The following is a 72089-nucleotide window of genomic DNA, read 5'->3' on the forward strand; positions in this document are numbered from 1 at the left end:
TGGATACTCCATTGAAATATTTTGTTCAGCGCCTGGAAGCTCCGGCGCCTTGAAAATGTACTTCAAGCAATCAAGACTTCCGGATCTACACTGAAAAAGGAAAATTGGCGCTTCGCGTACGAGGACCTTTTGTTCTTGGGCCACGTGATAAGCAAATCGGGAGTAATTCCTGATCCCCAGAAGACAGCCGCCATCGCTGCATTCCTGCCCCTCGCCGACGAAAAGGCCGTGCATCGATTTCTCGGCCTGTGCTTTGATTACACGTTGCTTGTCAAAAACTTTGCTTGCATCGCTGAGCCACTCACTAATCTTACGTGGACCTGCGTCGAGTATAAGTAGGGAATGCCGAAAGAGGAGGAAGCGTTTCAAGAACTAAATGGATGCCTGCACGTGCCTCTGTTACTCGTGACTTTTGACGAAGACGACGAAAAAGAAGTTTTTATGCTTAGAAGTTCAAACCAAACTTCTTTTCTTCTGCAAATAGAAACAGCGTCAAAACCAGCAAGCGACACCACCTGACGCATTCACCGGAATTTCTTGCGGTCTGTCTTACGCAGCGCGCGGGTGGCCCCTCACCCCATGGTCCAATTACCGTCGCCTGACGCAATCGACGGCATCTCTTGCGATGCGTCTTAGGGTCAGTTCACTCAAGTCGCAAGTCTGGCCTGACGGCGCGGTGCCGTAGGTAGAGCGGTGGCTGGTGCCGTCCGCAGGAGAGCTGTTTGAAGTATATGGCATTTCGGCAAGCTTCGGCGGCGAGACAGTTCAGCCTGCGACAAACATGACCGCTTTTCGAATGCAGTTGTCGAGCAGCTCAAATCTAGCAAGTGGCCGCCATGCTCCCTGTAGCACGTAAGCTCCGACTGGACGCTTCGATTCACTTTGAACTAATGTCCTCAAGCTTCAACACAGTACTCAATTCGATACGATACCATTTTTGAGATCCGTACTCAGTTGATTTTGAGGCTTATATTTCTTCCCAAATCTCCGGTTGGACATATTACCCGTTTGTTAGTTTTTTCTAAGCACGTACAGCTGGCGCCAATTTTACGGGCCCCCGTTTTGGAACACGTAAGGTTGGCGCTGCGCCTTTTATGAATACTGTAGGTGCTCAAACGCTCTATTGAGGGCTGGAACCATGCCCGAGATCAACACGAACGACATTCATATTTACAGTGTGAAGAGGACACGCCTGCTGTATTCCGAGTTGAATGGTCGTGTCACCCACAATCTCCCACGCCAGCGTACCTCTCGTTGATCAGCCCACCGTACGGCTTCCCCGGACGCCATATAGCTATCGCCGACTGGTGACCCGTCCTCGGACTCCCTTAACAACCGGGTTCCCCATCTTTTCTCTCTTCTCTATTTCTGTCACTCCTGTGGGGCGAGGGCTCTCACCCTTCTTTATCATCCTTCTCCTATGTCCTCCAAGGCGCCGTGCTGTGTTCCCTATAGGCAGACAGAAATTTGGTGCCTTTTCCCTTCTTTAAAAACCACGCATTCGTTCATCACAGTGTGAGAACCGTAGAGCAAGAAGCAAGCAGCTCAAAGTGTCCAGCGGCAGACGCAGACGCTGCGAAGAGCCAAAGGCAGACGACACGGCTCCCCCACGTCGCTCCTCTGTCGCTCATTAGATACGTCGCTCTCCGGCAAACGGCGCAAAATTGGTCTCAGACCTAATCTTCAAAGGGCAAAGAACGGGAGACGTGTGCGAACAAAACAGCCATGCACGGCTGCCTGAGAACATCAAACATGCAGCGGTGAGACATGCTTGCCACTTGTGTGAACCAGGCCTTACGCAACGCAGGGCTAGCCCCTTCACCAACGGCTCCAATTCCTGCCCGTGACCAGCGACGGTTCCTGATTGGAGTCTTCGAACTACTGGCCGATGCAAACGAGCCGCAGGGCCTGTAGAAAAACCCAGCGGTGCGAAAAGATGAGAGAGTCCGAAGAAATCCCGGCTCATCGTCGCACCTAATTGCGAGCTCCTAAGCTGTCGGCCCCAGTGCCGACTGTTACGACTCACACCGCCACCGACACTGTTGAGTGGTGCGCCGAGGGCACGGGCCACCAAGGTTGTTCAGTAAAGCGTTTCTCAGCTCACGACTGCTTCTGCGCAAAGCTAACAGACGAACAGACAAGATGACGGTGACTCAAGGCGAGATTTATGTACAGCATAGAACAGAGGCGTTACATATTGGGCACTGGGGCCATAAGCTTAGGACGCTCTAACGCTGTTGTCTTCTCTCTGAATCATAAGTCGGCTACTTGGCGACACACCGCGTGGTTTTCAATAGGCACCCTGTGTACCCCCACGGCAGCAACGTCCAATCAGAAACGCCGCTGGCTGTTGCGTCACAATCCTCCAGTCAATAATCGCCACTGGATTGCATCTATATGCGAGTGGTATTGCCACACGCTGCGTTAGACTCGCCAAACTGAATGATGAAGACTACATCAGCGGGCTGTAATAGGGCCCGTGGGTTGAGGGAGTTCACCGGGCATTACCTAAGACACACCACTGCCGCCGGGATAAGGGATGTCGTTAAAGTGATGGCGTCAGGCGGAATTGATTGCTGGCCTTGACATTGGTTGCCTTTGCAGAAGCAATCACGTTGGGTCTGGACTCCCAGGCGTAACACGACTATGTAACGCCTCTGTTCATACCGTACAAAAATGTTGGCTTAACTCACCGTTGCCTTGTACACTCTGTCAATCAGCTCTGCGCAGATGCAGCCGCAAGCTTAGACACGCGTTACCCAACAGTGGATGACAACTGCATGAACAGCCAGAGTCAGCTACCTCGATGCGGGGAGTGCCTGTTATTAGGGGCGAAGCTCCTTATGGCGTGGCTTGGGCGTCCCTCGTATGTAACCACCAGTGGCACATACCCGAAATAGGTATAACACTTGACCGCCAAGGTGGTGCCAGTGAGAGATTTCTTCTGTGCGTTGTTTAACAATAAAAAATAGTGCTCAATGTACATGCCAATGGCTGCTAATGGGGAATGAGAGACATGAGCATTTGGTTTTTAGTCAACGCGCACGCTGCGATTCCCATTAGCAGCCATTGGCATGTACATTGAGCACTATCGGACAAGAAAGGGATGCTACATTATACTCGCTGGGTGTAACCTCCTTAGCTTTAGAAAGGTTTAGCGAGCGTTGAGCCGCAGTGCCATGAATACAATGAACTTGTATATACCATGAATGAACTCAAGGTGGTTAAAAATGAGAAGTAGATACGAAGCGCAAGCCGTAAGAAAGTAAAAGCCGAATTCTCCTGTCTCTCATTTCTCATTAGCAGCCATTGGCATGTAAATTGAGCCCTATCTGACAGGGAAAGGTTGCTACGTTATACTCGCTGGGCATAACCTCCTTGGTTTTCGAAAGGTTTAGCGAGCGTTTGGTCGCAGTGCCATGAATACAGTGAACTAGAATATACCATGAACTCGAGGTGGTTAAAGGTGGGAAGTGGACCCAAAGCGCAGGCCGTAAGAAAGTGTGCGTGTGCCACCTCTCGTTTAGTCCTTGGAATGTCCGCTGGATGGCGGTGCTTCTATATGGGGAATATATGATACAAAGATGCGAGATGGTGGGACTTAAAGTGTTGAATAGATGAACGAACGGACACACAAACAGATGCATGGGTGGACGCATGAACGGACGCAGGGGCGGATGTATGAAAGAACGCAGGGACGGGCGCACAAAGAGACGCATGGACGGTCACACAGACGGACGCATGGACGGACGAATGCTTCGCCCCACTCTCCATCATTCACTCCGTGGATATGCTGCCATTTTTTTTCTCCTCAGTTCAGCAGACTGCTCTAGCACAGGTTATATAGTAAGTTATAGAAGGGCTGTGTGAGCACTGGATTGAGCCTTCATTGTTTCAGGCTAAGTCGGAGCGCTGTGAAAACAATGTTATGGCGGATGGTGTAAACACGGTAGTGTAGACAAATGCTTGCCAGTCTTGTTAGTAGATTTATAGAGAGTACGGCAAGTAAATTTTAAATAAGGGTAAACAGCGGGAGGCTGGTGTGAACGATGTACCACCTTAACCTGAAGGAAATCATTGAAATATGTGAGGAACTTAGCCTTATTCTGGGCTGTGCAAAACGAACACAAACAATCCTTGAGATCATGAAGGAGGAGAGAGTAACGGCGGAGAAAGTCGATGAAGCCTGGGCGGATATCAAAACACGCCGTGAGGAGGCCGAAAAAAGCAGTGAAGAAGCAGAAAGGCCAGAAGTTCGTGAGCGCGAGAAAGCAGAACAACGAGAACGCCGTGGGGAGGCGGAAAGACAGGAATATCTTGGGTTACAAAGAATAAATTTGGCACTCCTACAGTGTTATAAGGCACCTAGGTGCCTGGCGCAGCTTTTTCGATTGTCCAAGCTAGCTGTCGAAGAATTCGAGACCAACTACCACGATTCGTAGTAGGCGAAAACATGGCAAAGTGTCTCGTCAAGTTCAAGCACGTCTGTGAGCGAAATGCCATGAAGTGGTTTCTTTTGGCGCATAACCTGTTAGCTTCACTTCCCGATGAAGTATCCGACGTAATTATCTGCTTTTTGACGGAAGTTTTTGATGATTTGATTGATATGTGGGGTTTAACTTCCCAAACCACCACATATGATTACGAGAGACGCCATGGTGCAGGGCTCCAGAAGTTTTGACCAGCTGGGGTTCTTTAATGTGCAGCCATATGTGAGCACACGGGTCTACAGCATTTTAGCCAATGCAGCCGCCGCAGCCGGGATTCGATCCCATGACCTGCGGGTCAGCATCCGAGTACCTTACACTGGAGCACTGTGGCGGGGCGAGGGGCAAGCTTATGAGAGCTTTGATGAGGCTGAGGTTGTTTTCTTGAGACGTTATAACCTATCACCCGAGGTATTCCCGCAAAAGTTTCAGTATGCAAAAACGGGTAATATGTCACACGTTTATTTTGCATTTCGTCTTAAAGCCGAATTAATTAAATGGCTGAGGGACGAAGATGTTTTTCGTGATCAAAATAAGGTGTTGAAATGCATTGTGCTTGAACAATTATACCAACATGGCATTGAGGATGACGTTGAGCTTTGGCTACAGGACAAGCTTGGTGAAGTACAGCTAAACAAGGCAGTAAAGACAGCTTAAGAGTTATATATTCGCCCAGACTTCCATAGTAGGACAGTGCGCGTTTAAAAGGGTGAAAGAAAGGAGTGCTTTTAAAAGATAACTGATGAATGAAAACCCACTCCACAAAGTGATTTCAGAAAGGACCCATTTCTGACGAAGGGCACTGTAGGGAAAGGCAAACGGAAGCGCTAAATTCGAATGAGGCTCCTAAACAGCGCACGATACCACACGGCTGTTTGACTCACGGAAGCCGCTAATCGGCTATACCTGAAAAGGAGAAGGGTACACGGTGTTAAATTGTAAACCAATGTTTGTTTTTGCAGCAATCCAAGAGTTAAAGAAGAACATGCGGTTCTTACAGCCATACCTCCAGCAAATTAGTGACACTGGGAAATTGTGTCGAGCAATTCGAGACTCAGCGGCAACCATGGACTTTGTCCATCCTTCATTTGTGTTTCCGGACGACAGGAGTCTGCGCGGCGCTTAGATTAGGCTAATTGCAGAGGAGCAGTGCTTGTTTAACGATCGCTACGGTTGTCATTGAAGGCTCTAAGCAGCTGTATCTGCCGCGTCTCCCGATTGATTTCCCTATAATTTTTCGATTAACTCGGAGCAGCTCCTCAAAGAGCATTGTAAATCATTCTCTTACAACTTGCGTACTTGCTTTCACGCGATCCCAAGCGCGAAAGCTGTCGCAAGAACTTCATCTTGTTCAATCTACAAAAACACCACCTGCAAAGGCAGCCGAGCTGCGTGGCTTCCGCGGTGAGTCAACCGAGCCTCGGACAGAAAACTCTCCGGGTGAGTTATTCAAGCCGCCCATCGCTGAAGGGGCGCCATCTCTGTCGGTGGACGTACCGAAGGGGTGTCGTTGGTTGAGCGAGATGGGTGCTACGCTCTCGCCTGAAGATGAAAGTTGGTTTTAGCTGGCGAGGGTTGATCCAGAAACGCTCGTTTGAGAGCAGCGTGAGGACTTCTCGATTAAATTGCTTATGAAATGCGCGAATTTGGAACAAAGAAAAAGAGTGTTTCCTTTTATGAAAAATCAGGGCTCCTGTACTGTGGCTACAGAGAAGTGCAAGATCACAACTGTTAGCAGCTCTTGGCACCGCACAAGTATTGTCACCTAAAACTGACCGGTTACAGAGGTGGAGCACGATACTCCAACAGCAGAACTTTGACGTTCGTTACACGAAAGGAAAGCTATATGCTAACGCAGTCGCATTAAGCCCTGCGTATTAGTTAGTATCTTCTCCGCCTTTTGGTCTTTCGCTGGCGAGTCGGGGCAAAACTTTGTTCTTACCATGGCTTCGGCTTAGCTTTTCCGTCCTAAGTAATCTCAAAGGAGCGAACTTCTTGTTGTAGAGTACTTCGTTGCTTTGCTGCACGTGTAAATGTTTGAGTACTGCTTTCAAGCGTTTAGTGTCCAAAATGCGCCTCTTAGTATAAAGCCGAAATAAATTCCGAGAGACATGTAGCCAGGTATATAATATACTGCATTTTGCGTGGTGTTCTGTCGCATAAGTTAGAGCACTCGCTTGCGTCGTGTGTTGTCTTTTGTACAATCACACTTAATGTTTTGCGGAACCGTCAACAAGTGTTGAAACCAAAACTGATCTGAAGAGACGAGCGAGGCTAGTCAACTTTTGGCCACAAGCCAGTGGGGTTGAGATCTTTCTTAAGGAATGGGATCTGTTCACAGAACTGAGCCTGGAGCCACATCCTCCTCGTGGTACTGGAGGTGAATCTAAAAGGAAGTAGCGAATGAGCTCGCCCGACATCTAAGCCAAGTGGAAACAGTAGTCTTTTTCAGGCACATTGTCTGGTTGTGGGGGTGCTGTTATGCCTTGGAGTCCAAACCAAACTTCATTGCTTCTGCAAATACAACCAGCATCAAAACCAGCAAGCGATGTAGGCTAACGCAGTCACCAGCGTCTCTTGCGGTGTGTCTTACGCAAAAGGTGGCAAGCCTCTCATCTACAGGTCCGATTACCGCCCGCGACCGGTGGTGGTTCCTGATTGAATGCATCGAACTACTGACTGATGCAAGGGATCCCAGGGCCTAAAAAAGAACCAACCAGTGCGAAGAGACGAGGGCGTCCGAAGAAATCCCGGTTCAGCGTCACACCTCAGTACGAGCTCCCTTTTTTGAAATTTGAAATTTGAAAATTGAAATTTCTTTAAAATTTGTTCCCTTTGATGCCCGCTGTTTCTCTGAGCGAACAACTCCCAAGATAAGTTTTTCAGCAAAGACACCCTGCTGCGTTACCCTTATGGGTAAAGCAGCCGGGTGGGGTAAGAAACAAATACTATCGAGCGTACTGAGCCGTAAAACTGCTTAAATATCTTTTGCATCGCGATTTTATAGTGCTTTGTTTCATCGTGTGACAGCTGGCAAGAAAAGCTCCACACACGAAAAGGAATGGATTCGGCTACAGGTTAAAAAGATGCTACTGAGACATCTGTTATACTTAAAATGATTTAGAAGGCATTCTAACGCATTTAAAAACACGCTGTTTAGTGTGGCCGCAAGGTACATACCAGATATCCTGATACCAAATTGGTTTTTGCTAACGAGCAACTTAGGGTATATATGGGAGTACAAGCAGAAATGGGAAGACGCGATTGTAATAATTTACAATGTTAGGAGCTGTTATATTTCATGTTTTTAGTGCGGGAGAGAAGAAATCTTTCATCGTCAAGAACCAGCTAGCGCTCCATTCATCTTGTTCTTCCTAGTCTGCGTCACTCCCACAACAGACTCGCCGATCAGTTCAGCATAGGAATTGAAAAAAAAAACATTATTTTTACAAATTGTCTGCGTGGTTTAGTGCCCTTGGTATTTACACTATACTAAGTCTAAAAAGATTGTTTTCATTATATAAAAATACATTCTACCTTTTTTTTCTGGTTTTGAAATTTTTTTTTCTGGGCTACCCGACGCTACCCGCCTCAAGCCCAGTCCCCAGGGCAGGTGTAAAGCAAAATTTTAGCACACTGATACGAAGTGTAACAACAAGAAAAAAAACAAGAGAAGCGCTGGTAGAGAAGAAAGATGACGTTGCTTCTACGGTGATTGCGGTCTCAGTGATCATTAAAAACGTCCTTAATTTACCTTGCCAAACCTGACAGTTTGGTGGAAGTTGTCACAAACGCGCGCCTTCGACTTTTGGCGATGGTGTTTGATGCATGCGATTGCACCGTAGCGCGTATGATTGTTTGCGTCCGTTGTTTCGAGTGTAGCTGATTGTACTGTGTAGTCCGTTGTTTCATTTGTAACACATTGTGTTGTTTTGTTTATCAGCTCTCGGCTCTAACTTGTTCTTTTGACTACAGCCTGCGTCCACTGGTGCGCCAGCTAGAACTCCTCCTAAATTTCTGTGCTTTCGTTGTGCAGTACGGGGAGCCGAGTGACACTTCAGTCTTTATTATGAGCCTGGCGATCGCCTGCCTAATTAACGGGATCAGTAAAACAAGGTGCTGGGTAGGACGAACCCAACGACGGGAACATAACTACCAGGACTTCGTTACTACCGCCATCTCGGCAGACTCCCACCTTCAGCGATTTTAATGGCCTAAGACGAGCCATCCAACGCTTCGACGCCCCAACTCAAATGGGTTCCGTGCCGTACTAAAGAGAGCCACCAAACTTCGGTGGGACCTCAGGAGAAGACGATGACTTGTGGCTCAAGAACTACAAGCAGGTGAGCAGAAGCAATGGCGGGAACTCGAACGATCAGCTCAGTAAGGTTGTATTTTTGTTAACTGACACCGCTCTCACGTGGTACGAGAACCATGAGTACTGGTTCACGACTTGGGAACGTTTTGTTGAAGAAGTGTAAAGGTTCTCAAATATTCTGACGCAAAGAAGAAACCCGCAGAGCAGACTTTATCTCAGGTGGCACAGCCTTCAGGAGAAACATGTACGACGTACGTACACCGAAGAATACTTGAGGCTGTGCAAGATCGTGAACGCATGAATGTCTGAAGAAGGCAAGGTTGGACACGTTTTCAATGGTTAAGCCGAAGAGGAGTACATTTTCCTAGTTGAGAAAGACAGCCTGATTTCCATGTCTGACGTGATGAAGTACTGTTGTACAATTGAATCCCTCAAGATGCGACGCATCTCTCCCAAATTCAGCCACCTTGATGTCAGTGCCACCTAATTACCTTGCTTTATTTATAGGGCAGATTTACAGAGACGAGCTGCTTTTATGACAACAAACCTTTCATCGTCACAGCGAATTTTAGGGTGCCTACGCAAGCGAACCAGAACGTGCACAGACTCCGGTCACTCTTGCACCGTGGCGCCAATCGATGAACGCAGCAGATGGGTATGGAAACCCAAGGCACACGGCAGGCTGGAATACCACGTCAATAAGCTCCAAATTACAAACTAAGTTTTGCCTGCCTGGTTACCTAACATTGCCTGCCTGCCTGACTATGGTGCCCCTGAAGAGCGACTCCACTATCCCATGCCTTCCGAGAGAAGTCGTTACTTTGAGCAGCCACGTGCCCCTCGACTAACTTCGGTGTGCTACAACTCTGGCATCTCGGGTTAAAACGCATGTTTTTGTGACCACCGCCCATATCAACGGCAGCTATTGTACACGTCTCACCCACCTTTCGACCGTCCGCCCTCGACGTCACAGAAACCACGCGCACCTACCGGGTCACGCTACCCCTCACCGGCCTCTGATCGAAGTTTGACGCCACCACCAGCTCCACGTGCTCCACGATCACCGTCGCCACGGCGACGCGCACGGACACCGCCGCCGGAAAACTAGTCGTTGTGACCAGTAGGGGTGAGGTCGCGAGATCACAGGTGCTATCTACAGATATACCTCCGTCAGCGTTTATGTTGAATACCACAATTCATGTAGTTTTCGATGGAGTGGCTACTATGGCACTTGTGGATAGAGGCGTGACAGTCTCAGTGATGTGTGTAGGTTTTAAGAGCCTGCTTGGACATAAAGTTATGTTTTTCCTGAACAATGATGTGACAAGTGGTGTGACATTTTGTGGTGTAAGTGGCGACGCGTTCGGTCCGGTGGGATATTGTACTGCGGATATCTTGGGGTGAGGCAAGCTTTTGTGCAGTTTGTGGCTATTTTAGCCTAATATGTACCAACTAGCCCAACATAACGTACTGTTAAGCTCCATTTCGTCTACAAGGGGCCCTTTCCAGTCTGTTTTACCTTCTACTCAGGCTCAGGATTGGCGCTCTTTCTGTCACGTCTTTTTTTCTCTTTGTCAACCTTGCGCCACGTATTTCAGCCTAATATGTACCAACTAGCCCAACATAACGTACGGTTATTCCGAGGTCTAGACATGACGTTATTTTAGGTTTCGACTTCTTGTGTGAGTGTGGGGCAACTTTAAACTGCAGAAAGGGGCAACTTTCCACATATCGTGCTTTCCCAGCGGCGCTCTTAGACAATTCCTTTCAGGATGAATACATCTTTTTCATCTCCGCGGACACACTCATTCCTGCATTTTTTCGCTGTGTGTGTTCCCGTGACATGTTTCAGGAACAAATGTGGCACATTTGACGCCACGCTCGAACCAATTCCCCAGGAATGCCTGAAAAAGTACATTCTCATTCCCCATTGTGTAGTGTGAGTCGTTGATCGACGAGCAAGTGTGTGGGCAATGAACAGTTTTGTGGAGCTTGCAGTTTTGCCAGGCGGCATAAATTTGCAGTATTTAAAACCAAACCGTCTACGACGCTGTTTGCACTTGTTGATGATACACGCCTAAATGAACATCTAGGTTCATAAGGCTCAGAGGATGCTCGATTGCTACAAATGGACGTCATACACTGCTCCACTTTCTATCTAAGCACCCGAAAGTTCAATATTTCTAAAAACAGCCAAAAGCGCCTAATTGCAGCGTCTCGGATACGTCATCAAATGCACACTAAATCGACACATCCCATTTAGCCGAAACATTACTGAGTGACACCACTGGAGCGAAAGATCATTGACGAACAAGTGAAAGAAATGCTGGAAAAGCTGATTATTCAGGAATCGGCAAGTCCATGGGCTGCTCCCGTCATTCAAGTGAGACAGAAGGATTACTCGTGGATATATCGCGTTGACAACCGCCGAATGAATTCTGTTACGAAGAAAGATGTCTATCCACTGCCACGCATTGATGACACTCTATACTGCCTGCATTCCGCGCCCTACTTTTCTTCTGTTGACCCGAGATCAGATTACTCGCAAATTTTGATGCAAGCAGCTGACAAAGAAAAGACGGCATTCGTTATGCCCGACGAACATTACGAATCCGACGTAACGCCATTTGGGTTATGTAATGCTCTTGCGACATTCGAAATTTTTATGGACTCTCTATTGCATAGTTTTAAAAGACATATATACACGTGCTAACATGATGATGTAATTTTTGGACGTACTTTTGCGGAACACAACACTCGCCTAGACCTCGTGCTCAACCACAATGAAAAGGCTGGCCTCGTATTGAATTAAATAAAGTGGCACCTTGGTGAGTGACAGACATTGGTGTTGGGACATCTCGTCGATAAAGATGGCATTACACCTGACACACAAAAGACAGTGACTGCTGAATTGTTCGAGCGTGCTAAGTCTATGACAGAACATCGTAGCATCATCAGACACTGCTCGCATTTCCACCGGTTCGCACCTAGGTTTGCGGATGTCATTCACCCCCTGATGAGCTTTCTACGCAAGAACAGCCTGTTTCAGTGTACATCCAAATGTTATGCCACTTTCCCCCAGCTGAAGTGTGGGTTAAATTCGCAGCTAACGCTTCGGCACTACAATCATTCGTCACCTACGGAAATTCACACAGGCTCTAGTGGCATCGGTATCGGCGCCGTTCTTGTTCAGTGCTCTGGAAAGAAGCAACACGCCATGGCGTACGCATGTCGTTCTTTAAGCAAGCCAGAACGCAACTACACAGTGACCGAACAGGAATGCCTAGCGGTAGTGTTTGCAGTGCAACGGTTTCGCTCATACATCTATAGTTTTCCGTTCACTATGATCGCAGATCACCATTGCCTGTGTTGGCTGGTGAACGTTCGTGACCCATCCTGGCGCCTCGCACGATGGGCCATTCGCTTGCAAGAATATGTCTTCACTATTTCGTACAAGACTGGCTGTGTACACGCTGACACAGACTGCCTCTCCAGGATGCCGCTACCAACGACAGATTGTGAAGCCGATAACTTCGACCACCTTATCGCTTCTCCGTTATCTGTTTTTCCAGATGCCGTAACTTTCGGCGCGGAGCAGCGTAATGACCCAAACTTGAAAGCTTTTCTCTGAAGCAAAAACGTCCATAAGCGGAGGGTGACTCTGCGTTTGAAATGGTCTTCTTTACCAGAGACACTTGTCCACGACGGGTGCCCGCTTTCTGCTGGTTGTTTCTCCGTCCTTTTAAGCGTCTGTACCACTTCTCACGCATAACGACCTGACCTCTGGTCATATAGGAACCGCACAAACACTTAGTCGCACGAAAGAACGGTGCAATCGGCCGAAAATGAGCAAGACCATTCAAAACTACGTGGCCAGCTGTACGCAGTGTCAGAGCCACAAGTGGCCCACCTCAGGTCCAGTCGGTCACCTGCAGCCCACAATGTCCCCCGGTTCCCCTTTCGAAATGGTTGGCATTAATCTGATGGAATCATTCTCACGCTCCTCAAAAGGTAATCGGTAGATAATTATATCCGCTGACTACCTGGCGCGGTACTTTTAGACAACTGCCTTATCCTCTGCTACGGGAATCCAGGTTTAGTTGATTGATATAGGCTTAACGTGCCAAATACACCATAAGATTATGAGAGACTTCGTAGAGGAAGGCTCCAGAAATGTCGACCACATGGGGTTCTTTAATGTGCACCCAATTCTGAGCACATGGCCTTACAACATTTCCGCCTCCACCAGTACTGCAGCCGCCGCAGCCGGGATTCAATCCAATGACCTGTGGGTTAGCAGCGGATTACGTTAGCCACTAGACCATCCTGGTGGGGCAGCAGTTCAGGTTTCAGAGATCCAGTTGCATTAGGTAATATTCCGACACAGGCTACCTAACGGGATAATAGGTGACCGTGGTTGACAAGTTACCGCTGATATTGTCAAATCATTACTTTGTTTGAGTGCCTACAAGTTCCGACACTCAACTGTATATCATCCACAAACTAACTGCTTGACTAAGTGCACAAACAGAACGTTCATGAGCACGTTGTCAATGTACATCGCCTCCGACCACAAGAACAGGGATGAAGTAGTACCTTTCGTCTCGTACGCCTTCAACACAGTGAAGCCCTTTTAATCGGCTCTGCGCTCGCTCTCCTCTGCATATCCTGGACACTAATTTTTTCCCCTTTGTCGTTCATGACGATTACACAACTTTGGAAATTTTGTGTCGTGCAGAAAAGGCATGTTTTCTTGAAATGTTTGCGAAAACTGGCAGTGCAAGAGTCCTCCGAAACTCGGTACGAAAGTCTACAGTGGCATGCAACCTATGCCCTCAATTATTTAGTGTGGGTGTGGACCCCAATACGCAGATGTGGTTTGAGGCAAAAGCTACTCGCGCACTACGCCAGTCCGTTCGTGATACTCCATCGTCTCAGCGAGGTCAGCTATAAAATTTCACGTGTAACCGCTGGTGGCCGAGGTTCGTGCAAGGCAGGGGTGACGCATGTTGCCCGCCTGAAGATATTTAGACGAAGGATACAAGAATAACTTGCATAGAGGGCTTCGTCTGAGATTGGAGGAATGATCATATTTTATCAGTTACTTATGCGTCCTAGTTTACTTGCAGGACCGCGCTTAGAATTGGTAGCACAGCAGTTACACTCAAAGTCACAAAGAATAAAAAGGGGTCTGTGGTTCATCAATTGGGGGGGGGGGGGTAAGTGCATTGCCACAACCATTACTCCCCAAAGGATGAACGAATCATTCATTCGCCCCGCCGCGGTGGTCAAGTGGCTAAGGTACTCGGCTGCTGATCCGCAGGTCGCGGGATCGAATTCCGACTGGGGCGGCTGCATTTCTGATAGAGGCGGAAATGTTGTAAGCCCGTGTGCTCAATTTGGGTGCACTTTAAAGAACTCCAGCTGGCCAAAATTTCCAGAGCCCTCCTCTATGGTGTTTCTCATAATCATATGGTGCTTTTGGGACATTAAACAGCACATATGAAATCAAATCGTTCGATTTGTCCTTTCAGGAGAAACTGTCAGGGGACAATCTGTTTAGTCATCAGCTGTTTTGAGAGACGAAATGTCAAGGAGTAAAACTTACCCCTTTTGGCAGAAAGTGACTGAGTAGGGACGAACTGTTCATCTCATCAGTTGCTCCTTCTCGAAAAAAATCAATTCATTACAATTTCTAGGTGAATTACGGAGAACATGGGGGTTGATGAATGAATTTGACGACATATACAATCAATAAACAAAAAATAAATTAAGAAATGAACTACAGAAAATTCATAAAAAGTTAACTAGATTTGGACTCCTGATCATTGGGTCAGCAGTCGTGTACGCTAACCACTACACCACACTCCAGTTCGCAGCAGTGTTAAAATTACCATTGGTAGGCATCGTCTGCACGCTGCGCAATCTTTAATGTTGCTCAAATTGTAGAATATTCCTTGTATTGCACTGAAATCTTCAGTGTTTGGCAAGCAACCATTCGGTGATTACGTTCACGAGTATGTTAAATGCTTCAAATATGCATTTCTGCGCACGTGTTTTGTGTGCATTTGATGCTTGATGAGTGTATGTATATAAATGTTCCCGTACATGAGGCTGTCGCTGTGTCAAGCATGCTCGCTTCTTCGAGTACAGAGCGTGGTTGGTAATGCCATTCAACAAAACTGTTTAATGACAAATAAAAAACGAAAGCGTTTCGAGAAACATCCAAGTTTATTCAGCGACTCTACTAAATTCCGCATTATCGTGCGCACACATTTATTCAACAAATTATATGAGTACAAAACAAATATATAGCTTTGCTGCGCTATAGGAGAGACAATAAAAGAAACATTGCTTCATTTGAATGAATGCTGTCCAGCAGACTTCAGGAAGTGCAACCGCACTATCGACCGCTGCTGAGAGCGTGTTTGTAGCAGCATAATATTGACTTTCCTCGAAAGGTGCAACGCTTTTAGTTATCGATGTTCTGAAAACGTAATGGAAGAAGCAACCATTATTTTAGACAGAACTATTCATGCACTTGTAGTTACGTCCAATTGCGTAAAAATTAGAGGCAAACTGCTTTTTCACAGAAACCGTCATTATTCAATAGAACAGCTCAAAATGTGTTATTAAGTTCAAGAAGCCCCCGTAGTTATCAATGAAGCTTACGCTTTATTTTAGGGATATAAAACTAAAACACACCTAGCATCGCTACAAACGAGCGAAATAGCCGACGTAATCACCGACTGGTTGTGTTAGCGGTACCAAGCCAAGCTGCGCATTAAATGTTAACAGCTGTCTATCCTAAATACGTGTTTATCTTATGAAGGATCACATTGTGCAGAATTTAGGTGAGCGTTTTTAAGTGCGGAAATCTCTCATGAACAGTGCTTCTTTGGGCTGCACTGAAAGCAAAAGAAGTTACAAACAGCTATACTTGAAACAGCTAATCGCTACCATGTTTCGATTACTTAGCCATCACATTTGTAAATTCTAAAGCAGACGGGCAGCACTCGCAACGCTGTCTAGCGCGAGGTAATTAATCATGCGGGCTTTCTTTGAGAATATAGGAAGTGTTTAACAAACGGTGCTCGCATATCAACAGCACATAGGTAAATCTCGTGGAGTTATGGCAGTCTTGTTGACACTCACCTTTCCGGTGATAGTCCAGTTGGTGCGTAGTAGTTTTATTGCGTATCACTTCATTCTAGTAGAGGAAAGCGTTTCCTAGAGTGCAGAGATTATTCAGTGCTCCGCAAGAGACAGCAATCAAAGCCACGAAATGATAACACATTCGCAACAAACAGCTACACCAACGAGGGTTAGCTTGCCGAGAACACCACGCCGCTCATTAATACTGCTTGAATGCGAGCACTCTTTCTTTTCTTTCAAGAGGACGGAGGCTTACAAATTCGCTCATATTTATGCTACACAAACAATAGTACTTTCCTCCTGACGTAGTTGCCATAGTTCTCACGACCATTTAAACTAACTCGAACTGTTAACAGCTCACTTCGTTAGAGAACTATTTGCTTTCACGCATGCTGACCCTTCCTTCGAGGCAACCACTGCGTAGGCAAATTCTACAGGAGTTAACGTAGCTCCGCATGCTCTAAAAGCTCCTCCCTCTGTTTACACACGGCACTCTCGTCTTGCAGTTAATCCCTCCATGGACGAACTGTTAGTTTCAAGACGAAATGTAGCACTTACTCAAACTTCGCTCCCTTTTCGCTTCTTTGCGGATCAGAGTGTAGATTGCTTTCATATACTCAGTGCCATAGGCTTGGGTGGCATGTCAGCCGTTGGCCGACAGCGTTGCTTGAATGATTGATATGTGGGGTTTAACCGTTGCTTGAATGACATGCAGTGGAAGCGTGTCTGACCGGATTTGCCGTGGCCGCACAGACATTACGTCACCTGCAGGTGACGTACTGTCTGTGCGAAATACGCGGGGCACCATGCATGCATGGTACCCCGCGTAGTTCAGCAGCGCCAGAGGCGGCCGACTGTTTAGAGTTCCTGTTAACTCGGGAAAAAGAAACCGAACCCCACATGGGCAACATGAATTAGAAACGTGATTGTGATAACGGCCTGATTGTCTCACGGCACTGGCAGTCGGCGCATCAATGGGCCTCTTCCGAGACCCAGAGCGGTGTGGTGACTCCTCCTTTCGGTTAAGCTGAAGCCCAGCTGCATGCAGCGTTCACGCACGCCATTTTGAACAGCACGCGTTGCGAAAATACGGAGGTCACCGAGAACCTTTTGTCACCGTTCTGCTTATTTCTGGTGGCTCTAGGAAGCGGGCTAGTTCGCTACATGTGAAAGCGTGGCTAATGTCTCAATGCACGGGTGCCCGGTCGGCGCCTTGGGTGCCTACTGTCATAGTGGCATATCTTTTACTGATTCCGCGTTAATTCTTCCAAATTAACTTGTAGCACGTGCAGTCGGCGCGTGCGGTCAGTGAGCGGTTCCTTTTAAAGCGCACATGAGAGAGGAGGATATTGCCCTGTCATCAAGAAGTTGACTTGTTACACAGAAGTTGTTCTATGGCCGTAAAAACACAATACGTGTAGCCACAAGTGTATATATTGCGCACCGCGGAGCATGCCCATGCTTCTACGAATTTTTCTAGTATTGTTTTATTTGCACTTGAGTTGTTGTGGTATTTGGGGAGAGGGCATGAACCCGCATGCGAAAAAGGTAGCGTCCTCGTGGCGGGATTTCGATTGTCCAAAGGTACTGCTCTAGCAATGGACCAACAGGAGAAGATTCGCCGAGAGTTGTGTAAGGACGGAGCACCGAGGGAATAAGATGAAGCCTCGAGGTTCCGCCAAGCGTTCTCAGCCAGGCTTGCTGTGTTAAGCACCATCGGCTCCACCGAATGCTGTAGGGTAACCCTACTAAAGACAGTTAATTTTCAGTGTTTTTTTTTCGGTAACATTGGTGTCCCTACCTATGAAAGTTCAGTACAATCTGCAATGACAAGTTTCTGTCAGCCTTTTAGAGCTTCTTCAGCGTTTCTGCTTTTTCTCTGAAGTGACGAACAAGACAATCGCCGCTATTTGCATAGCGTCAGTACGTCAGTACTTTGCTATACCACTTAGAGGGGTGCGTCCCGGGCGCCGAGTGGGGAGAGGTGGTTTCTACAACATCAAAAAGATACTGAATTTTACTTTGCTTGATGCTGTTCGTTGAAAGAAAAATTTTGGGCATCAAAGGGTCATTCTCTCGGCCTCATTGCCGAATACGTGACGCCTGTGTTATTACTGTACACAAATGTTGCCTTAACTCAACATCGCATTGTCCGCTCTGTCTGTGAGCTCTGCGCAGATCGAGTTTTGAGCGGCGACACGCGTTACCCAACAAGTGCACGCTCAAGCAGGCAGCGTATGGCGCAGCACCGTCTTTATTGAGAAGACTAATGAAGTGGAAAAAGTTGTAGTTACGCTAGCCGGTGGCTATCTAAGACAGAAGCCAGTTATTCTATAACAAAAAAGTGTACCTGGCCATCCTCTGGCTTACGTCAGAGTTTTGTGTCTACATCTAGAGCTGGCCCTTGAAAGTTGTGAGTGACCACCGCGTCTAGTGTAGGCTAGCCAACTTGAAGGATTCTTCAAGTCGCGTTGCGCGATGAAGCTTCAGACTTCAAGAATATGACATTACCACCACTTACGAGTGTGACCAAAACACTCCGAAACCGACTGTCTGCCTCGTGCTCCCGTCGGTTAACCGCTGCCTGACGACCAGAAGGATGACTTTTTGGGAACGATAAGGGCCGATGACTTCGCTGAAAGACAGAAAACTGACCTGGAACTCAAAGGCCTTATAGCATATCTCGAGGGCAGGACTACCGTTGTTTCAAAGATATTAAAGCGGACACTTGCGCCGTTTTTTCTGCGAAACAATCTTCTCAAAAAACACTCCCCGCTTTTTTTCATGAGCATGGCGTCCAGAAGTCCTCAAGGCCATGCACGACGATCTAACGGTACGCTCGCGACGTTACAAAGACAGTACTACTGGCCAGGCCTTACCGCCGACGTCACTCGTTATTTGATGACTTGCCGGGGCTATCAGAGACACAAGACACCGCCGACAAGGCCTGCGGAACCTCTGCAGCACCAACGAACTGCGTCGCCGACCGTTTGAACAATGTCAAAGCTGTGTGGACCTACTTTGGCCGTTCCCAACCTCAGTGCTTCAAAACAAGTGGATCGTCGTAGGTACTAACTACCTCACTTGCTACGCCCAAACAAATGCTCTGCTCCAAAGCAGCGCTGCCCAGGCAGCCAAATTTTTCCTTGACCTCGTTCAGCGTCATGGTGCCCAAGAGGTCTTGATTACAGACACAGGCACAGCGTTTGCAGTAGAGCTAACTCAGGCAATCCTAAGATTCAGCCACACAAGACACCGCTGGATGACCACCTTTCACCCACAGACCAATGGCCTCAACGAGCGGCTAAGCAAAACTATCATCGACATGCTGCAAAGTGCCGCAGTCCCATGTGCCCTGATTTGGATGCAGGTGAAAGAACCTAACGTGGTCTAAATTTCCGGAGCTCTGCACTGCGTCGTCTTTTAAAATTATATCGTGGTTTTAGAACGTTAAACATAACATCTCAATAAATCACACATAACAATCACGCTATTGCCTTGTTACACTGTCACCATTTTTCAGTGGAAACCACACCTGCTGCGTTCCAAAAGCTTCGTCACAATCCATACATAACACCACTTCATTTTCTCACATACCACCACTTCATTCACACATACCACCACTTCATTTTCTTAAACATTCCTCAAGAGGGTATTAAATAAAGGGTAAGTGTACAGTACAGCCTGATGAAATCTCTCGGTAAGAAAGTTTGTTACATTTCCCAAGAAGTTTGATGGATTAGTAAAGGCTGAAATAGTGCGCAAAAGACCATTGCGATGTGTTGCTTGATTGGGTGATCTATGGGGTATAACGTCCGAAAACCACCTTGGATTATTAAACACACCATAGCGAAGGGTTCCGGAAACTTCGACCACCTGGGGTTCTTTACCGTGCACCCAAATCTGAGCACATGGGCCTACAACATTTGCGCCTCTTTCGGAAATGCGGCCGCCGCAGCCGGGATTCAATCTCGCGACCTGCGGGTCAGTAGTCGAGTACCTTAGCCACTAGACAATCATGGCGGGGCAGCAGTGGCGTGATGATTGCAGAATAATGAAGAGACAAATAACACGGTACGAATACGTGGGTGTGACACTTGCTGTTCATGTCCACCGCTATGAGGTATGCGCGTAAGGTGAACGATGTGTTCTGTATGGTCTAGAGGAATGAACAAGTTTGTGGAACATAGATAGCGCAGCAATACGCTGTGAAGGACAGAGATTGTAAAAACCACATTCCACTTTCAGTGAGGACACGCTAGCTCAGTAATGATAGGTTGAATGGATAAATCTAGCAGCACAGTTTCTGACTGCTTCCAAGACAGAGGCTAGGTAGGACTGGTGTGAGCTCAAGATAGCAGATGTGTACTCTAGCTTCTGTCTGATAAGTGATTTGAAGGCTAGTAGTTTTACGCCTGTGGGGGCATCATGAAGGTTGCGTTTCAGGAACCCAAGTTTTTTATTGGCCCACGCTACGATATCATTGATATGAGTGCGCCTTTATAGGTCTTTGTATCGGGCCACCACCAAATAATTACTGACCATTGATAAGCGGGGTTTAACATCCCAAAGTCAGCGTATGATCAGCAAAACGCCGCAGTGAAGGGCTCCGGAAATTTTGACTTCCTGGGGTTCTTTAACGTGCAACAAAATTCGAGCACACGGGCCTACGGAAGTTCCGCCTCCGTTGGAAATGCAGTTGCCGCAATCTAAATTTGATCCCACGGCCTGCGGGTCAGTAGCCGAGTACCTTAGCCAGTAGACACCGCGACGGGGCAACCGAAAATATTTAAAGGAGCTAACAGCCTCGATGCGAACACCAGAAGTCGAATTCGGAAAGGAAATGTGGACAGAACAATAAGCTGTCTAAGATTTTTATTTACTGAAATTCAGAGTCATTATTCATTGCTGGCACCAGTATATTAGGTGGTTAAGATCAGACTGGGAATTTTGTTGGTTGAGAGGATTCTTTATAGTTGAATCGAAGTTGCAGTCGTCCGCCAACATTCTAATGTCAGCTAAAAGTGTTAAAAGAAAATTAGTATTATAAAAAACAGAAGGGGCCTAAGGACGAAAACTTTGACCCACATGAGGTACTTGGAAGTGGGCAAGATGTCGTGTTCTTAATAAAAACGGTTTGATAGTGCTTTGCTAGGAATGCCTTAATCCATTTGAGAATATTGGGATCAATATTTATCTGACCAGGTTTAAGTATTATTCTTTTATGGGCTATTTTGTCAAATGCCTTGTCATAATCTAAAAAGGTAGCATCAGTCTGGACGTTGAGGTCAAGTTTAGCGTGTAAATCGTGAAGAAAGATGACTAGTTGTGTTTCGCATGATAGACCTCTAGAGAAACCAAACTGTAAGGGGTGAAAACATCGAATCAAGTCTAAATGATTCAGGATTTGATAGTATATGACGTGTTCCATGACCTTGCATGGCACACTGGCTATTAAAATTGGTCGGCAGTTAAAAGAAAACATTTTGTTAACGGCTTTGTAGATTGGAAGAACCTTGCCCACTTCCCAGTTCTCGGGTAACCTGCAGTAGCAAGAGACCGTGAGAATAACAAACACGCATAGACAGTGTAAATGCACTTAATGTTAATTTAATCAAGGGTTGATGACAAAGAAAATGTCCTGTTTGCAATCTCAGAAGCTGTAATGCAATCAGAAAATACAATAGGTGGCATTTTCAGTTCATCGAAGAACTAGGAAAGAAGTGTAGTTGATTATTTCGTAAACATTACACCCACATCGGGAACATTACAGAGTATTCTGGAACCTTTCGGGCCACTAGCTATAACACTTCAACATTGGATGGCACGTGTATAATGCCCACACGCTTCCCCGCTTGTCAATTGACTGACGGCCGACGCTCTATTCACCGCGGTCGGTGCCAGTATTTATCGCTGTAAACTGACCTTCAATTTACAGGTCATAATTTCAGCCAAATAAATAGTTTCATCTTTTACCTACAGTGTGCTCCCTTCATCCACGTCACGACACCGTGACAATAGAGCGCAACAATGAAACGAAACATTGATAAACTTCATCGGTCAAAATCTCTGATGTGCAGCTTGGAAGCTTGGTTCTTGTAAAAAAGTACTCGACTTGAAGTCTCCATTTATGGGTCTCCACAACGACACAAAGATCGTGAAGCAACAAGGTATGCTGGACCTCGCGGCATAGTCGAAGAGGCTTCTCTTTCAAACACCATACGATCTAGGAGAAATGGAAACAGGAGCATTGAGAAGTGTAGGGATCCATATTTATTTATTTATTTATTTATTTAATAAAAATATCTTACAGGTCCACTGAAGGGCATTGAGTATGGGGGGCATCAGTATACAAACGAAATAATAAAGGAGAAAAGCAGACGAAAATATATATATAAAAAGATTACAAAAAATCAAGGTGCAACAGCGTTATACAATATTAGGTGCAACAAAATCAGGTTATCACGAAAAGTTTCACGGTTAAAAAAGAATACAACATGATCCGGAAGATTGTTCCACTATGCAATGGCTCGAGGTAGTGATGATAAGTTAAATGCATGCGTGTGACCATGAATGCGCATGAAACTACGTGCTTTGTGAATGCGCCGGGAAGTGCGCGCAAGAGAATAAAGTGGCAAACAGTGAATTTCGTTACTATAAATGTACCTAAGAAACAGACAGCATCCTGGAATTGGTAGAGACCGTCCAAAGTGACAAACATTGTTTTCTCGTGATCTCTGTCATCGACTGCGATTTGCCAGTAGCGAGAACACAAATCGATTGAATGAAAATACCTGGCACCGTGTAAGCAGTCTAGTGCGTCACACCTACGTAACAATATGAACACACCTAGACATTAACGCAAGAAGGCTGGCTGATGCCTTCATTGAACATGGTGATGCATATGTAAAGCTTTCAGTGATCATACTAGAGAGCAAGTCTCTGGATGTTATTTTACTGTAATTTATTCCTGAAGGTCTAGGTGTCTGCTATTGGGCAGTATTTGGAATCATCGGTCGTCTCAACTTTGTACTTTTAGAAAATAACAGACCTTCTATGGCCAAACATAGTGAGGGCGATTGCTGCGATGTAGTTCAAGTTTATGACACATGAAGGTGTCGTCATATGAAGGCTACGCACTAACGTTAAGCATAAGGAGAGCCATTGCAGTTTGAGCAGTCTAAAACTCGTAAAAAGCATTAGTGGTATAAAACTTGACTAGGTATTCACTGCAGTTACGTTTGAAACAGTAGATGTAAAGCAGGGTGTCTACCAACCTCAAAAACCTGAAAATTTCAGAGAATTGGGACCCTTCTGGAAAAGTCAGGGAATTTTTGAAAAATGTGGCCTGGACATTAAAACTGACTGACGCTTGTGCGACCATCACAAAAATAAGCATTAACATAGACCAAAGCCTAAAAAGCCAATTCTTAGGCTGCAGTTTTAATGAACGCCTAAAAACTGTGCGAAAAAAAAAAAGCAGTGCGCAACTGTTTGCTTATTAGCGAAGACGAAAAGATACGCCTACCAAAAGAATACAAAGTTTCCTGACGTTATGGCACCCGCTAATATCCTTAGTAATAATAGCCGTAAAAAGACACAGCTTCCCACTACTGCTAGCTTACTTCGGGTCCCACGCCTGTATAATTGTTGATCTTGTAACATTTTTTTCAGATCAGGGAACTGAAACTGTGAAAAAATGAAATGAACTACGCCTGAGTACGTAATGTAGTACGCGGTGATGGCGTAGTGGTTAGAGCATCCACCTCGCATGAAAAAGGTCCATGGTTCAAATCCCGGTACCGCGCAATTTCCAACCAGATTGAAAAAAAAATTCCGCGCGGTCATGGAACGGCATTAAAGAGGCCTGGGGTGCGGCCTCACCGGTAACCACCACTGGTAACGCACTCCCTCACCAGAGAAGGATTCAGAGAAGGATTGGCCATCCTGGTGCAACATCTGGCCACTACCTTCCACATGCATGCGTCAATTAACTCACGGCCCTCAGTCCCCAGCCGCTGCAAAGCAAGTGATCACGGCGGCGGTCAGATCTGCAACTCAGCAGAGGGTGCTAAAAATCTCTGGATCCGGACAGGCCGCCATTGGAACTTGAACTTGGCAACGTTTAACGCTAGAACCTTATCTACTGAGGGAAGTCTAGCTGTACTGTTCGGGAAGCTAGAGGGTGTTAAATGGGATATAATAGGGCTCAGTGAGGTTAGGAGGACAGATGAGGCCTATACGGTGCTACAGAATGGGCACGTCCTTTGCTACAGGGGCTTGGCAGACAGAAGAGAACTGGGAGGGGGGTTCCTAATTCACAGAAATATAGCTGGCAACATAGAGGAATACAATAGCATTATTGGAAAGGTGGTAGGTATCGTAAATAAACTCAATAGGAGATACAAGATGAATGTGGTACAGGCTTACGCACCTACATCTAGCCATCATGACGCTTCAGTTGAAAGCTTTTATGAAGACGTGGAATCGGCAATGAGTAAGGTAAAAACACAGTATACTATACTGATGGGAGACTTTACTGCAAAGGTAGAGAAGAAGCAGGCTGGAGACCAGGCAGTAGAAGATTATGGCATCGGTACTAGAAACGCCAGAGGATAGCTACTAGTAGAATTCGCAGAACGAAATAATTTACGGATTTTAAATACCTTCTACCGAAAACGAGAAAACCGCAAGTGGACATGGAGGAGCCCTAATGGCGAAAATAAGAACGAAATAGACTTTATAATGAGTGCACACCCTGGAATCGTTATGGATGTGGAAGTGATTGGCAAGGTACGATGCAGTGACCATAGAATGGTACGGTCTCGAATTCGCCTTGATTTGAGGAAGGAACGACAGAGACTGATACGCAAAAAGCCGATCAATGAGCTAGCAGTGAGAGGGAAAGTAGAGGAATTCAGAGTCTCGCTTCAGAACAGGTACTCGGCTCTTAGTGAGGAAACGAACCTTAGCATAGATACAATGAATGATAATCTGACGAGTATCATTACGGAGTGTGCAGTGGAAGTTGGAGGCAGGGTAGTTAGACAGGACACTGGGAAGCTTTCCCAGGAAACGAAGAATCTCATTAAGAAGCGTCAAATCATGAAAATCTCAAGTACAACAGACAAAATAGAACTGGCAGAGCTTTCGAAGTTGATTAACAGGCGTAAGGTATCCGATGTAAGAAGGTATAACATGGAAAGAATTGAACACACTCTGAAAAACGGAGGAACCGTCAAAGCAGTGAAGAGGAAACTTGGGATAGGCGAAAATCGGATGTATGCACTGAAGGACAAAGAAGGCAAAATAACTATCAATATGGCTAGGATAGTTAAAATAGCGGAGGAGTTTTACAGAGATCTGTACAGTAGCCGAGACAACCACGACCTTAATACTATAAGAACTAGCAGTAACCCAGATTACACCCCACCAGTAATGATAGAAGAAGTCAGAAAAGCTTTGGAGAGCATGCAAAGGGGCAAAGCTGCTGGTGAGGATCAGGTAACATCACATTTGCTGAAAGATGGAGGACAGATTGTGTTAGAAAAACTAGCCACCCTGTTTACGAGGTGTCTCCTGACGGGAAGTGCACCAGAGTCTTGGAAGAATGATAACATCATCTTAATACATAAGAAAGGAGATGACAAGGACTTGAAGAATTACTGGCCGATCAGCTTGCTTTCTGTAGTATACAAGCTATTTACAAAGGTAATTGCTAACAGAGTAAAGAAAACATTAGAATTCAATCAACCAAAGGAACAAGCACGATTTCGAACAGGCTACTCAACGATCGACCACATTCATACTATCAATCAGGTAATAGAGAAATGCTCAGAGTATAACCAACCACTATACATAGCCTTCATAGATTACGAGAAGGCGTTTGATTCAGTAGAAATATCAGCCGTCATGCAAACACTGCGGAATCAGGGCGTAGATGAAGTATATATAAACATTCTGGAAGAAATCTACAGGGGATCAACTGCTACCATAGTGCTTCATAAAGAGAGCCATAGAATACCAATCATAAAGGGTGTAAGGCAGGGGGACACAATCCCCCTAATGCTATTCACCACATGGTTACAGGAGCCTAGAATGGGAACAGTTAGGGGTAAGAGTTAATGGAGAGTACCTTAGTAACCTGCGCTTCGCCGAAGACATTGCATTGCTGAGTAACTCAGGGGACGGATTGCAACTCATGATTACGGAGTTAGACAAAGGGAGCAGAAAGGTGGGTCGTAAAATTAATCTGCAGAAAACGAAAGTAATGTACAACAACCTCGGAAGAGAGCAGCGCTTCGAGATAGGTAAGCGTGCACTTCAAGTTGTAAAAGACTATGTCTACTTAGGGCAGGTAATAACCACGGAGCCAAACCACGAGATTGAAGTAACTAGAAGAATAAGAACGGGGCGGAGCATGTTTAGAAAGCTCTCTCAAATTATGACAGGTAGATTGCCACTATACCTTAAGAGGAAGGTATATAACAGCTGTATCTTGCCAGTACTTAGCTACGGAGCAGAAAGCTGGAGACTTACAAAGAGGGTTCAGCTTAAATAAGGGCGACACAGCGAGCAATGGAAAGAAAAATTGTAGGTGTAACCTTAAGAGACAAAAAGAGAGCAGAATGGATTAGGGAGCAAACGGGGGTTAAGGATATCATATTTGAAATCAAGAAGAGAAAATGGACGAGGGCTGGGCATGTAGCGCATGGACAGGATAACCACTGGTCATTAAGGGTAACTAACTGGGTTCCCAAAGAAGGCAAGCGAGTTAGGGGGGCCCAGAAGGTTAGGTGGGCAGATGAGATTAAGAAGTTTGCGGGTATAAATTGGCAGCAGCAAGCACAGGACCGGGTTAACTGGCGCAACATGGGAGAGGCCTTTCTCCTGCAGTGGACATAGTCAGGCTGATTATGATGATGATTATGATGATGAAACTGACATAAAAGAGCAGTGTTGCGGCGTATTTCCAGTGTCTGAAATGTGATGTCTTGTTTTATTAGGGTAATACTTGTATGATAGTTGTAGTTTCCAGAGGTGAATCTTGCTGCTCCATTCTGGATGGCTTCCAACATACGTACCAGATGATCTTGATATGGTGACCATGTGGATGATGCACACCCTAGCTGTGGGGGAACATAAGTAATTAATGATTATGCGTGTACGTTAGAAGAAGCGTTGCGCAAGTTTATGGTGAGATATCCGAGAGATTGAGAGGCTTTCGATGGGACAGTTGCTATGGCTTAGTGTGTGTGTGTGTGTGAATAAAAGTAGATGCGCTTTCACATAACAACTTGTTTATTCAGCCGAGCTTTCGACGGGAGCCCCGTCGTTTGGAAGGCCTATTAATGTCTACACATTTTCTTGTCTTCTTATAGCTTCTCGAGACAGGAGTGAAGAGGACAGAAGAAAAAAATTAACAATGAGAAAAAAGAGAAAAAGGAGAAAGAAACGTTAGAAAGAAGCAAGAGGGAGATGGCTGATTAGGAAGAAACGGGAACTACACAGAGTAAAGCGAAAATAAACGAGCTATGCCGCTTTTGTCAACAATACCTCCCAAGCACCCACCCATCCCCCAAGTGGCCATTTTGACCACCGTTTCAGTATTTCACCTTCCAGTGCGATCCCCTGGGGGCTTGCCCTCCTTTGAAGTTTACGACAAATCGGTGGGCAGAGGTTAAGCGCTTCAACTACATGTTGGTGGCGTCGGGCGATATGAAAGAGACGGTAATCGTGGCGCCGCTACCAATATTCACTATATGCATTGACTCCTGTCAGGCAACGAAAAGAAGAAAAAGCAAAAAAGAGCAAAAGAAAAAAATCATGATAAGAGAAAGAAAAAAAGAAAAAAGGGGGAACTGTGTGACATCAGGGGCCACTTATCTGTGCATTCCGGTTGTGCTTGAAGCGGCAAACCATTTCTCAATTGTCAGAAGTATACGCTTAAATCTGTGTTTAGGGGATAACATTATTGCTACAATGGAAGGCTAGGGGCAGAGTACTGATTAGGGATGGGTGCTTGCGTCTTTTAGAGATTGTAACGCTCACAGAGTGCCTGGGTGTTCATTTATTCAGTTTTTATCGTATTGAGTTTGTAGATAAAGATTCCCGTAGTTCCCGTTCTCTAATAGTTCGAAAATTGCTGTCCAATTGTGTAACTCTGATGTCATCAAAGCTGTGATCTTTTGATGTAGTGTGTTTTGAAAGTGCAAGGCCTGGCAGAGAACATACATGTGCCCGATGTTTGTTGAATTTAATTATAAACGGGGTGTCTCTGTGGCCCACGTATTGCATGTTAAATACCCCACATTCTTGAAGATATATGACGTTATCTGAGTCACAGTCCAGTACACCTCTTATCTTGTGCTTAAAATCTGAGTGGGTGCTTTCCGCCACTGTCGTTGTCTGCTTGTGTTTGCATACTTTGCATCTGCTTTTTCCGCAAGGGCGACACTGTTTCAGGTTTCACGCATATTTGTGAATTTATCAGATGATTTCTTATACTTTTCGGCCAACTGTATACCACACTATAAAGAGAAGTGAAAGTATTGGACAGTCGCACGCTCTGTTTCAATATGTTAGAGTGTTTTCTTAACACCTTTTCATGTTCGGTAAGTTGCTCGAGAAAGTTATTAGCAAATTTTTATTACGCTGCTGGTCGGCATCTTTTTGTGGCGTAGAAGAGTTTGGCGGTCCCAATTTTCCACTTTTTGATGGCGTCATCAATGATAGCTAACGGGTATTCTTGATGAAAGTGTACTTCGGGCATGTGTGTGCTGTTTGTGTGGATGTCCTCGGAGCTGAAGCAGATTCGTCGGAATCTGTGTGCTTGGGAATAGGCAATGTTGGTCTTGCAGTGTCGCGGGTGGCAGCTTTTGAAGTGCATGTATTGTTGCCTGTCCGTAGGTTTTCTGTGTGCACTAGTTACCCTAGCACCATCGTTCATTTGAATAAGTACATCAAGGAAACTTAATTCAGTGTTAGAGTAGGAGTGTGTAAAATAAATTCTGGGGTCCACTTGGTTAAATGCCTGTATTAGGTCGAGCAGCTAGTTTCCAAATGTGTCCAAATCATGAATATATCGTCTAGGTACCATTTAAAAATTTAAGGTTTGATATCACAAGATAAAAGAAAATTGGACTCTATATGGTGCATGAATATGTTAGCTTAGCATAGTTTAGGGTCATTCTTGTACTCATTGCCGTGCTGTTGATTTGAAGGTAGTACTCATATTAAATTCAAAGCTGTTCAATTTGAGTACAAGTCTTCTAATACTTCAAATATTTTTTGCTTGGATATGCGTTAGGGTTGTGGGTGCCATACGATTAAACAAGTATCCTTACACCATCGTCATGTGGGACATTTGTGTAGAATGAATCAACATCTAATGTTTCAAGGAATGCACGTTCTGGAATTTTCACGTCCGACATTTCCGGAAGGAAATGGTTTGTATCACGCAAGAAGGGCTCATGTGTGGGTCGTATGCCTTTGAATAAAGAGTCAATATAACTGGAAATGGGTTCCGTTAATGTTCTCGTGCCTGATATAAGAGGTCCGCCAGGGTTTCCCTCCTTATGAATATTCGGCAGCATATGAAAGCGACCATGTGCCGAATGTACTGTAGTAAGTGCCTTTTGAAGCTTTGAATCAATGGCGCCTTCACGTGTGAGATCCTCTAGGGTTGTTACAATGATATTTTTGTTTTCGGTGGAAGAATCTGGATCGACGTGTTTGTAGAATTGTTTGTCATTTAGTTGTCAACTGCCTTCCTCGATGTAGTTCGATCTATTGAGAAAAACAATCGCGCCTCCTTTGTCTCCTGGTTTTATGACGAGATCTTCACGGTTGCTCAACCGCGAGTAGTGCCTCTCTTTCTTTTTTTGAAATGTTATTTATACGTGGTTTGTGCATCTTGTGCGCATGTATGACATATTTTTGAACCGTGCCTATATATAGATACAGATGTCGATCTCTGTTTGCGTCTGTGGTCTATTACCGTCTGATTACACCACGAAATTTTATTGAGCTCAAATACGGCGAGCTCTTTAGCCTCCCGCTCAAAAAGAAGACAGTTATTTTTTATATACCGCTCCTCCTCTGTCAGTGCGTTCAGTGTCTTGTTAAAGTGTTCAATTGTGACCTTAGCTTATGTGTGGCGTGATTGAGAATTTTGTTTCACTGTTTCATTTTCCTTTTGGCAAAGTTATGCATCGATAGTGTTAGTGACAAGCGCATCCTTTTCGGAGCCGTACCCGTCAGCGGTATAAAAAAAATAATTTTACTCTTTCTGAGTGGAAGGCTTAAGAGCTCACCGTATTTGAGCACAAAAAAACGAGAAAATAGAAAAACTTAAGAGAAAGAAATTTGTGCGTGATAATGTCTCACCAAAAGCTATCGCAGCTGCTTACATGAAAAATACCAAGCCACCTCAGGTTCAGAAAGATTTGCCACCACATTCCAAAGAACAAAACATTATTAACCTTTCATATGAAGAACTTAGCAATGAAGAACTGAGTGTACTATTACGCGGATTTACAATTTGCCCTGGTAATTGAAAGTACGATGAATTCACGCTTTTAAAAGACCTAGACGACTTCGCACAAAATTTACGATTGGAGGAATATTTCTTCAATAAACCCCAAAAAGACAACCGGCTATTTAGTTGTGTAATTCGACAACAATGGACCCCAGACGCCATTAGAGATTACCCCGTCGTGGTAGTCTAGTGGCTAAGGTACTCGGCTGCTGACCCGCAGGTCACGGGACTGCATCCCGGCTTCGGAGGCTGCATTTCTGATGGAGGCGGAAATGTTGTAGTCCCGTGTGCTCAAATTTCGGAGCATGTTAAAGAACCCCAGGTGGTCAAGCATAATGGAGCCCTGCACTACGGTGTCTCTCAAATTTATATGGTAGCTTTGGGACGTTAGACCCCACATATCAGTCAATCAATCAAGAGAGATTGACATCTGGATCTATATATAGACGCGGTTCAGAAATATGTCATACATGCGTATAAAGTGCACAAACCAAGGGTGAATAACACATCGAGGAAAAAATGAGAGGCACTACTCGCGTTGAGCAACCGCGAAAATCTCGTCATTAAACCAGCAAACAAAGAAGGCGTGATTGTTGTTCTGAATAGATCGCACTACATCGAAGAAGGCAAGCGACAACTAAATGATAAAGACTTATACAAACACCTCGACCCGGACACTACCACTGAACACAAAAAGATCATTGTAGCAACCCTAGAGGATCTTACACCTGAAGATACCATTGATTCAAAGCTTCAAAAGGCACTTACTATGGTACATTCGGCGCCTGGTCGTTTTTATATGATGCGGAAGATTTATAAGGAGGGAAACCCTGGCAGACTCATTATACCAGCCACAACAACATCAAAAGAACCCATTTACAGTTATATCGACTCTTTATTCAAAGGCATACGACACACACAAGAGTCCTTCTTGCGTGGCACAAACCATTTTCTTCGGGAAATATCGAACGTGAAAATTCCAAAAGGTGCACTACTTGTAACATTGAATATTAATTCACTCCACACAAATACCCCACATGGCGATGGTGTAAGGATACTTGTTGAATCGTATGGCACCCACAACCCTATCGGATATCCAAGCGAAAAAGTAATTGATATCTTAGCGAGACTGGTACTCGAATTGAACTGCTTTGAAGTTAACAATGAGTACTACCTTCAAATCAACGGCACGGCAATGGGTACAATAATGGCCCCAAACTACGCTAACATATTCAGCCACCATGTAGAGTCAAATTTTTTTCATCTTGTGATATCAAACCTTCAATCTATAAACGGTACTTAAACAATATAATCATGATTTGGACACAGTCGGAAAACTAGCTGCTCAAATTCATACAGGCATTCAACCAAGTGCACCCCACCATTTATTTTACATGCTCCTACTCTAACACTGAATTAAGTTGTCTTATTTACTTATTTGAATGGACAGTGGCGGCTGCATTTCTGATAGAGGCGGAGATGTTGTAGGCCCTTGTGCTCAGATTTGGTTGCACATTGAAGAACCCCAGGTAGTCAAAATTTCTGGAGCCCTCCACTACAGCGTTCCTCGCAATCATACGGTGGTTTTGGACAGTTATAACGTACATATCAAGTAATCAGTTATTTGAATGAACGATGGTGTTTTGGTAACTAGCGTATACAGAAAACCTATGGACAGGCAACAATACCGGCACTGCAAAAGCTGTCACCCGCGACACTTCAAGACCATCATTCCCTATTCCCAAGCACGCAGATTCCGACGAATCTACGCCCGCACCGAGCACTTCCACAAAAACGGCACTCATATACGTGAAGTAATCTTTCATCAAGAATACCCACTAGCTATCATTGATCACACCATCAAAAAAGCGGAAAATCTGGGCCGCCTGACTCTTCTACACCACCAAAAAGATGCCGACCGGCAGCTTAACAAAAGTTTGCTATTAACTTTCACAAGCAACCCATCGAACATAAACAAGGTCTTAAGAAAACAATTCAACATAATAGAAGAGAGCGTGCGACTATCCAAAACTTTCACTTTTCCTTCTTGTGTAGTATACAGGCAGCCGAAAAGTGTAAAGGATCATTTGATAAATTCGAAAATTGCGTGAAACCTAAAACAGGGCTTCGACCTTGCGGAAAAGGAGATGCAAAGTATGCAAACACATGCAGACAACAGCAGTGGCCAAAAGCACAAACTCAGATTTTAAGCATACTATAAGCGGCGCACTGGACTATGACTTGGATAAGGTCATATACCTTCTGGAATATGGAGTATGTAACATGAAATACGTGGGCAAGACGGACACTCTGTTTAGAATTAGATTCAACAACCATCGGGCACATGTACGTTCCCTGCCAGGCCTATCACTTTCAAAACACACGGTATTAAAAGAACACAGCGTTGATGACATCAGTGCTACACCATTGGAAAGCAGTTTTGGAACAATCAGAGAACGAAAACAACGATAATCTTACTTTATCTACAAATTAAACATGAGAAAAATTGGAATAAATCAACACCCAGTCCCTCTGTGAGCGTTACGATTACTAAAAAACCCAAACGCCCCTCTCTAATCAGTACTCCACCCCTATGCCTCCCATTACAACAATAACTTTCCCCCTAAACAAAGATTTAGGCGTATACATCTGACAATGGAGATATGGTTTGCTGCTTCAAGCACAACCGGAACGCACCGATAAGTGGTCCTGGATGTCGTACAGCCCCCCCCCCATTTTCCCCCTCTTTTCTTTCTTTTTCTTTTTTTCGTTTGCTCATTTTTGTTTCTTCTTCTCTCCCTTCACTGACAGAATTCAATGCATATATTGAATATTGATAGCGGCACCACAATTACCGGCTATTTCATATCTTCTGATGATCCAACATGCACTTGAAGCGCTTGAGCTCTCCCCACCAATTTGTCGTAAACTTCAAAGGAGGGCAAGCCGCCAGGGGATTGTACCGTAAGGTGAAATACAGAAAGGGTGGTCGAAATGTCCACTTAGGGGAAGGATCAGTGTTTGGGAGGTATTGTTGACAAAGGTAACATAGCTCGTTTTTTTTCGCCTTACTTTGTTGAGTTCCTGTTTCTTCCTAATTGGCCATCTCCCTCTTGCTTCTTTCGAACGTTTCTTCCTCCTTTCTTTCTCTTTTTTCTTCTTGTTGTTGTTAACGCTTTTTTATTCTGTCCTTTTCACTCCTGTCTCGAGAAGCTGTAAGAAGACAAGAAAATGTGTACACATTAATATGCCTTCGAAAAGATGGGGCTCCCATCAAAACGTGCGCTGAATAAACAAGTTGTGTGAAAGGGCAGCTACTTTTATTCTTATAACCATAACCTTGCGCCATATATATATATATATATATATATATATAAATATATATGGAAAGAAGTGTATACCTAAGGGCTCGTTTTTCCGTGTTTTGACACAATAATAATGAGATCTAACAGACAGTAATGCGAAAGAATGTACAGGGGAAGTTATTAGAACCAATGGAATGCAAATAAGCAAGAAAAACGGGTGAAAAAATAACCAGCCGTGAGCAGGAATAGAACCTACGACCTTCGAATAACGCGTTCGATGCTCTCGAACGCGTTATTCGTGTCGAAAGCATCGAACGCGTTATTCCAAGGTCGTAGGTTCAATTCCTGCTCACGGCTGGTTATTTTTTCACCCACTTTTTTTTCTTTTTTTTCTTATATACATTCCATTGGTTCTAATAACTTCCCTTGTACATTCCTTGGCATTACTGTCTGTTAGATCTCATTCTATATATATATATATATATATATATATAAAAGAAGACGTTTCTTCACTGGGACAAACGTACTTGGGAAGGGACGAGACATAACTTATCTGTTGTCTTAATTTTATTTCCTATGGTTTCAACTGCTGGACTCGTCTTCGTCATTGTTTGCAAACAAGTCCTTGTTAGCAAAGCCTGACGAAGACTTGTTCACCAAGCGCAACCGTGGGCAACAAAATTATGACAAATGCTAACATGTGTGTCATGTTTCTTCTGATATATATATATATATATATATATATATATATATATATATATATATATATATATATATATATTTCTGCTCACGGCTGGTTATTGTTCCACCCACTTTTCTTTCTACTTATTTACGTTCCATTGGTTCTAATAACTTCCCCGATACATTCTTTGGCATTATTTACTGTTAGATCTCATTAATTGTGTGCCAAAACACAGAAAAACAAGCCCTTAGGTATACACTTCTTTCTCCTTATATATATATATATATATATATATATATATATATATATATATATATACATCCTTATTCTTGAATATGACGCTGACACTCCCGTGCCACGTGATAGCCAAAAGCAGCCGAAAACTTATGAGAAAAATGTCCTCAATCTGTCAAACACAACACTCACACCCACTAAGCTTCAACTTTTGTCGAGAGGCTTGAGCTTTTGTCCACCATCCGGTCATCCGGTAGATTCAATGAATTTGAACTGTACCAAGACCTCGATAACTTTGCGCGCAATCTCCGCCTCCGTGAATACTTTCATGATCGCAAGGACTGTACGGACGAGAAAAGAGTGATTGATGGTGACAAATCATGGTGTCCGGGTGAGCAGAGGGACAAACACCTCGATATGTATATATCAGCAGTTCAAAAAGATATCATCAGAGCGTATGAAAAAAATCGGCCATTTCGAAACAACATATCAAAGTCAGAACGAAGGGCACTCGATGAACTACGAAAAAACACTGGAATTACTATCAAACCGGCTGATAAAGGGGGCTGCATAGTAATTCTAAACACGTCGGACTACCTAAAAAAAGGGGAACGACAGCTATCAGACACAAAATTCTACAAAGAACTTCCAACAGACCCGACTCCCGAATTTGAAAGGGAGATAAAAGTAACCCTAAACAATCACCGCCGGGACGAGAAAATTAACGGCAAAATGTTAAAGCATTGTTACCGGCCCATTCTGTTCCCGGTCGATTCTATTTGCTCCCCAAAATACACAAGGCAGGTAATCCGGGACGTCAGATAGTATCCAGTAACAGCACATCAACAGAAAATATATCAGAATTCATCAATTCGTTAATTAAAACATCCCCCCAAATTTTCCCTATTATCTAAAGGACACAAACCACTTCATCTGCGAAACTTCAAGTCTCGACATCCCAGGCGGCAGTATTCTGATGACCATGGACGTCTGCTGACTGTACACCAACATACCCCACCATGACGGAATAGCGGCTATGGTTTCTGAATATGTAAAACCTGACTCATCAACTAGTGTAAGTGGCGAGGTACTGTTTACACTTCTTGAACTTGTACTAAATTATAACCATTTTGAGTTCAATGGCGAGCATTTCCTTCAGGTCAGTGGCACTGCAATGGGCACAAAAATGGCCCCAAACTTCGCGAGCACCTGTATGGCTTCACTTGAAATCCCATTCATTGAGGTACGCACCTTGAAACCTTTCTACTACAGAAGATACTTAGACGATATTTTTATGATATGGAACCATGATGAGGGAAGTCTTTTCCGCTTCATAGAGGATTTTAACAAGTGCCACCCGTCAATAAAATTCACTCACAAAATTTCTAAAACTAGCATTAACTTTTTGGACGTCACTGTCACGGTCGAAAATGACCACTTGTCAACAAACCTTTACAAAAAGCCTACAGACCGTCAGTGTACCTACATTTCAACAGCAGCCACCCAAAGCATTGCAAAACGGGTATTCCATATTCTCAGGCCTACCGGTACCGAAGAATATGCACCGATATGCGGGAATTTTACAGACACGCGGAACACCTAAAGCATTCTTTATTGAAACAAAATTATCCGGAAGACATTATTGACGATGTCATACTACGTGCTCGCAACGTGAACAGGAATGATATAATTAAGGGACCAAACAGAGTATATAAAACGACTTTCCAAACGAACCTTGTACTAACTTACTCTTCATCAGCGCCACGAATCAACAACATACTTTCCCGCCATTTCAACATAATCAGGCAAAGCAAACGACCAACTTCTATTTTCGCGAAGCCACCTCAAGTGGTGTACCGCCGAGATAAAAATCTGAAGGACATTCTTCTCAGAGCAAAACCAAACACCCCCAAATTTCAATCAGGGTGCCATCCCTGTGGAAAAGCTCGATGCAAGGTATGCCCACAGATGGTCACAACACGTGAATCCAAAGCGAACTTTTCGGATTTCGAATTCTACATAACTGAAAGCCTTAATTGTGACTCCAGTAACGTAATATACATGCTACATTGCAACATATGCGGACAAAAGTATATCGGCCAAACAGACACGCCATTTCGGCTGCGGTTCAATAATCACCTGTACCATGCCACTTCACTGCTGAAGCTACCTTTATCTAGACACCTGCGCCTGCCAAACCACAGTTTTGAAAATATCAGCGTAACTCTTTTGCAGTCCGGTTTCTCAAACAGACGCGAGCGCGAACAGCGTGAGGCATATTTTATTTTCAAATTTCGAACATTAGTAGCCGGCATCAACGAGGACCCCGGAAAACTCAACTGCCTCCGAGAAGTAAGCCAGGAGGAAATTGGTGACAAAGATCGATAGCTAGAGACCATGTTTTTTTCTGACTGACTCGTACGTGTACACTGTCCTTTCTTGTTTTTTTTCTTTCTTTTTTTCTTCCTTTTTTTCTTTTTTCTACATGCACAAACAAAGTGTTTACGTTCGCCTACCACTTGATGACCACTGAAGGGAAACAGACGAAGATTAAAGGTAAAGAGCCGACTGACCCATTAACGGGAAACCCTTCCTTTACGCAAGCCACACGCCAACCGACCCATTACGGGGAAACCCTTTCTTTACGCACGCCTTCACGGACAATCCCGGCACCGCGGCGACAATCTTGGGTGGCCCGACACACGTCGAGAACTGAACAGCACGTGATAAGAACCGTATGTGGACGTACACGGACAGTTGGTTTCGTTCGCAGTGTTGACAGTGGTTCTTCCTCTTTTTTACTTTCTTTTCTTTCTTTTTCTTTTGCGTCTTTTTTCTCCCCATTTTTTCGTTTTTTTAGTTTCCTCTCACTCTCGCAAACATCTTTCAAGGCGAGAGGGATGCGGCAGCAACGAAGTTTGGAAGTTCATGTCAGTATAACTCATCCCCTAATGAAGGGAGGACCCCTCCCGAAACTGTTGGGAAATAAATATATTTATCCTTGTTGTCAACGCTCCCGTTGTGGTCGTGCCATATATATATATATATATATATATATATATATATATATATATATATATATATATATATATAAGGGAAAGAAATGTATACCTAAGGGCTCGTTTTCCGTGTTTTTAACACAATAATAATGAGATATAACAGACAGTAATGCCAAGGAATGTACAGGGGAAGTTATTAACATTAATGGAATGTAAATAAGAAGAAAGAAAAGTGGATGAAAAAATTACCAACTGTAAGCAGGAATCGAACCTACGACCTTCGAATTACGCGTTCGATGCTCTAACCACTGAGCTATTACAGCGGCACTCCCTCCATCCACTTTTTTTTTTTGGGGTTTATCTGTGAATTTAGAAGTAGGAGCGACAGTCAGCGCCATCTATAAGCCAAACAACAAGTGTGAAAACACTCTTATGCGCATGTTTGGCGTCACGTAGCACGTGAACTTATTATGAGCGGGCAGCTGATTAATTGTCCCTCTTATACAACCTAAACACACCAAGTCTGCCAGTACGAGACCCTCGTTCAATGAAATAAGGGAAAGAAGTGTATACCTAAGGGCTCGTTTTCCGTGTTTTTAACACAATAATAATGAGATATAACAGACAGTAATGCCAAGGAATGTACAGGGGAAGTTATTAACATTAATGGAATGTAAATAAGAAGAAAGAAAAGTGGATGAAAAAATTACCAACTGTAAGCAGGAATCGAACCTACGACCTTCGAATTACGCGTTCGATGCTCTAACCACTGAGCTATTACAGCGGCACTCCCTCCATCCACTTTTTTTGGGTTTATCTGTGAATTTAGAAGTAGGAGCGACAGTCAGCGCCATCTATAAGCCAAACAACGAGTGTGAAAACACTCTTATGCGCATGTTTGGCGTCACGTAGCACGTGAACTTATTATGAGCGGGCAGCTGATTAATTGTCCCTCTTATACAACCTAAACACACCAAGTCTGCCAGTACGAGACCCTCGTTCAATGAAATAAGGGAAAGAAGTGTATACCTAAGGGCTCGTTTTCCGTGTTTTTAACACAATAATAATGAGATATAACAGACAGTAATGCCAAGGAATGTACAGGGGAAGTTATTAACATTAATGGAATGTAAATAAGAAGAAAGAAAAGTGGATGAAAAAATTACCAACTGTAAGCAGGAATCGAACCTACGACCTTCGAATTACGCGTTCGATGCTCTAACCACTGAGCTATTACAGCGGCACTCCCTCCATCCACTTTTTTTTTTGGTTTATCTGTGAATTTAGAAGTAGGAGCGACAGTCAGCGCCATACAACAAGTGTGAAAACACTCTTATGCGCATGTTTGGCGTCACGTAGCACGTGAACTTATTATGAGCGGGCAGCTGATTAATTGTCCCTCTTATACAACCTAAACACACCAAGTCTGCCAGTACGAGACCCTCGTTCAATGAAATAAGGGAAAGAAGTGTATACCTAAGGGCTCGTTTTCCGTGTTTTTAACACAATAATAATGATATATAACAGACAGTAATGCCAAGGAATGTACAGGGGAAGTTATTAACATTAATGGAATGTAAATAAGAAGAAAAAAAAGTGGATGAAAAACTTACCAACTGTAAGCAGGAATCGAACCTACGACCTTCGAATTACGCGTTATATATATATATATATATATATATATATATATATAATTATATAGGTGAATGTTCGATATGATACTGAAACCGTAATTGAAAACGAGCATCAACACTGCATATATATATGTAATATATATATATATATATATATATATATATATATTTTATATATATATATATATATATATATATATATATATATATATATATATATATATATATATATATATATATATATATATATATATATATATATATATATATATATATAAGTTCTGGTCTATATTATGTGCCAAATGACACGTTGCGAAGCGATTATGAAATTGACTCCCATAGCAATGTCCCGTTTATTGCAATTTCCGTTGTTACACTGAAGTATAGTTACGGAGAACTGATGCACTCAATGCCACAGTGCATATAGGCAAAATTATCTAGGCTATACCTTCGGATAAGTCTTACTACGTTGATTTACCCAAGCCTTCGAGGAGAGGCTTGCGCCGCATTGCCTGCAATTATATCGTAAATTGGAACAAGCTTAGCTCGATGTAAATATACGCAGTGTTGATGCTCGTTTTCAATTACGGTTTCAGTATCATATCGAACATTCACCTGCGAAACCACTGTCTACAGTAATGTACAAGTTCATTGATTATCTCCAACATCTAAAAGTACTGTCACATATACGTATATGTAAATTATGTTCCATACGATTTCCCATACAAATAATCAAAATCCCGCAGTGACTACCCTATTGGCGAAAATGGTATCCACAGAATAATTTAGATATTTTTAGAGACCCTCATGTGGTATTGAAAACGCGCTATACCACACAAGAAGTGTAGCATTCTGCTGTTTTTGAGCCGCAAGCGATTACACACGTATCACTGTTTGAAATATGTTTTTAGTGGCACTCGAGCGCGCAATGGACGCTGTGTACTTAGAATCCAGTTTAACAATATACATTTAGGTGGCTTTCTTCTGATTGAAATGTTTTGCACATGCATTTTTTCTCATATTTTTCCCTTTATTTCATTTCCAATTGGTGGCTGTTTTTATCGTTTCAATTACATGTTCAAAATGTCATGCCAAAACCGCAGCTGCAGCTATTGTTTTTTGTCCAATAATGAGTGCGTTTTAATATTTAATTCTTCGTGACGGCGAATCAATGTAACAGCAGAAGCCGGTGCACGGTTTATTTTTGCTGAGTACCCTCTGTGTTGGCGTCTGGTTTTTATATGCGTGTGCATCGTTTTCCACAGCTCGCTGGGTCTCTGCTCTTGAAATGAGGCAAAGCTAAACAACATGAAATTTTTGGAAAGTGCGCAGTCGTTTTCTTCCACCCTTTGCTCGCAGCGTGCTTTGTGCCACATTATCATAAATTAACAATTAGCCCGGTCCCAGACTTTTTTTGTAACTGCTCAAGCTTGTGTGGCACATTCAGCTCATTTTCTAGAGTGGAATCTGTAATCGTTGCAGCAAGAGGCCGTATATTAGTGATTATAAAGTGCTCAACTTTTAGGATACTAGCTTATAACAGGGTTCGATGTTTCTATTGTGACTTTGTTCTATTTCAAAATCTATATTGATATAAATTACGCGGGTGTAATAGGAATGTTAGCGGAAAAATCGCCATCGCAATTTTCTGCAATATACGTTGATTTTTGTTGTCTTGGTAGCATGCGGAAAGACCGAACGTTTTGATGTTAAAAAAAAAAACAAATTGAAAAATGAACGTTCGCCCTGTGTATAGTCAACCACTTATCCTATATGGCCCATATTTAAAGCCTTGTCAATGCCGTAAATGTAAAGAATAGAGATAACGGCAAAAGGCGTCGCGTGAGTGTGTACCAGGACAAATCGCAGCGTTCTGTTCCTAATGTCATCACATTTTTGTCCCTGCGTTGACTGATGAATAAATAACGAGTGCTGTGAATTGAAAAAAAGGTCAGTAATATTTTTTTCCAGGTCTGAGAAGTAAGCTCTCCAGCTGATACTCCGGATGCTATCTCTAATGTGATTCCACTCATAGGGGCTGTAGCGAGAAAATATTTAAAAACTGCTCTATCAGGAGCCTTCAGCGGAGAGACTGACCGTAATTCACACAGTCATTATGCTCACTTCACGAACTACTGGGGACATTGTTGATGTGCTTGAAATTGATGCATGACAGTAATATCTCTTTCTGCCTACAGTAGCAGGGTGGCATAATACTGCCCTTCCATCATAAATCACTACACATCCTCATCATCAGGGTGGCGTAATAAGGAATGATGAGCACAGCTGGATGAAGCCGAAAATACGACTGGCAATACGGAATGAGGTGGGCTTTCAAAGAAGACGAAAGATTCGACTTCGAGAGAAATTCAGTGCGTTGGTTGTTTGCCCTAAAGCCCGCAGGAAGATCAGGAAGATGGTCAAGAGGTGTAATGTGATCACCGGAAAAACCTGTAAAAAATATAGGTGTCGCGGAAAAGGACTTTTGTTATTTAGCAGCCTTGACATGCGTACCAAAAACAGGTGTGGTAATTAGAGCAAGTTGGCATGTGTTAAACCAAACATTCGTTGATTGAAGTCTATATACGGCGTAACTGAAAGAACATCAGTAAGATTTTGTTGCCATCGTCATCTGTGATCTTATGCTCGCGAAGAACACATTCAATAAAGCAAAGTGTAGTCTCATTACCATGCTTGTACAGCACATACTGAATATCTATTCACCTTTAAGCAGACTTTCTAGGCTAATGCAAAACAGTGAACCACTACGAGCAAATTACTTTTCTTTTTTACTTCCCTTTCAGGTCCCTTCCTTGCACCGCTGCTTCTTTTTTGTGACGTAAAGGCACATTGGGTGCGTATAATAAGCCGAGTACGTTCCCATTCTGTTGTAATCGTGACCTCGATTACCGCGTTCAGGAAATGGCGCGTGTCTGTAAACTATAAAGATTTGCGAACCACGCAAGAAAGTACTACCCGCTTTGGGCTTACATGGCAGGCCCTTTGTATTCATTGTGGTAGGCGCACACGTGGCCATTTCCGTCTAACTTTAAAATGGGTAGAACGGTCAAATGACTATCTTCCGTCCACATTCGTGCTTCATTAGACTCAGTCTTCTGAAACAGAAGGCCTATGCGATGGGTCGACTACTCGGGGTTAAATCAAATGAGAGTGACATTGCCTATTCTGTACCAAAAAAATCATTTACTCTTATAGACGACAAGGAAGCGTGGTAGATTAAACACGTACTGAGCGAAGATGTGACACTAATAATAGCAAAGAATAAGGAAATGTAGCAATGAAATCTTCGGAAACCATTAGTGCACTGAGGAGCACTGTTACGTTGTTTGTCAGTATTCTCCTGGGTTTCAACAGAGACAGACTGACTCTACGCCGAACGAGAAGCTTGAAATGCCATGAACGGGACAGGAGGCTTTCATTATGCTCACAATGTACTACATTTCAAAGTAAGATCTATAAACGGGTAGCGACAAGAAAAAAAAACGTGCACACGCTTTAAAAGCTTCTAGATATTACCAGTGAAGGTGAATATTTAACGATTTGCCATTCTTCCTGTTAACAATGCTACAAAACAACTGGACGCAATTTTCCTGTGCTGCAATGTGATTCAACTGAATCATAGGATGAAAAACAAGTTATCAATTGTTTAAGAGTAGTCGGCAATTGCAATAGCAGGTGGCAATCTATAAATGGTGTCATGCAGGAAATACAGCCTAGCGAGTTATTGTGCGCTTCGTCTACCAAGACCAAAGCCTATAAAAAAATTCTACTGCATTTCCTAGACTATGGGGGATTGCACGATTCAGGAAGTTGTAACTGTGCGCCAAGCTAAATGGGAAAAGCGAATAGATCGCAGTGTACAACAGCAACATTCTACCTGCAACTAGAAAAAAAACATGAAGCTGGTGGTCAATTAGCTTTTTTTGGTTCAGAGAACACGGTTGATCCCTCCATCATAAAAATTTTTGTACAACGAAAGGGAACAATGTCTTCACAGGAATATAGTTGACTGCTTATCATACACTGATGTATGAGAGCTCACGCGATGCAGTCCGCCGTGGTTCAACAGTGATTTGGTGCTCGGCTGCTGATCCAAAGGTCATGGATTTAATCTAGGCTGTGATGGCAACAGTTCTATAGAGTAGAAATGCCAGAATAACGTGCAGTGTGTACGCGTAAAAGAACACGAGAACATCAAAATTGTCGTAGCCCTGACCTACAACGTCCATCATAATCTTGCCGTTCTTTTGTAACGTATAACGCAGTTATTATTATTATTATTATTATTATTGTACTATGTCTACTTTAGTTTGGTAAGTAAATCATGGTTTGACGTGGATGCACCACGGTGTCACCTAATGGCACATATCCATTTTGACGGCGAACACATCTAAACAAGATGAGCGTACCTGGTAGTTGAAATAGTGAACGCACACGCAGATACAGCATATGCTAAATTCAGCGCAAATATTTCATCACCATGCACGTAAAACGGCTACTATATATGCACCTGATTCAAAGCACCATCATTGGATGAGGGGAATGCCATGATGTCTGCTCCCCAGCATTAGGGTAACCTACGCCTGTGCTCATACATTTAGCTCGCAGCGGTTCAGCAACGCGAAAGGCGGTGCGTGCAGCCTAAGACGTAAACATGCGAAGATGTTCTGCTTCCCGCTAAACCATAAGCCAAACAACTGAAGCGCTCACTGTCTGTGCTCTTTAGTCTCTTGACGTGGTCGGCAGCGTGCCGTTCTATTCGCACGTACAGTACGTAATCAGAGGAAGCGATTCAACAGCGAAAGGGGCATCAAATATTACATGCTGAGCGGCCTAAGTTTGCCAATCCACGGAACGTTAAAGAGTTGAAGACATTACACTAAGGCCACACTAGATATGCGAAGCTAAACGCGACGCAAGGCATGTTTTCAGTCTAGCCTGACCGTGACTACTCGGAGAGTGAACAAAGATGAGCTGCGCGTTGTTGAAGCGAATCCGGGAGGCCTTGTTCATGAGACGGTATTTAACTTCACTGTTCTCAGATGGTCACTCAGCCACCTGCTAACCAGTGCAACTCTGAAATGTAAAAGTTGTGACAGTGACATTAAGCGCTTGTGGAGCCTCTTGCATGAGCGTCTGCAGCACACTGGTTAGTGTTGCACTTCTTTATCCTAGACATGAGAGGTCATGGTCTTCAGACCCAGATGATCTAAGTAAAGTAAGCTTTTTCTTCTAGTAATTCTTTGCCAACTGCATAATAACAATAATTTATATCTATGGGGGAAGCAGGTCGGTGGAGTTTTGGAGAGCCCAGGTATACAACACTTTCTTGTTAAAATTTATCCTATAGGCTCAGCACGAATGGCCTCGCAAACCGAACATGCGTGGCGAGATCCATGATCAACCAGGCTGAACATGAAGGCCTCAACTGCACACGCGTATACGGTAAAATATTCGTGATACTAACCGCCCAGAGTAAGGAAAAATATTTGTGTTACCCTGAACCCATATTCCTAGAAAACGAATATTCAGTTTGGCACAAATGAAAACTGGAGCAGGTTAATATTCATTGCTTTCTATTGATACATAAACATCAAGAACAGCTCTCAAAAAATTGTCAGTAATGTTTCTACAGTATAATAATTATACTTGAAATTGTTAATATAAACCGCGCGCACAGAACCAGATGTGTTACGACCTGTAACAGCTAGTAACCTGGGCCCAGATTCACAAAACTCACTTACGAAAACATTTTTGCGCAAGATAAATTTTGTTGCGTAAGTCGATTCACGAAACGAAAAAACGTCGTAAGAGGCCATAGTTGTCCCATCGGCCACTGCAAATAAAGCGCGCTGTGACGGCCCGGGAACATGTCAGCGATGGTGATGCAGTTGCTATATTTGCTTACGTCACTGAAAAGTGCTCGTAAGTGGATTCACGAAGCGAAATTGTGCGTAAAAACAGCATGGCTGAGAGAAAATCCCAAGAGTGGTCCGGACCACTCTTAGGAACAATGTGGCTACTTAGAACCTGCTGCCGCAGCGGTATACTTTGGTGCCCTGGCTGGTTTTGAGTTATTTCACGCCCATTAAGGGCTGCTTGATGACTGCTGGTGCGCTTTTATTTCTTTCGGCGCTTTGAGCTTCGCGTGTTGTTTCCCTTGTACGCAGTGGATGGTGTTGACAACCACCACCGTCCAATAAGTTCGAAGTCGCAGTAATTGAAGAACTCTATTGGGCGTCAATGGCATAAAACTACGCATGTAAAGATTTGTGGTTGGATGAAAACCAATGTGATACGTGAATGGTCGGTGCATTCGAACGCGGAATGGCATAAGATCAACCTTATTTGTTATGTTGTTGTGTTGCGCCCCATCTCATCCAATTTAAAGTGCGACTTGAGATCCTTGCCTCATTGGTGGAAATTACCACCAAAGAAGTTAATGGGAGCACATTCTTTGCACGCTATTGGAAATAAAAATGAGAGGAAGTTTTCAGTGAGTGGTTCATAAAGTTTGTGCTCTAGTGTACTTTCATTGGCTCCAACTGTCCAATGGTTGCGATCTCTGAAATACAGCTGTCGATACACTTTGGGACGATCTGGAACAAAGCGTACTTTGTAAACCAAAGCCTATTAGGGGTGCGCGTGATTACGCATGGAACTACAAACAAATCATGCATCTTCACCCTCACTGTTCAGACACCGATATGCACCATGATAATATGGCAAGCAATCGGAATAAAATGACCCTAGTAACTTTGTATGACACCGAAAATATGCAAACCCTCATGATTCTGGAGCAAACCTTGGCTGAATTCATCCCTGCGTCAATTACCAGCCATTTAACTTGGCGCACGAACATCGTTCAAAGGTAGAGCAAGCCACTGACATGTATTTTGTGCGACGCAGCGGCCACTTGACCTGAGAATAATAGCCTTGCGAAGGCGAATCCCCTGTCGCATGCTCTGATCGAAGCAGACGACAAACGCGAGCAGACGACGGCTTGGCCGACAGGCACAGCTTGTGATTGGTTGTGAAGCAATACCCTCTACATCAGCTCACTCCGTGACGTTGCCAAAACACTTCTTTCATCTGGCACGCCTGTCCTGTTCGTCATATTACCCCCCTCGCTCATAAGAGAAATTTTTTTTACGCCGTGAAAATAGTGCAAGTACTTTCTAAGAGCTCTCTTACGTGCGGTGCAGTTGTCGAAAACAACATGGCGTCGTAAACAGCATATCGGTCGGTGCGACTTTCAGCAAATGCTTCTCACACGAGTTACTTCAGCGTTTGACCGGATGTATTGTGATTACAGCAGCTCTTTCAGTGCGTGTGAGCAGTGCAGAAAGCTGTGGCAGTGCAATGGTGTACGGTGAAGCGCAGCGAAGCCTGTGCGTCGGTGTGGTTATCAAGCGGGGATCGGCGTCGATGTATCGACGGCAACTAGCACTCGAGAAGGCTGCAATGCGTGTTTGTGTGCGGGTAACAGTTCGTTCGCTTGACTTTCCAGTCTCTCAGTTGGGTGCTGTGCGACATTTCGGATTGACAGCGTTTTGACACGTTACTTGAGTGACCCCAAGTACGTACGGAAACGTATGAACTACGCGCTCGGTTCTTGCTTCGCCACTAGTTAGCCCGTACGCTTCTATTTACTTGAGAGCAATGTACTGTTCGGGAGTGAAACGATGTTCGTTGTGAATAGTGGTGCTGTGTTGACGTTCCAAGACTTGTGAACAAGCTGTGCTCGTGTGACCGAAAATTGAAAGACAGCGTTGATAACTGTTTTGCCCGGCGAAGTTATGGTAGGGCAGCTTGGCGCTTTTGTTTATTAAGTCGTCACTTCTCCTTTTTGTGATAACCATAGTCCTAGCGCTGTGATGTGATCAACCAAAACTGCGAGATGCTACATTCTGTTGTGGATCGTGTTGCTTTGGAAGCGCGCCTAGACTGTTCTTCGGTAACAACTTGAGAGTTCTATGTGGCAGCGAGAGCCCGTGAACGTCAAGCTTCCCTTCGGCCCCCAGAAAAAGCAAAGATTTCACCGGTGCCTTGCTTTGGATGAAGTTGTAGGCCAATATCGCCTAACTACACGTTTCCGAGTTCGTCTGGCCATCGTTTTTCACGGCACTAGAGCCTTGACAACAGCCGGTCATGGCCAATTCTTACACTTTATCAATGGACGTGCACGCCTGGCCAGCCCTTCATTGCTGTCATTGGCAGCTTCCAGTCTGCAGATGCCCTTTGCCTGTTGGCCGTACTTGGTTCCTCATGACACGGACGGCTACTAAATGCTGCCATCGGTGAGTTCACCTTGCAGAACTAAATTTCACCAGTACTATAATTCACGCAGTTCTATAACGTGTGCAAGTTTTTAAGCCCATCAGATGTAATGTTTCTCTATGGTAATTTGAAGCATGAAAAATATACTACTACTGTTATATACATACGTATATTATGGAGCAAATACATAAAAAGTTTTTTGTGATTTGACACAAGTGAGCTCTTGTTTGAATATGAGGTTGGGCCTGTCGATTGACCACGTTTGATAGTTGGAAAGTTAATGTGAATTTATTCTTCAGAAGCCAGGTTGCGCTTAAAAAATTTATGTTATTTTGGAAAATTAGTTCTATAGACGATTACCACTGTGCTAGTACTATATTTCAGTAGGACATAAATATTGCGGTACGTAAATTTTACATGAGGCTTCAGTTTATTTCAAAGTGATTATAGCAGATTTTGGTCACATAAACGAAGTGATAGCTTCCTCAAATAAGTATTAGAAGTGAGTGCTTTAATGATTGTTTTTAAATATCTCGTTTTTGGCTCTCCACAGATCGCAGAGTATGGTTTGTTAAGGTCCTGTGATGCATCGGTTACACATTATGGCACATCAATCCTCATCATTACTTGGAGCACTTGTACAAAAATAGGAAGGACACGTTCTCCCTAACTATGCAAGCCTATGTCACTGCTGGGACTGTTATCATTCAGCGGATGTGGCGTGGAAGCATGCAAGGCAGCCTCATCTGGAAAGACTGCGATCTGCTTGGGAGCTTCAAGGGCACAAAACTGCTTAACGGCTGGCTTCAAGGTTAGTTTTTCTTTAATACATACGATTACGTGAGCACCACTTAGTGTGCACAAATTGAAAACCCAAGCATGGTCGCTTTCAGTGGATACCTGTACTATTCTTACACATAATTCTTATTCAACATTTATAGAACTAAATTGCAAGATAATTGAGAATGTTGAAAGCTGAAAGCCTGCAGCTTATGAATGAAACTCCAATAATCTGAGACTCAAAAGCTTGTGCTTTGAAACGAGCACAAATACTTTGATTCCTTATTGAGCTCTCGAGCTTGTGACTCCCTCTGTGGGTCAAGTGCTCTGGAAGGAAATAGCAAGTGGGTGAAAATTGCCTGGCTGTTCACAACTTGTAAGGAGAAAGACCTATTGAAGAAGCTTCAGATGACATAGGGCCAGTAACTGCATCTTTTACCTAATGTAGCTTTTTCTCTCTCAGTGCTGTTGCTTATGTTTCAGCCGAACATGTTCACCACGATTGCATAGTGATATATATTTTTCTACAAATTGTACCTGACCTAAGTATGCATTGTTGATCTCTAAAGGTGACGTTCAGTGTGTTTCAAAGCCATGGCTTCTCATTTCTCTGTCTGTGACTAGCCTATTTCAGCAGCAGAGCGATGCAGCTAGCACACATGCAATCCAAGTCATGGAGCGCTCCTTTGGTGTTCTGTGCAGGACGCAGCATATCCATCCGGCATATCCACTGGTATCAACAATAATGGTGAGTGTTGGTGGCACCTGTAGGAGCCCGTTGTGTTTGTTGCATATGATTATTTCCCCTGATGAAGTGCATTTTTGAAAGGTTTTCTTCATTTAGAATAATAGATGTCAGCAACAAGCACACACATAATCCACAAGTTCTTTGTGTCTTCTAGACTGCCCATTTGCTCCTATACGCAGTACGGTGAGCTGGCTATGTTAGACAGCCTTAAAGTTAGGAACATTGGCTGTTGCGTTGTAATGCAGTCTAACTTGTATTTCTTAGTGAACTTATTTGTGGTCTGCTTCTCGCACCTAGTGTAAAGTCAAAATAGAAGAAACTTTATTGGCTTTTTATGTCTGGCAGAAGTTTCATGCCTTCATCTATAACATTGTAGTTTTGCTCTTGTATCTTAACAAATATATTTTCAGTCTTCACTGTTTGTGTGTGTGTGTGTTGAGGCTTGTCATTGGCTTCTGAAAATACAATATCTGTAAATATGAGCACATAATTGACAACTATACACTCTTGCATGTAGCATGGTTGTAAGAATGATCTGTATTTTTCTAAGTTCCAGCAGTAAGAAGGGGTTTGGTGCTCCACGGTCATGTACAGTGTATCAAGAACAGAGCACAGAAGACCAACAAGTATAAAGGGACTGCCAGTGACTGTTCTCCTGCTCAAAGTTTACTACAGCAGAAAGAGCACATTGTGATGTCAGGAGCAGCTGCTGCTTAACTTCTTAGCAGTGCATTATTCAGCAGTTCATTTGCTTGCATTCAAAATTATTTAAATTTTGCATGGAAGATACCAAACTATGACACTAATTTAAAGGCTGCTGTAGTGTTAGTGGGCAAATATTTTTGAGCTGAAGTTTTTAACATGTGTGTTAAGTGCCTGCGTGCCTCTACATTTACATGCCAGAAATCACAGCATCCATGGTCGCCAATGGTAACTGTGTCTGCATTCTTTGTAGTACAAGAAGTAAAGCCATGGATGCAGTAATCATGTACTTAGTCGATGTAATCCTTCAGTGTACACTCATTTGTATAGCACCAATGATGCTATGAGTGTATAAGCTCTGGGAAGTGAATCTATGTGGATTATTTTATTTGGAAGGAAGTAGATCATCACCACTCCTAGTATATCTTAACATAAGATTTTAGTGCTTGGGTATTATCCCACTGCCTGTCCGTCCTTCAACAGTCCACTTATCTACTGTGTAAGTGTAACTTTTTAAATGTATACTTTGCTCGGATAGGTTTGTTCATAATGTAATGCAAGTGACTTATCATCTATGCAGCTCTACTCAGACTAAAAATAAAAGTACTTATTTTTATATGTAGCTATACCATGCATTCACTTGTGTTTTTCTAGGTGCCTGTACAATTGTTTAGCCCTACAAAAGTGCTGGTATACTTTAATATTGAATCTGGCATCTTAAAACAGTTTGTTAGTGGAAGTAAGAATGTGTTTACAATCAATATTACTATCCTCAGATGAACTGTGAAAACTCTGTGGAAATTTATTTACATTTTTTGAACTTTGTGAAGGCAAATGTTGTTATGTTCTTTTATTGTGGTCCCTGTTTCATGCAAATGACACATAATTACTTTGCAGTGGCATAGTATTAGTTGTTATTTTACACATATGTGCTGAGCAACATCGCAGTTGAGGCCAGCAGCAAGACATACATGCAGTGCACTGGAGCATCACCTCACATAGTGTACAGTCTTCGCCCACCAGTAAACTCAATATTTTTCATGCAGACTAATAGACAGCTGTATGGGAACTGTGTTGATGTGCAAACTTTGAAGTCTTCTTGAGGAGTGTTTTTCATCATTTTTGTCCAAGTGAAGTAGCTACCCAAGGCCACAACTGGTGGGAATGTGGTGGTTTCCTCTCTCCAAAAGCACTCTTACCAGCTGCCTCAATGTTAGCATGGGGTGAATTCACGAACTGGAAAAATAATTGGTCTTTCTTGGCCGAAAGAGTCGCTTCCACCGTTGAGCCACCACGACGCACCAGAATAGAAACTTTTAGCTAAATAAAGTTGATTCTACTTTTGAGAAGTGTTTTGGGGAAACGAAATGGCACCTATAGCTGTCAATATAAACACTGTTTGCACCAAGGAGCTTAGTAGCTTATAATTGTATTATTCATGTTTTGTCTAGAATTTACTCGTGCTGTGCCAACTTTCAGCCCAAGTGTCCTAACATGCTTTGTTAGTAGGTTGTGAATGAGCCAAGCTATGTAAATAAACAGAGTGATATTGCAGACATGTACAAAATATTGATGCACAGCCCTATTCTTTAGCATGACATTGTCAAGGGCTTTATTCTTGTGTTTTTCATAAAAACTGCTTGTCACTGGGCAACAGCAGAAAACTATGCATCAAGCTTTTGCGAGATGATTCGAGAAACACCATGTTCAGACATAACAGTGCCGGTGGATATCTCTCGTAAGTTACTTTCTGTAGTATATTCAAAATGAGTGTATTAGAATTGTTGTTTTATAGCCATTCATTTTAATATTTACACCTGAGTGTATGTATGTATGTATGTATGTATGTATGTATGTATGTATGTATGTATGTATGTATGTATGTATGTATGTATGTATGTATCTTTTAAATGAGAATCCGTTTATCATTGGTGAGTAAGTTTGGTAATGATTTGGCGGAATTTGTTTCTAGTTATTTCTCTTTTGAGCCATTATACATTTCAATTTGTTTTGTACTGCATAAAAATAAATGTAACCTTACACAGAATATGTGTGTTCGAAGAAGTTTCATTTACCAACCTACAGTCATGGGCAAGAAATTGGGTAAAATGGAACGAACCTGCGAAGATTAGTTTCGAGCATAGCTACTCCACATGGCATATCTCGTACACATTGCGTTGGTTGAATATGTCGATTTCAACCTTTCAATTTTAATCAGAATAAGCAAGCTATCACCTGTGGTTGTATATGTGTGTGATATTTATGCATACTGTGATACCGGTTCGCAATTACAATTAAGGTCACAAACCTAGTCAAGCTGAATACACGATTTTTGTCCATGCACCTTTCATCTGCACTGGAACTGTTGTTAATAAAAAAATAAACTTCAGTTTAGAAATTTATTCTAGTAGCCAAAAGCAGGGTATCTCTTTATCACACAAATCAAATTGCCATTGTTCTGTTCCATTCTGGACAATACGGGACCCTCTCAGCAGAACTCGATTAACTGCTATAGTTCATTTTAACCATTGACAGCGACATTACACTGAAGCGTGCAGCATGACAAATAGCGGGAGAGAAGACACAAACTAATCACTCTGTTTGCATCAGCTCTAACTGTCCGTGCTCTTTGGTCTTCCTGCATGTGATGATGCCCACCAAATTAGCACGAAAGCGTGTCCCTACAAAGGCAGTCAACTTGGCTGCAAGCAGTTAGCTCACTGCATGAGTAGATTTTCTTCAAAACACCGTGAAGACTGATTGCTGATCGAATATTCAAACACGTGAAAAGTAATATACCAGGTATGATATTGGTATTTCAGCACTGGACACTTTTGCGATAAGAGAGGATGGAGGAGAAAATTATGAACCCTGAATTGTTTAATTTTTGAAGGAGCACAGTACAGCGCTTTTGGGTCAAAAGGGGAGTGAAAGAAGCAAGTGCGAAAGCCTACTTCTCAAAAACTTAGTACCCACCACCACGCATAATGTCAGGCCGGGCAACCTCTTGAAAAAAAAAAGTGCTCAGTGATTCTGCGAATCGAACCAAGTACCTCCTAGATTGTAGTTGAGCGCTGTAACCGCTCGTCCACTGCAGCAGTGCTTGTGTTCGCCTTATTGCTGATATATCGTCATTCCTTCGAGTGAAGCCAAATGCAAAAACGTCCCGTGAAACTTTGTCAAAAATAGAAAAAATAGTTAGAATGCGTTTTCCCAAGGTTACTAGAAGATAGAAACCGCCACGTGTGATTGTATAACCGTGCGCTATTTATTCTTGTACATTACTGTCATGACGTTGGGATAGCCGGCTCTAACGTACGCTACCTTCTCATAGTTTTCCAGTAATAGATAAGAAAATAAAAATATATATCGGCCTGTGACAACGCTAATCAACAATTATGAGTTCACTGTCACTAGTGTCACTTTCACTAGATGAATGCTCAGTTTGCTTTCATTATCGTTATTTAGGAAAGCTTTGGCTTATTAACTCAACTCTCTTAATTAGCATAGATTCTCACACCTAAACAGTCACACTTCATCTCGCTTTCTGAGTGGCTGTCACTCTCATATAATGCGTACTCCACTTTTTTATGCTCTCCGAGCATCTGACCCTGTTTTCCGGAGACTTTCTCTGACGTCTGCTGGGCCAGAAAATTGTCTTCATAATCTATCAATTTCAAGCTTTCGCGAAGCCGAAACGAGAGTCTCTCTCTCTTTTCATCCTTTTCGCACGTGTGATAACGTCTCTCGACCTCAAGACTCGTATACACGTCCCTTGCTTTGTGCACTCAAACAACGCTGGGCGAAATATTTGCACCGTGTTTTGTGAAAAGCATTAGCACTGAGACACCTCCCGACAAGTCTCCCTCATTTTACGTAGACATATATCTAAGCGTAAGCGTATGCACGTTCTCGCATTCCGGCTTTATAAAAATGCTGCGGTGCATAGAACCAGCGAAATTGCGCTCACAATTTCATTTGATTACTGCTGTTATCTATTTCCGCACAATTCGTCTGCAGGCACCAAAGTGGCTCATGTGTCTTGTAATAAGAATATTGTAACAAAGGCTACCTTTGACTATAGGTACAAAACACCCTTACGGTCACCACTATACCGTGGTAGGTTGCACCAAATTAGTTAAGTAGCAGCGCAGCTTCAATGAAATGTAAGGTAACTGGTCGCGTTAAATAGGGGAAGACATTCGAGGCACATTTTCAAACATTGCATGCATCGATTTATGTGTGGTTTCATTTATATGGTACACCTGGAGTGTTGTTTACTTGTACTTGGCGAGATAGTGCATGGATTGCTCGATGACCTAAGGCTATCGAGCAATTTCGTTTTTAGCTACAGTCGTTGATGAAAGGCGAGTGCTTGGCTTTGCACAGCCCGCCAAAACGCCTATTACAACGTACGCGGCATCCCGTAAGCGCTGTAGCAGACGCTCGCGGAACTGAAACTTAGATGCAGCAAATCATTGGCTGTCATCGTATACTCTCGATGCTAGACGCTTTGCGTGCTACCTTGATATTATCGGCACACACTTCTTTCTTTCCTTATCGTTTCATCAGCTATCGTGTGTCCTCCTTGCCCTCTTAAGTGGCGAATAAGTTAAATTCATACCCGCGCTATAGTAATCCCTCCAGATAAGAGAACTTTTGGCTAAGAAAATGCGTAGCCAAAGAGAAAGCTTTGTGAATTCGGCCCCTGCTCCTTCTCCTAAGCTTATGACGCTTTTTCGCGTGACAGACAACTACTGCTACGAAAGTGACCAAAGAAGTCCATCGAACATAACAGATGAAAACAGAAAATTTCAGAACAGAAGTTCTTTGTTGTTATTTCCTTATTGGGGAATGTTTGCTCACGGAAGCCTTACTCAAGAGGTTCGCGCAATATTCAAGGCTTTTCCTCGCAAATTATAGAGGAAACCGACGCGCGCGTCTCCAACAATTGTGCGTGTCTATGATGCGGCCTTGCTCCTTCGCCAAGACATACGCATTCCGGACCTCATCTACCTTTGATAAAATGATCGATTCCGAGCAGATGACTTGGGTCGATGTGGCAAGCAAGTGTACACACAGTACAACACCCTGGCCACAAGCACAACAGCATGAGTCGGGGCGAAAACAAATGAACCGCGACATCCCTATTATCTGTAATGTAAATAAGAAGGCGCCTGAAGACGCACTAGGGCCTCCGAAATTGGCGTACACATTAGGCTGTGTATTTTATGGGAGGATGTACAGCGCCTGTTCAAAGCTGCGCGGCTGCGTACGTTCGTATCAAACGTCTGGAGGTGTGAAAGAATCCACAACAACTGTATTGTATTACATTGCAGGCTAACGAGCCTTGGCCTTGACTACGGAAACATTTCTACCACCGATAAACTCGTTCACGTGGTGATAATATCCCGGAAGTTCGCCTTCAGTTAGTTCCGAGACGCCAACAATTCTTATATGAGAATAAGTTTGACCGCAGAATGAAGACTGGTTTCACCCAACGACCTAAAGCACACATGTGCTGGCTGCCCCATTGTTTTTCGAGTGAGAGCGCTTTTTTACAGGGTAAATAGCCATCAAGCGATGAGGTATGCCTATATATATATATACATATATATATATATATATATATATACATATATACAATAACCAGCCGTGAGCAAGTCCTGCTCACGGCTGGTTATTTTTTCACCCACTTTCCTTTCTTCTTATTAACATTCTATTGGTTCTAATAACTTCCCCTGTACAATACTTGGCATTACTGTCTGTTAGATCTCATATATATAAATATATATATATATCTATATATATATATATATATATATATATATATATATATATATATATATATATATATATATATATATATATATATATATAATCCAGTAGATTCTCCGTGAGCGGTCACAACGTGGTTTATTTCGACGTTTCGGCCTAGAGTCTGGCCTTCATCAGGATTAAAGGTACAGTTTGTTGGTGCTCAGCTTTATACAATCTCAAATCAGAGGGAGAGGAAAAAGACAGAAAAAAAGAAAAAAAAGAAGAAGAAAAAAGAAAAAAATGAGAAAAAGAATATAAGGTGGACTCCCCTCGGGCGCCCCCTTAACTCTTCCTTCCACTTCCCCCTTCATCTCTCTCCCCTTTCTCTCCTTCACCTTTCTGATGTCAGTAGTCTGTGTATGCTCCCTTTCACTAACGCATTCTTCTCGTCCAGACGGCGCCTCCTGGCACTGGCGGTTCGGTGGGGGGCAAAAAAAGAGCTTTTTTAGGAAGTTCTAAGCCTTCAACTACTCGGAGCCCCGTCAACATTTCGTGTACGAAGAGGGGTACCGCGTATTGGGGCAGAGGCTGGTAAGCGGGCATTTTAGGAGGTTTCAAGCCTATAACTACTCGTGGTTCCGTCAACATTTCGTCGTAGAAAGTGGGGTTCCGCGTATTGTGGCAGAGGCAGGTAAGCGGGCGCAATGCGAATTCCTTGCCCGCTTCTGGATTACGCGTGCAGTAGGGGCCTCCTGGCTGTGCGCAGGGTTACTGTTGGGCATGTCATGCATGGCACAATTGATTGGGTAGTAAAATAAAACAGAAAACAGACGACAGCTGCACTTAGGAAGAGTAGTTACACTTGGAATTGTTTTGAGTTGTCCGGTGCTCTTCGCAGCTGCAGTACCGTGAACTCAGTTACTATTTTCATTAGTGCCGTTATTGCTTTTTAATGCTTTAATTGCTGCAAGTGTTCCAGGATTCTCATTTATTCCTGTATCGAGGGTGTTAAATCAGTGGATAAGCTATGACTCTCGTTGTTCACGTTCTCGATTTCATTTAAATCCCGTCTCTAAGAGCGTTACTGATAGTTTGTCGAATGCATGGTCGGGAAGTTTGAGATGTTTTGATAGAGGTAGACTTGGGGCTGATTTCGCATGGGCTCTGTGATTATTGAAGCGAATCCTAAATTGTGTTTCCGTTTGTCCGATGTACTGCATACCACACACGTTGCATTAGAGTACGTATACCACATTAGAGGAATCACACGTTAGGTTTCCTCGTATGTTAATCGAAAACTTGAATTGTGTGCAGGTTGCTTGGTATGTTTCTCGCCCCACCTTACATACAAGACATCGTGGCTTTAAACAAGGTCGGCATGAATTATTGGGGGGTGATGTGTTAACTTGAGAGTGGACAAGTGTGTCTTTGAGGTTACGTGGTCGCCGGTAAACGAGGCCTGGAGGGGATGGAAATGCGCGTTTCAGGCGTTCACTTTGTTCCAGAATGTTGTAATGTCGTTTAAGAATTTCGGTTACATTGGGGAAGTTTGTGCTGTAAGTCAAGCACAAGTTTGTTCGTTGTGGGTCTTCTTGCGGTGGTCGCTTCATAAGTAAGTCTTCACGCTTTAGTTTTCTCCCTTTTTGAACAGCGTCATTAATTACATGTGGGGGAATTTTCGTTTCTCGAGCATATGTTTTAGCCTATGTGAGCTCGTGTCAAAATCAGCGTCTCTAGAGCAGATTCGCTTAAACCGGTGTGCCTGGCTGTATGGATTACTGTTTTTACAGTGGCGTGGGTGATCGCTTTGGTAATGGAGGCATTGTTGTCGATCCGTTGGTTTGCGATATAGGGTTGTAGAGAGCTTCTCTACTATCGTTATAGTAACATCAAGAAAATTTACGGTTACTTGCGAGTATGTGTGTGTGAAGTGTATGTTCGGATGTACAGCATTGTAAGTGTCGATAAAGCTGAGAAGTTCGTCCTCACTGTGGGTCCAAATAAGAAAGATGTCGTCTATGTATCTTCTGTGTAACATTGGTTTCAAGAAACTTTGTGCAAGAAATTCAGATTCTAGCTTTCCCATAAATATGTTGGCATAATTAGGTGCCATTTTGGTGTCCATAGTGGTCCCGCTAATTTGTCGAAAATACTCTTGGTTAAACTCGAATGAATTTAATTTGAGGACCATCCTCGTCAAAGTTGCGATGGCAGAGAAATCTGGGGTGTTAGATTGCCTATGGTTTGTGTACATGTTATGTAATGCAGCTATGCCGTCATCATGAGGAATATTTGTGTACATTGAAGAGACATCAAGAGTAACCAATAATCGAGTACGAGTTTTTCGGACCACACAGACCTGCAATGTCTCGAAGAAAATGTGTGGTGTCTTTTATCTACGACGCGAGGGTGCATGGAATGTGGCTCATTAGTTTGTTTTCGTACCCTGATATGAGTTCAGTTATTGTACCGATGCCTGATATGATTGGTCGAGCTGGGTTACCGGGTTTATGAATTTTCGGGAGGATGTAGAAGCGATCTGGACGAGAGTAAGCTGCTCGAATCAGTTTGTGGTCAGTGTTGGTTATCTTTTCTGCATCCAACAGTTTATTTAGTTCTGTTGATACGATACGTTTGTATTCGTCTGTCGGATCACCTGGGAGGCGTTAGTAAAATCTTGAGTCGTCTAGTTGGCGGTATGCTTCTTGTAAGTTATTGGCTCTATTAAGGACTACAATTGCTCCTCCTTTGTCAGCTGGTTTTATTGTTATGTCTGTCCTAGATGCCAAATTTCTCATACTTATTTTTTCAGATTTTGTCAAGTTTTCTCGGTTTCCTTTCTGTCTGTGGTATTCGTGTACTATATCTTTCTGTACTGCGGTGATATAAAGGTCCAAGCACTTGTCTCGATTACTGTTTGGTGTCCAATCATTTGATTTACGACGGTGAATTGTTTCGTGGTTCGAAGGCCTGTCCAAGAAATATTCGCGCAACCTTAATCTTCGAGCGAAGTGGTAGAGGTCTCGGAGCAAGTGGAATTCATCGAAAAATTTTGTGGTCGGGCAGAAGCTTAGTCCTTTAGAGAGCAGTTATTCTTCGTCAGGTGACAAGCTCGTATCCGATAAGTTTACAACCACAGTGTCACAGCGTGTGTTCCTAGATGGGTGCTCGATTGTACCATTAGTGGTTTCCTGGGTGGTGGTGTTGTAGTGATAAGGAACTATATCAGGGAACGCGGGTTTGGGCATATGGTCTCTTATGAGTTCATGAATTTTTGTAGTCATGATGGTTTGGTATTTATTCTATTCAAATTCTGTTAATCGGATAATTTTTTGTTCGATAAAGTGGTGTGGCGGAGAATGGTGTTGGCCATAGCGACCAGTTTCTTTACCTGCTTATCACTGTGATCAGGAGTGATTTTTGTTAATTTAAGAGATGCCTCAAGGAGGACATTTTTCCATGATATTTGGTCGTGTTCATTTAGATTTGTAGCGGCTGGTGTGAGGGAGAGTGTCATACCCTTGGAGCTATTCTAGCTCGAAGGTACATTTGCAATGTTGATTTATGCATTTCATGTCTAATTCATTTGTCAGCAAGTTTTCGGACTTTAAGGGAAGTGGCACTGCAACTGGGAAGCGATGAGCTGGACTTACATTTCAGAAGCCAATCTTCTTTTGGGTGCGGGAATGCACTGATGAGGTGCGCAGGTTGTAGTTATGTCCGGCAGACCTTCGTCGTTGTAGGGAGGATTTCGGCGTTGGGCTCCCGGCAAACGTGTTCGCAGGCAGTTCCGGGGTCCGCAATAGGGGTACGCGGTTTCGTAGTTCAGCAGGCTTCCCTTTGAGGAGTGGTGTAGTGGTGCTGTCGTGTAGTGCTTTTGGTCTCGACATCCGATATGGAGGGACGCGTGTTGGCTGTTCAGCAGACTTCCCCCCTTGTAGTGGTGCGCTGTTGACGATGGTGAGGGTGTGCTTGTGGGGTGCTTGTGGTGAGGACGTGCTTGTGGCTAGGGTGCTTGTGAACCGAACGCGAGCGACAAGCATATATATATATATATATATATATATATATATATATATAATTAAAGGGAGGCTATTAGACCGAATGGGAAGGTAAATGTGAAAAAAGAAAAGTGAGTGAAAAGATAACTTGCCATGGGCAGGAACCGAACCTGCGACCCGGCAAGTTCTTGCCCACGGCAAGTTATCTTTCTTTTCACCCACTTTTCTTTGTTCACATTTACCTTACAATTCAGTCTAATAACCTCCCCTATACTTTCCTTGGCATTATTGTCTGTTAGATCTCATTATTATTGTGCAAAAACGTAGAAAACCGAGCCCTTAGGTATACACTTCTTCTTTATTCATTAACGAGGGTCTCGTACTGGCAGACTTAGTGCCTTTAGGTTGTATACGAGGGACTATTGGTCAGCTGCCCACTCGTAACAAGTTTATGTGCTACGTGACGCCAAACAGGCTTAAAAAAGTGTGCCATTCTCGCCGCCATGGCTACTGGTGGCGCTAACTGACACTCTCACGTTAAATTCACGCATAAAACCTATAAAGTAACTTGGGGGATAACTGTCGTGGTAGCTCAGTGGTAGAGCATCGAACGCGTCATTCGAAGGTCGCAGGTTCGGATACTGCCCACGGCAAGTAATTTTTTCACCCACTTTTCTTCATACTTACATTACAATTTGGTCTAATATCTTCCCCTATACTTTCTTTGGCATCATTGTCTGTTAGATCTCAATACTATTGTGTAAAAACACGGAAAAACGAGCCCTTAGGTATACACTTCTTTCCTCTTCTTTCCTTATATATATATATATATATATATATATATATATATATATATATATATATATATATATATATATATTGATCATGTATTAGGTGTTATCGTTTCTGGCAGAATCGAACGGCCGCTATAGAAAAGACGATGAAAAATAGCGCGTTACAGCAGATGATGCATTCGCTTTGCCAGTGAGTGGAGCAGCCTGACGTTCGGCCGACCTTAAGATGCGGGTTTCTGTTCATTATAACGTGACAATTTCTGGTGGAGGTGCGTGGTAGCATCCTATGCACTGAAACCAACACGAAAATTATCCCGAAATAAATAGCGATGCTCTAGAAGACCCAGGTGACATTCGACGCAGTCGGCGACTATAAGGCCTACCGCCTCAGTTGGGTCCTCGTGAAGAACGTCGTTCTGTTTTCAGGAACCTTCGAACAGCATTTTGAGAGACTTCAGACAGTCCTTCATGCGATGCGTGCAGCCGGCGTCTCATTAAAACAATAGAAGTGCCACTTTGGTTACGATGAAATAATGTTCCTCAGCCACCTTGTCAGCCGTGATGGTATTTGGTCGGATCCAGAAAAGAGATTGGCTGTTGCTGCATATCCGCCAGCTGCCAACAAACGTGTTGTACGTCGATTTCTGGACCTCTGCGCAAACTACAGGCATTTTGTGCAAAATGTTTCAACATAGCCAAGCCATTGACCCGTTTGACAAAAGATGGCGTTCCCTTTGTGTGGGGCCCTGAGAGAAGAACTGCTTTCTCCAACCTTTTTGAGCACCTGCAAACTCAGCCCTTACTTGGACATTTTGATGAAGACGCCTCCACTGAATTGCACACTGACGCAAGTAACATCGGTCTTGCCGCAGTCTTCGCTTAGTGGCAAGAGGGCGTCGAACGTGCTATTGCTTATGCTAGCGGGATACGATCTTCTGCGGAGTTGAACTACTCAATCACTGAGAAAGAATGTCTAGCTGTTGTTTGGGCGATAGCGAAGTTCCGACTATACCTTTACGGCCACCCCTTCAAAGTTGTTTACGATCACCACGCCCTCTGCTGGGTTGCGAATCTCAACGACTCTTCAGGACGTCTGGCCAGGTAGAATTTACGCCTTCAAGAATTTGACGTAAGCATCATGTACACGTCTGGCTGGAAGCACAAGGATGCAGATTGGCTTTCGCGCGCTCCACTTACAACGACGGTTAATTGACAACGACATTGACGATCGTTTCCTTAGCGCTATCAATGCATCTGACTTGGCGTAAAAACAGAGGGCTGATGCTGACGTTCGACAATTCGTCAAATATATTGGAGATTGCGATTCGCACCCTCCACGAGCGTTCGCGCGTTGGCCATCGTCCTCTTGTCTGCGCAGCAATGTTCCTTTAAGGAGAACTTCATCCAATTCGCGACTGAACACCTGCTCGTCTTTCTATCCTCGCTACGTGCAGAAACTGTTTCGGCTTTCATCGGGCCACATGGCATTCACACACACCTTGGCTCGGATTCGCCAGCACTACAACTGGCCGTAACTCGCAGAGGACGTGAAGCATTATGTTAGAATTTGTCGCGAATGCCAGCGCCAAAAAGCGCCACCTCAGCGCCCAACCAATTTTCTAAGACCTATATTCCCACCAGCGACAATTTCAACAGATTGGCTTGGACCTGCTTGAACTTTTTTCCAAGTCTCACGATGGCAACCGCTGTATCGTCGTCACCACTGATTATATCACATAACAATATAAAACTGAAGCATTACCACGAAGCACCATCAGAAAGACTGCCAACTTCTTCATTGAATCATTATTCTCCGCCACAGAGTGCTAGCAGCCGTAATAACTGATCGCGGAACAGTTTTTATCACACGAATGATGGAAGATGTCCTGCAGCTAGGTGGAACCGCACTTAGGAAAACCACTGTATACAACCGACAAAGCAACGGCCTTACAGAGAGGCTAAATAAGGAAATCACCGACATGCTTTCCATGTATGTTGACTAATACCACAAAAACTGGGATGACATCTAGCCGTACATCACGCTTGCCTACAACACTGCTGCTCAAGAAACTACCGGGTTTACAGCGTTCTGTTTGCTCCACGGCAGAGAGGCAACCACTATGCTCGGTATCATGCTCTTACGCGACAAGCACGCCGTCAGCGTCAATACCAGCGAATTCATCCGCCTCGTGGAGGCAGCTCGCAAGCTCACACTCGAAGAATCCATAACCAGCATGCGTCGACTCCCAGCGCTACAAATGATCGTCATCGCCAGGTTATTTACCAACCCGGCGATCAAATCTATATGTTGAGCCCCAATCGCCAACGAGGCCATTCAGAAAAGCTATTGCAACGCTACATTGGTCCCTATAGAGTTCTCGGGCGTCTCAGCGAAGTCACTAAGAAGTTTTTCCGAAGATACAGCTCGTCGACCTCGTCGTTCACCGCAGCCAGACGTCGTCCACATTTCCTGGATGAAACGATTCTACCAACTTTGACTACCAGTTAAACCTATGCGTGCCTTTGTGAACGCTGTGTCATCGTCAGCTTGTATGTCTGTGCGTTGTCTCTTGTAATCATGCACCCGAATCGTGACGATGCTTCCTGGGGAGAGAGGGTAATGCCTCAAGCATGTCTATCGTTGTATCGTTTCTAGCAGAATTGTATGCGCCGCTATAAAAAAGATGATGAAGAATAGCTCGCGAAAGGAGATGATGCATTCAATTTGCCAATTAGCGGACTAGCCTGACGTTTGGCCGAACTTCAGGTACGCGTTTCTGTTCATTGTAAAGTGTGCGAATATATATATATATATATATATATATATATATATATATATATCCGAGGCAGGGGGCCTGCATCTGACAAAGGCCAGCCCTCCTGCCGAAACATTAGTGAAAAATTGCGTTTCGTACGTCGACTGCATTTACACCCATTTACGTATATATATATATATATATATATATATATATATATATATATATATATATATATATATATATATATATATATGAGTACACGGGTTATCTAATTTCAAGTGTACCAGGTAAGCTTTCGAATATCCAGGCATGCCTCGAAAAGCCGTGCTATTATATTAATATATGGGCGTGTGAAAAGCAGTTACAGAAGGGTTTTATTTCTGGAATGTTTTTGTTGCCGAGTGGACCCTTCGATTGTTCTTCATGGGGAGGTATACACCCAAGTGCACGTTTAGGAACAGGCCTACTTTACAGAATTCAACTTTATTTTGTGACCACATTCGCGTTGTTTTCGCCCAAACGGGGGAGACTTCCTCAGTCGAGATTACCACAGCTAGCCGCCCACACCCGAAACTTTTCCACTAGCGGCAGCTGGTTCTCATGGTTCACCGATATTAGGTTGCCTTGCACTGGTCCTCTATATTTTATTTCCCGCTCTGTTCGGCCACGGGTGAACAATATAGGGGTTGTTTCCACAGCGCTAGTCTATGCCACAGGGTATGGGGCTGTTGAAATAACCCACTTTTTTTTGATAGCTTCAAATATATACAAGTGGCACACGATATTTGCATAGTGTGGGAAGTATTGCCAATTCATACTGTTGTTGTCTGTATACACTAGGTGTTTCAGAGTACCTTGCACATAGTGGCTGACCTGTAGCCTGTTCCAGGTCAACGCTCGCCCTAAATTAGGCCTTCTGTGAGCCGCTGGATGGAAGCGTCGTTGCTTTCTGTAGTGCGCGAGTAGTTAGCAGTGTTTTGGCGTTACAGGTTTCGTTGCGTTTCTCAAGTCCGACTACCTCTGCGGAGTATAGCGGTGTGTACGCTCTCGGGCTGCCGCATCGGCACGGTTCTCTGCTAGGGACTCGTGTCAAGTCTTCAATGTGGCACTTCGGGGGGGATTTCCAGGGCTCATTTACCAATTGATCCCTCTTGAAACTCTCGAGACGCTTTTTGTGAATGCGTCACTGTTGTTACTGATGAAGAACTTACCTATTGCTAAGTCAATGAGCTGTTTCTTTAATGCGATTGCATAATTGCCTTATGTCAAAGTGGCAGCGAGTTGTCTTCTATTTTTCATTCACCAACATGGCAGATATATGTCGCCCCCGATATTTGCGCTGCAGTGTACTTGTCCCCAAGTAGGAGCGAACAGATGCACCAATATTTTTTGAAGCATGAGACAAGAATATTTTTTTGTCACAAAAAACAAGCCTTGAAAATGCAATAACTCGAAAAGGGGCGTTGTTGCGTATCCCCCGCGGCACGCTGGAGATATCGAAGAGGAGGTGGGCTGCGTATCCACCATACGCCTCAGCGTCTTAATCGTTACGCGCCCACAACAAAACTATCACGGCCACCAGCATCCACTTCCGCTACAACACTCCCCCCCCCCCCCCAAAAAAAAAACAGCGGAGCAAGAAAACAAACTACATCAAGCAAATGTGTGAATTAGTTCATGATATGACCTGGTTTCACGTGGTTAAGAGAAACCACTTCCTCTATGTTATGCACCGGTTTTCCAACCAGGCATGTAGCCTTTCGATATGTTCTGAAGGTGTGGGCGTACGAATTGGCTGCTCACCAAGGCATTATCCGAGTAATGTGATTGTATAGTCATAGAGCATTTCTGCCGCCCTGAATCGGAGGTCTTCTTTTATTGTGATACGCAAGTCCAGACGGACGAGAGGCAGCTTTTCCACCCAGTGCTTTCTATCCAATTTGGCCGTTAAAGATGCCTTCAGTTTACGGTGCACACTAAACCAATTCTGACCCATGGGTGTAAAAAAGAGTGCGACACCCTTCAGCACCCTATTTGTATGACAACCTTAAACAAAACGCAAAGGGTGCATAAAACTAAGAGTGTGAACTAGTGTGAAAGAAGGGTGCTACAAATAGTGGGTGCTCAAGAGCCCCCGTGAGGGTGTACAGTCATCGACAAAAACATATGGGCAACACGGTAAACGAACATAGCCAGCAGTTTAGGGAGATCGCCTGGTTGGCCACCACGGTCACATTAGCTCTACGAAAGTAGCAGATATAATGAGTGGTGGCAGCGCCTGGCCGAACCTAACGTCTGTATTGGTTCAGGCGCTTGTGTGGTCCTGGCCTCTTCAGCGCATGGCTGCAGCACAGACAAGGCCTTACAAGCCAAGTACCCATTGGCTGAATGCGCAGCTTGTGGGTTTGACTTTCATCCATGAAGCTATCGGCCTCGTCTGCAGATTTATTGCAGCCACAAACAGAAGTGGTACACGTTCATGCAGATAATGGTACTTCGGTTTCCAAACAGGGTTTCACAACTATTCACAAAATCTAACAATCTTGTTTCATTCATTCCTCCATGCAATGCCATAGCGATGTGCTAAGTGTGAGTCGCAGATACAGTTGTCATGTGCAAGCTATGAGCATAGGTAATACGAGTGCACACCAATGAGTTTAGAGAAGTTCAATATGGGTAATAATTTTCAGTGTATCTTATTATCCACTATAGAGCAGAAAGTCATCTCACAATGATCTCGAACTTGCGCCATGCTGAGCAAGTTCATTTTATTTTATACATACAACTTTTGCGATTCCGTCACGTTAGCTGGCCCTATGGCACTGACAGCTGCATTTTCCGTTCTTCGGTATCCATTACATCGCTCTAAAGACCAGCACTTATCAGTCTGTCACATTAACATACATAGCGTGCTCCGTTTCCCCTTTTTCTTTACAGTGCCAGCTACTCATATTTGCTATCGAATCTATACTGCTTTCTACCTTCCTGTTGGTGTCGGAAAAACCAAAATGTTAATAATGAGGCCTTGGAACAGTTTGAATACATTATAAATTATGATATAATTTAGAAGGACATTTTCAGTTTTCATAGTTATGTAGTCTGATATAGACTTATTTTCGAATGTTTTAACGTATGCTTATTTCATAATCTTCTTACAGACAGGAAACACTTGTCGAACCTATAGCCAAAGGCTAGTTGAAGGTCCGAAAAAAAATATTCACAGGAATATCACAGAATATAGAAAAAAATGCAAAAATATTATGATAGTATTTCAAATATGAAAAAACCTTAGATTATTTGATCAAATCAATAGTAAATAATCATACCAACCAACAAGGAACATAAAATAGATTACTTAAAAACAAAAAATACGGGATACATACAGATAGAAGGAAAATATACGATGCCATTGATCAAAAAGCTTTGAAATACCAAAACCTAATTTATTTGACTTAGTAGGTAAAATAATGACTGTAGGTGGCCTAAATACACGTGCTCCGTGAACACAACGACAGAAATATGATCATGTTACCTAATTAAACTACACTCGTGCATGTCAGTAAATGCACAGCAACAGCAGTAACCATATATGTATATATTGCTAACCTTGTACAATACTAACAAAGCTTCTATACTTTACTCTCTCTGTAACAAAGAAACTATTGTTTTGAGGTTTTAAGGAAGTTCGCCAAAATAAGCACTACTGTTGGGAGCGTATTCGAATGGTGGTGGGGAGCAGCAACCCGGATGTACTATCAGCAGCTTTGTCGTCTCTGCTTTAAAATGTACGTCATGCAAGTAAACAATGATGAGTGTATCTTCGCCGAGCCATTCCAACACAGTTTTGGCCGCATGGAAGGCGGAAGAGTTCGCAGACACGGTAAATTTTGTTGAATGCTCCCAATAATTCGTATTTCGGTTGGCTTGTCCTGTAGATGTCACTTGGTGAAAGATTTCAACTCAAACTAAAATGTGTTATGTATGTTTATCAGCTCCAATGTGTGGAGAGCGTTCAGACTTCATTCCATGTAAATAAAAAATATCTTTTTTGTGTACCTAAAGATTGTGTCAGAACTGCTTAAAAGTAATGTGGAAGTTTGCTGTTGTATAGTTTTGCATGATTAAGTTTTTTTATATGTTCGAAACAACAAATGGCTCGGGCTAACGACATTTCGACCCTTCTGTGCAGGCATGTACAATAGCTCTACTTCACTCTTTGAAAATGGAGTTAGAACACTGTACTTTTTTATGGCACTAACAACAGACACATGAAAGTGCTTGTCAAAACATAAAGTCTCAAGCTATTTAGCCATACCCAGCAGCACTTTGTTCACATAAAACATTTAGGACACAAGCGGAAATTCTGGTAGTCCATCATCTGGAACACTAGACAGCAGCCCTCATTTTATGTCCTGCCATCAACAGTCATAAATTTCACATCCACTGCGTTTCTGCAAGCCAGTTTATTCCGGGTGATGAAATCTGTAATGCAGCAAGGTAGTGCATATTCAGTACCTATCACGCACCTGTATTCTGAGGAGTTGATTTGTCATCCCCTGTGCTGAACAAAAACATTGCAACAACTGGTGCCTGGTTGCAAGTGTGCGAGAAATATTTTTCCAATTGCGTATTTTTCGAGCAATGTCCTTAAAATACTGGTGATTTTACTCGAATCGCATTGCCCATGACTGGCTCAATGGTCCAATTTTTTGAAGTTGTTTAGGTTAGAGTAAGAGAAAATACATTTTACATGAAATTTTTGCAGATGGAAACAAAGCTTTGAAGTCAAGACTGAAGGAATGAATTTTTCTTTGCAAGTAGGCATTAAATTAAACTGAAATTTTGGGACTCATGACAATGTCTACAATTTCTCTGAGAAGTAGGTAAAGCAGCCAGACTCCATTGTCTGAAGAACGTTGCTCACCAGCGTGAAGGTTAGGTTGCGAAATAGACAAAATGCTTGTGTTGTCGATTCCTTAAATACCGCATTTCCTTGAAGATATCACTTAAAAATGGGCTCTGGTTTGTTGCGGATATCATGAGGATCTTGAAGCCACTCTGCAATGCTTTTGTTCAAATGGCCAAGTAAAAAGAATTCTTGTTAAATAATGAAGATAATATATGCTTCAGTGCAAAAGGTATGGCTCATGCAGATCATGCATTATATCCGGCGGAAGATGCAGTGTCTGATCAAAGCCAGGGCACGAAAGAGCACATGGCTCTCTGACTCCATATAGCGACAACGTAGGCAGCCCTGCATTTCACATACTCATGTGATGCTTGTGGCCTGCGGGCGATCGAAGCACGAAGTTGCCTTTTAAGTGTTTGTTGTCAGTTTCGGTGCGCATACCCATGCAGTACCTACAAATTCTTTCTTCGCTAAACTTACATTTGAAGCCTCGAATTCCAAGGCTAGATAAATTGTTACCAGAAAAACTAGAATAGATTCCTTCACAAGGTTTCTATTCACAATGATGCCATGGTTTGCTAATACATTGACATCGGCAATTAGTGGCTCAAGAATGTTGGCGAAACCGTAAGCGGCAACAAGCCTTATCTTTGACAAGGAGCAAGAGGTGAATACCTACCTGACAGAGTTGACTGAAACTTCACCTCGAAGTTTAGCAGAGAGAAGTAAAAAGCTGTCATTTTATGCTTTCCCCTCTTGCTGCCTAGCGGATTGCACACTTCAAACTTATCACTACAGATTTGCTAACAAAGTTTGCTGGTATTACCCTCAAAGTATTTATGACTTTTCAATGTGCTTTCATCAAACATCGAGCGCATGCAACCATCCGTTGAGTAATTATTGCGCTCATTTGACAGTTGTGAATGTTCAAGCATTTCCCTAAGCACGTCACAAAGAAAAACGTATTCCATGGTGCCAGTTCCATGCAACACTACCATTCGGAATTCAACAAGAGAAAAATATGCCTTCCAGTAAGTTGTACAGCCACATCTTGTCCGCCGCTGGTCAAGTTCGTCCTTGCAAATTTCTTGCAAGTTCACGGCTGGCTCGTTGTCAGAAGCCATCTGCTGGTGTTCTGCGATGACTTCAACAAAATCAATCACATCGTTGGCTAATTAGCACACTGCGGATTCAGGTAGCCACCTCCCTTCCTTCCCTTTGAGCAAAAGTGCTGCCAGTTGATAGCCATAGCCGCTTGCAGACATGACGGCCACTGGCACATTTGGTTTCTCTTCTTCATCATGAGGTATGGCAGGTGCTGCATTTCTACTGACTTGTGCCAGCATAAGCTGCAAACTTTTCGAGTGCTTATCCCTTCTATGTGGGCAGCATCTCTCGTGTACACATGCCTCTTGTATGAAAAGAACCGACGAAGCGTTTCCATGCAGCCACCATAGCCCCACACCCAGTTTGGTTCATGGCCATAGGTAGTACGTAGATGTCTAAATAGTGCCTTCAAAGAAAAGTGAGTAGAGGCACACATGAGGCGGCGAAAGAACCATACTCCTGGCATCTGAAAAGACAAGAATTTCATTTTGAGAAACACTCTTTCTTGACTATTCCAGCGTATACAAGTATGACTTGTGAATGCAAACTCAATGCAGTCAGTTTTTGTGAAATTGATCAAAAAGCTTCACGCATGACCCCTTACAACAAATTTGGTAACTCAATATGCTTGTGTTGTTTGGTAGTCCTGCACCAAATATTAGTGGCAAACGTTGCCTATAAGATATTATATATTGGTTTTAAACAATAGGGATGCATGATCACTTAAGCAGTCAGGTCGAATCGACGTTTTCTATGATTTGACGTATACGGCTCCCATTCCCCTCTCCTCCCTGCCCCTCGTGACTTGCAGAGGTAAAGCAAGTATTGTCGGCGTGAGAAAACGTTTCCAAGTGCGTGCAATACCAGGAATGGCACCCGGCAAGGACTATTGTTCGTCAGCCCTCTTGATCTGCTGCTCTGAAGGTGGTTTCGGCTGCTTACGCCGGCATTTTTTTTGAAGGACGCAAGCTCAAAGCACCCATATAATTTCATTCTTCACCGTCCATGGGCCCCACCGCGAAGGTCTAGGGGCTAAGGTACTCGGCTGCTGACATGCAGGTCACGGGATCGAATACCGGTTGCGGCGGCTGCATTTTCGATGAAGGTGAAATCGCTCTAGGCCCGTGGGCTCAGACTTGGGTGCACTTTAAAAACCCCAGGTAGTCGGAACTCACGGAGCCCTCAACTATGGCGTCTCTCATAATCATGACGTGTTTTCGGACGTCAAATTCCAAATATCATCATCAAACACTCACATGTCCCTCTAGTTAAAAACGGTGCCCGAGGGGGGCAGGGGGGCGGCCACCCACCCTAATCACCTGAAAGAGGGGTGCAAAGTCAGCCCACATGTTGAATAATTAGAGAGAAGGTGGTGTGACCCGAGAGATGGGGTGCAATGTCAATCCCATACATGGATCTTATAGGGAGGGGGCACTGCAATGAACCTTTCCCTCCCCTCCTGAAAGGGGAACCCTGCGTACACTTATGCTGTTCCGCAATGCCGCACAGCACGGCTGCTCAATCAGCTCTGGTACCCCGTCTCTCCCATAAACATGTCGCAATTTCCCGTGTTCACATAAGGAGACGGCCAGCGAGAACGCACAATAAAGGGCTTAGTTTTTTAATTTTTTTGATAATAATTGTGATTGTGTGTACTTGTAGCTGGACTTCTGACTACGTGTACATATGCTCATTCAGAAGGTGTGTGAACGAAAGATTCAGGGAACACAATTACAACGTAGAAAAAGCTGTAACTGGTCATTTAGTCCTTCACTCTCAAAGGTATGATTGCGTCCCAGTGTTTTGAAACATCCGTATTCCCAATAAGGCACGTGACAGAATTACGCGAGAAATGATTGAACACTATGAAATTGACAAAATGAAAGAAAAATGTGTGAGTGTAGCTTCCATAGCTTTCTCAGCTAAAGAAGTATCTACAATCTTCTAGTATCTACACTACTTTGTGGCAAGTGCAATTTGTTGCAATCGGCGATGACGTATGCTTGAGCTGGGCTATATCTTAACACAATCTTTTCCAGGTTTTATCTGTCTGTTATTGTATAAATAGCATATGTGATCGCAAAGTAAACATTAGTTGCTAGTAAGCACTGTGTGTGTGTGTCTCTCCTTTTGTGTCCTTGCCGTGGTGCGCTATACCCATACCAATTTTGAACTCCAACCAACTATTCCGGCAACATGCCTTAGCTGTGTACTTTGTTGAACTCAAGGTACCCTAAATATCCGCTGCCCTTCACTCATAGCCTCAGTAACTTAGACGTTAAGCCCTCGCAAAACAACTGATCAAAATATTTCCAATATTTTGCAGGTTTTCATCTCACCATCTCGCGAGTGAGCTCACTTCTGCTGGAAAAACACCTACACTCAAGGATGTATCGGGAAGTGTAGCTGTACGTAAATTGATATTTCACTGGGAACATTCATCTTTGTGGAGTTTCTATAAAGCAATTTCGCTCAGACTCAATATAACACAAATACTTTTGCGCTAGAACTCATTGAGGGCTTGCTCAAATGGCAATATTCTGGTTCTTTGCAAAGGTAAAAAGTGTAAACGAAACCTTTGTCTAACATATTGTCATACATGCGTTGCAAATAATGCAGTTGCCAATAATGGGTCACTTTTCTAACGCACTCTTAGCAATTTTCGAAGGTTAACGTGTAAAATGCTTAGCTTAACATTTCTCGATCATGTGGTGTGTCACGCTACTCATTGAGTTTCATACAAATTTCCTAGTTCGTCTCGTAGACATGACAATGGTTCAGCTTGCCTCGACATTCTCTTACCTCAGTGTCAGAACGCCTCGTGGTAAAAATAGAATACCACAAATGCGTCCGTCACGTGATTATTTTTCGTGTC

The 72089-nt window shown here is 43.6% G+C and overlaps 3 non-coding genes across 3 annotated transcripts; all 3 read right to left on the minus strand.

Annotated features, from left to right (window-relative positions):
• Positions 1 to 37969: 37969 nt before the first annotated feature.
• On the minus strand, positions 37970 to 38042 carry TRNAT-CGU (transfer RNA threonine (anticodon CGU)). The gene has a single exon. It is a non-coding gene; the product is annotated as a tRNA-Thr (tRNA).
• A 388-nt stretch (positions 38043 to 38430) lies between these two features.
• On the minus strand, positions 38431 to 38503 carry TRNAT-CGU (transfer RNA threonine (anticodon CGU)). Its single transcript has one exon. It is a non-coding gene; the product is annotated as a tRNA-Thr (tRNA).
• Positions 38504 to 38886: 383 nt separating this feature from the next.
• TRNAT-CGU (transfer RNA threonine (anticodon CGU)) lies at positions 38887 to 38959 on the minus strand. Its single transcript has one exon. It is a non-coding gene; the product is annotated as a tRNA-Thr (tRNA).
• Positions 38960 to 72089: the final 33130 nt, after the last annotated feature.

The sequence above is a fragment of the Rhipicephalus microplus genome, chromosome X, assembly GCF_043290135.1.
Source record: "Rhipicephalus microplus isolate Deutch F79 chromosome X, USDA_Rmic, whole genome shotgun sequence".
Lineage (NCBI taxonomy): Eukaryota > Metazoa > Arthropoda > Arachnida > Ixodida > Ixodidae > Rhipicephalus > Rhipicephalus microplus.